This window comes from Melanotaenia boesemani, chromosome 1, assembly GCF_017639745.1.
Source record: "Melanotaenia boesemani isolate fMelBoe1 chromosome 1, fMelBoe1.pri, whole genome shotgun sequence".
In the NCBI taxonomy this organism is placed as follows: Eukaryota; Metazoa; Chordata; class Actinopteri; order Atheriniformes; family Melanotaeniidae; genus Melanotaenia; species Melanotaenia boesemani.
Window position 1 is genome coordinate 42086283 of NC_055682.1, and position 72089 is coordinate 42158371.

General features: G+C 41.3%; 2 protein-coding genes across 2 annotated transcripts in view; both read left to right on the top strand.

Moving 5' to 3' along the window:
* The first annotated feature begins 30394 nt into the window (after positions 1 to 30394).
* hdgfl3 (HDGF like 3) lies at positions 30395 to 55555 on the top strand. The gene is made up of 6 exons (XM_041987356.1): positions 30395 to 30673; positions 31366 to 31442; positions 34442 to 34580; positions 34801 to 34959; positions 54714 to 54845; positions 55093 to 55555. The coding sequence occupies exons 1-6, from the start codon at positions 30590 to 30592 to the stop codon at positions 55117 to 55119; spliced, it is 618 nt and encodes a 205-aa protein (XP_041843290.1). The 5' UTR covers positions 30395 to 30589; the 3' UTR covers positions 55120 to 55555.
* A 3045-nt stretch (positions 55556 to 58600) lies between these two features.
* The window catches only part of LOC121629960 (histone-binding protein RBBP7), a 26883-nt gene continuing 13394 nt past the window's right edge, over positions 58601 to 72089 (top strand). The window contains exons 1-5 of the mRNA XM_041969970.1: positions 58601 to 58755; positions 59857 to 60001; positions 62436 to 62581; positions 67273 to 67449; positions 67529 to 67644. Coding sequence (XP_041825904.1) covers positions 58740 to 58755; positions 59857 to 60001; positions 62436 to 62581; positions 67273 to 67449; positions 67529 to 67644 — 600 coding nt within the window. The 5' untranslated portion in view covers positions 58601 to 58739. The remainder of the gene's footprint in view (positions 58756 to 59856; positions 60002 to 62435; positions 62582 to 67272; positions 67450 to 67528; positions 67645 to 72089) is intronic.

Below are 72089 nucleotides of genomic sequence, written 5' to 3' on the forward strand. Positions count from 1 at the left end.
ACTGGTTTATACTGGGATTAAAAGCTGCTACAGACTGGTTTATACTGGGATTAAAAGCTGCTATAGATTGGTTTATACTGGGATTAAAAGCTGCTAAAGACTGGTTTATACTGGGATTAAAAGCTGCTATAGACTGGTTTATACTGGGATTAAAAGCTGCTACAGACTGATTTATACTGGGATTAAAAGCTGCTATAGACTGGTTTATACTGGGATTAAAAGCTGCTACAGACTGGTTTATACTGGGATTAAAAGCTGCTATAGACTGGTTTATACTGGGATTAAAAGCTGCTACAGACTGGTTTATACTGGGATTAAAAGCTGCTATAGACTGGTTTATACTGGGATTAAAAGCTGCTACAGACTGGTTTATACTGGGATTAAAAGCTGCTACAGACTGGTTTATACTGGCATTAAAAGCTGCTATAGACTAGTTTATACTGGGATAAAAAGCTGCTACAGACTGGTTTATACTGGGATTTAAAGCTGCTACAGACTGATTTATACTGGGATTAAAAGCTGTTACACACCAGTTTATACTGGGATTAAAAGCTGCTACAGACTAGTTTATTCTGGGATTAAAAGCTGCTACAGACTGGTTTATACTGGGATTAAAAGCTGCTATAGACTGGTTTATACTGGGATTAAAAGCTGCTACAGACTGGTTTATACTGGGATTAAAAGCTGCTATAGACTAGTTTATACTGGGATTAAAAGCTGCTACAGACTGGTTTATACTGGGATTAAAAGTTGCTAGAGACTGGTTTATAGTGGGATTAAAAGCTGCTACAGACTGGTTTATACTGGGATTAAAAGCTGCTATAGACTAGTTTATACTGGGATTAAAAGCTGCTACAGACTGGTTTATACTGGGATTAAAAGTTGCTACAGACTGGTTTATACTGGGATTAAAACCTGCTATAGACTAGTTTATACTGGGATTAAAAGCTGCTACAGACTGGTTTATACTGGGATTAAAAGTTGCTACAGACTGGTTTATACTGGGATTAAAAGCTGCTACAGACTGGTTTATACTGGGATTAAAAGTTGCTACAGACTGGTTTATACTGGGATTAAAAGCTGCTATAGACTAGTTTATACTGGGATTAAAAGCTGCTACAGACTGGTTTATACTGGGATTAAAAGTTGCTACAGACTGGTTTATACTGGGATTAAAAGCTGCTATAGACTAGTTTATACTGGGATTAAAAGCTGCTACAGGCTGGTTTATACTGGGATTAAAAGCTGCTACAGACTAGTTTATACTGGGATTAAAAGCTGCTACATACTGGTTTCTACTGGGATTAAAAGCTGCTACAGACTAGTTTATACTGGAATTAAAAGCTGCTACAGACTTGTTTATACTGGTAATAAAAGCTGCTACAGACTGGTTTATACTGGGATTAAAAGCTGCTATAGACTGGTTTATACTGGGATTAAAAGCTGCTACAGACTGGTTTATACTGGGATTAAAAGCTTTATCTGCTACAGACTGGTTTATACTGGGATTGAAAGCTTTATCTGCTACAGACTGGTTTATACTGATAATAAAAGCTGCTACAGACTGGTTTATACTGGGATTAAAAGCTGCTACAGACTGGTTTATACTGGGATTAAAAGCTGCTACATACTGGTTTATAGTTGGATTAAAAGCTGCTACACACTGGTTTATACTCGGATTAAAAGCTGCTACAGACTGGTTTATACTGGGATTAAAAGCTGCTACAGACTGGTTTATACTGGGATTAAAAGCTGCTACACACTGGTTTATACTGGGATTAAAAGCTGCTACACACTGGTTTATACTGGGATTAAAAGCTGCTACATACTGGTTTATACTGGGGTTAAAAGCTGCTACACACTGGTTTATACTGGGATTAAAAGTTGCTACACACTGGTTTATACTGGGATTAAAAGCTGCTACAGACTGGTTTATACTGGCATTGAAAGCTGCTACAGGCTGGTTTATACTGGGATTGAAAGCTTTATCTGCTACAGACTGGTTTTTACTGATAATAAAAGCTGCTACAGACTGGTTTATACTGGGATTAAAAGCTGCTACAGACTGGTTTATACTGGGATTAAAAGCTGCTACATACTGGTTTATAGTGGGATTAAAAGCTGCTACAGACTGGTTTATACTGGGATTAAAAGCTGCTACAGACTGGTTTATACTGGGATTAAAAGCTGCTACAGACTGGTTTATACTGGGATTAAAAGCTGCTACAGACTAGTTTATACTGGGATTAAAAGCTGCTACAGACTGGTTTATACTGGGATTAAAAGCTGCTACAGACTGGTTTATACTGGAATTAAAAGCTGCTACAGACTTGTTTATACTGGGAATAAAAGCTGCTACAGACTGGTTTATACTGGGATTAAAAGCTGCTACAGACTGGTTCATACTGGGATTAAAAGCTGCTTCAGACTAGTTTATACTGGGATTAAAAGCTGCTACAGACTGGTTTATACTGGGATTAAAAGCTGCTACAGACTGGTTTATACTGGGATTAAAAGCTGCTACAGACTGGTTCATACTGGGATTAAAAGCTTCTACATACTGGTTTATAGTGGGATTAAAAGCTGCTACAGACTGGTTTATACTGGGATTAAAAGCTACTACAGACTAGTTTATACTGAGATTAAAAGCTGCTACACACTGTTTTATACTGAGATTAAAAGCTTTATCTGCTACAGACTGGTTTATACTGGGATTAAAAGCTTTATCTGCTACAGACTGGTTTATACTGGGATTGAAAGCTTTATCTGCTACAGACTGTTTTATACTGATAATAAAAGCTGCTACAGACTGGTTTATACTGGGATTAAAAGCTGCTACAGACTGGTTTATACTGGGATTAAAAGCTGCTACATACTGGTTTATAGTGGGATTAAAAGCTGCTACAGACTGGTTTATACTGGGATTAAAAGCTACTACAGACTGGTTTATACTGGGATTAAAAGCTGCTACACACTGGTTTATACTGGGATTAAAAGCTGCTACACACTGGTTCATACTGGGATTAAAAGCTGCTACAGACTGGTTTATACTGGGATTAAAAGCTGCTACACACTGGTATATACTGGGATTAAAAGCTGCTACACACTGGTTTATACTGGGATTAAAAGCTGCTACAGACTGGTTTATACTGGGATTAAAAGCTGCTACACACTGGTTTATACTGGGATTAAAAGCTGCTACACACTGGTTTATACTGGGATTAAAAGCTGCTACACACTGGTTTATACTAGGATTAAAAGCTGCTACACACTGGTTTATACTGGGATTGAAAGCTGCTACAGACTGGTTTATACTGGGATTAAAAGCTGCTACACACTGGTTTATACTAGGATTAAAAGCTGCTACACACTGGTTTATACTGGGATTAAAAGCTGCTACAGACCGGTTTATACTGGGATTAAAAGCTGCTACAGACTGGTTTATACTGGGATTGAAAGCTGCTACACACTGGTTTATACTGGGATTAAAAGCTGCTACACACTGGTTTATACTGGGATTAAAAGCTGCTACACACTGGTTTATACTGGGATTAAAAGCTGCTACACACTGGTTTATACTGAGATTAAAAGCTGCTACACACTGGTTTATACTGGGATTAAAAGCTGCTACACACTGGTTTATACTGGGATTAAAAGCTGCTACACACTGGTTTATACTAGGATTAAAAGCTGCTACACACTGGTTTATACTGGGATTAAAAGCTGCTACACACTGGTTTATACTGGGATTAAAAGCTGCTACACACTGGTTTATACTAGGATTAAAAGCTGCTACACACTGGTTTATACTGGGATTGAAAGCTGCTACAGACTGGTTTATACTGGAATAAAAAGCTGCTACACACTGGTTTATACTGGGATTAAAAGCTGCTACAGACTGGTTTATACTGGGATTAAAAGCTGCTACAGACTAGTTTATACTGGGATTGAAAGCTGCTCCACACTGGTTTATACTGGGATTAAAAGCTGCTACAGACTGGTTTCTACTGGCATTAAAAGCTGCTACACACTGGTTTATACTGGGATTGAAAGCTGCTACAGACTGGTTTATACTGGAATAAAAAGCTGCTACACACTGGTTTATACTGGGATTAAAAGCTGCTACAGACTGGTTTATACTGGGATTAAAAGCTGCTACAGACTAGTTTATACTGGGATTGAAAGCTGCTCCACACTGGTTTATACTGGGCTTAAAAGCTGCTACAGACTGGTTTCTACTGGCATTAAAAGCTGCTACACACTGGTTTATACTGGGATTAAAAGCTGCTACAGACTAGTTTATACTGGGATTAAAAGCTGCTACATACTGGTTTATACTGGGATTAAAAGCTGCTACAGACTAGTTTATACTGGAATTAAAAGCTGCTACAGACTTGTTTATACTGGGAATAAAAGCTGCTACAGACTGGTTTATACTGGGATTAAAAGCTGCTACAGACTGGTTTATACTGGGATTAAAAGCTGCTATAGATTGGTTTATACTGGGATTAAAAGCTGCTAAAGACTGGTTTATACTGGGATTAAAAGCTGCTATAGACTGGTTTATACTGGGATTAAAAGCTGCTACAGACTGATTTATACTGGGATTAAAAGCTGCTATAGACTGGTTTATACTGGGATTAAAAGCTGCTACAGACTGCTTTATACTGGGATTAAAAGCTGCTATAGACTGGTTTATACTGGGATTAAAAGCTGCTACAGACTGGTTTATACTGGGATTAAAAGCTGCTATAGACTGGTTTATACTGGGATTAAAAGCTGCTACAGACTGGTTTATACTGGGATTAAAAGCTGCTACAGACTGGTTTATACTGGCATTAAAAGCTGCTATAGACTAGTTTATACTGGGATAAAAAGCTGCTACAGACTGGTTTATACTGGGAATTAAAGCTGCTACAGACTGATTTATACTGGGATTAAAAGCTGTTACACACCAGTTTATACTGGGATTAAAAGCTGCTACAGACTAGTTTATTCTGGGATTAAAAGCTGCTACAGACTGGTTTATACTGGGATTAAAAGCTGCTATAGACTGGTTTATACTGGGATTAAAAGCTGCTACAGACTGGTTTATACTGGGATTAAAAGCTGCTATAGACTAGTTTATACTGGGATTAAAAGCTGCTACAGACTGGTTTATACTGGGATTAAAAGTTGCTAGAGACTGGTTTATAGTGGGATTAAAAGCTGCTACAGACTGGTTTATACTGGGATTAAAAGCTGCTATAGACTAGTTTATACTGGGATTAAAAGCTGCTACAGACTGGTTTATACTGGGATTAAAAGTTGCTACAGACTGGTTTATACTGGGATTAAAACCTGCTATAGACTAGTTTATACTGGGATTAAAAGCTGCTACAGACTGGTTTATACTGGGATTAAAAGTTGCTACAGACTGGTTTATACTGGGATTAAAAGCTGCTACAGACTGGTTTATACTGGGATTAAAAGTTGCTACAGACTGGTTTATACTGGGATTAAAAGCTGCTATAGACTAGTTTATACTGGGATTAAAAGCTGCTACAGACTGGTTTATACTGGGATTAAAAGTTGCTACAGACTGGTTTATACTGGGATTAAAAGCTGCTATAGACTAGTTTATACTGGGATTAAAAGCTGCTACAGGCTGGTTTATACTGGGATTAAAAGCTGCTACAGACTAGTTTATACTGGGATTAAAAGCTGCTACATACTGGTTTCTACTGGGATTAAAAGCTGCTACAGACTAGTTTATACTGGAATTAAAAGCTGCTACAGACTTGTTTATACTGGTAATAAAAGCTGCTACAGACTGGTTTATACTGGGATTAAAAGCTGCTATAGACTGGTTTATACTGGGATTAAAAGCTGCTACAGACTGGTTTATACTGGGATTAAAAGCTTTATCTGCTACAGACTGGTTTATACTGGGATTGAAAGCTTTATCTGCTACAGACTGGTTTATACTGATAATAAAAGCTGCTACAGACTGGTTTATACTGGGATTAAAAGCTGCTACAGACTGGTTTATACTGGGATTAAAAGCTGCTACATACTGGTTTATAGTTGGATTAAAAGCTGCTACACACTGGTTTATACTCGGATTAAAAGCTGCTACAGACTGGTTTATACTGGGATTAAAAGCTGCTACAGACTGGTTTATACTGGGATTAAAAGCTGCTACACACTGGTTTATACTGGGATTAAAAGCTGCTACACACTGGTTTATACTGGGATTAAAAGCTGCTACATACTGGTTTATACTGGGGTTAAAAGCTGCTACACACTGGTTTATACTGGGATTAAAAGCTGCTACACACTGGTTTATACTGGGATTAAAAGCTGCTACAGACTGGTTTATACTGGCATTGAAAGCTGCTACAGGCTGGTTTATACTGGGATTGAAAGCTTTATCTGCTACAGACTGGTTTTTACTGATAATAAAAGCTGCTACAGACTGGTTTATACTGGGATTAAAAGCTGCTACAGACTGGTTTATACTGGGATTAAAAGCTGCTACATACTGGTTTATAGTGGGATTAAAAGCTGCTACAGACTGGTTTATACTGGGATTAAAAGCTGCTACAGACTGGTTTATACTGGGATTAAAAGCTGCTACAGACTGGTTTATACTGGGATTAAAAGCTGCTACACACTGGTTTATACTGGGATTAAAAGCTGCTACACACTGGTTTATACTGGGATTAAAAGCTGCTACACACTGGTGTATACCGGGATTAAAAGCTGCTACAGACTGGTTTATACTGGGATTAAAAGCTGCTACACACTGGTTCATACTGGGATTAAAAGTTGTTACACACTGGTTTATACTGGGATTAAAAGCTGCTACACACTGGTTTATACTGGGATTAAAAGCTGCTATAGACTGGTTTATACTGGGATTAAAAGCTGCTACAGACTAGTTCATACTGGGATTAAAAGCTGCTACACACTGGTTTATACTGGGATTAAAAGCTTCTACACACTGGTTTATACTGGGATTAAAAGCTGCTACACACTGGTTTATACTGGGATTAAAAGCTGCTACAGACTGGTTTATACTGGGATTAAAAGCTGCTACAGACTGGTTTATACTGGCATTAAAAGCTGCTATAGACTAGTTTATACTGGGATAAAAAGCTGCTACAGACTGGTTTATACTGGGATTTAAAGCTGCTACAGACTGATTTATACTGGGATTAAAAGCTGTTACACACCAGTTTATACTGGGATTAAAAGCTGCTACAGACTAGTTTATTCTGGGATTAAAAGCTGCTACAGACTGGTTTATACTGGGATTAAAAGCTGCTATAGACTGGTTTATACTGGGATTAAAAGCTGCTACAGACTGGTTTATACTGGGATTAAAAGCTGCTATAGACTAGTTTATACTGGGATTAAAAGCTGCTACAGACTGGTTTATACTGGGATTAAAAGTTGCTACAGACTGGTTTATAGTGGGATTAAAAGCTGCTACAGACTGGTTTATACTGGGATTAAAAGCTGCTATAGACTAGTTTATACTGGGATTAAAAGCTGCTACAGACTGGTTTATACTGGGATTAAAAGATGCTACAGACTGGTTTATACTGGGATTAAAAGCTGCTATAGACTAGTTTATACTGGGATTAAAAGCTGCTACAGACTGGTTTATACTGGGATTAAAAGTTGCTACAGACTGGTTTATACTGGGATTAAAAGCTGCTACAGACTGGTTTATACTGGGATTAAAAGTTGCTACAGACTGGTTTATACTGGGATTAAAAGCTGCTATAGACTAGTTTATACTGGGATTAAAAGCTGCTACAGACTGGTTTATACTGGGATTAAAAGTTGCTACAGACTGGTTTATACTGGGATTAAAAGCTGCTATAGACTAGTTTATACTGGGATTAAAAGCTGCTACAGGCTGGTTTATACTGGGATTAAAAGCTGCTACAGACTACTTTATACTGGGATTAAATGCTGCTACATACTGGTTTCTACTGGGATTAAAAGCTGCTACAGACTAGTTTATACTGGAATTAAAAGCTGCTACAGACTTGTTTATACTGGTAATAAAAACTGCTACAGACTGGTTTATACTGGGATTAAAAGCTGCTATAGACTGGTTTATACTGGGATTAAAAGCTGCTACAGACTGGTTTATACTGGGATTAAAAGCTTTATCTGCTACAGACTGGTTTATACTGGGAATGAAAGCTTTATCTGCTACAGACTGGTTTATACTGATAATCAAAGCTGCTACAGACTGGTTTATACTGGGATTAAAAGCTGCTACAGACTGGTTTATACTGGGATTAAAAGCTGCTACATACTGGTTTATAGTTGGATTAAAAGCTGCTACACACTGGTTTATACTCGGATTAAAAGCTGCTACAGACTGGTTTATACTGGGATTAAAAGCTGCTACACACTGGTTTATACTGGGATTAAAAGCTGCTACACACTGGTTTATACTGGGATTAAAAGCTGCTACACACTGGTTTATACTGGGATTAAAAGCTGCTACAGACTGGTTTATACTGGGGTTAAAAGCTGCTACACACTGGTTTATACTGGGATTAAAAGCTGCTACACACTGGTTTATACTGGGATTAAAAGCTGCTACAGACTGGTTTATACTGGGATTAAAAGCTGTTACAGACTGGTTTATACTGGGATTAAAAGCTGCTACAGACTGGTTTATACTGGCATTAAAAGCTGCTACAGGCTGGTTTATACTGGGATTAAAAGCTGCTACAGACTAGTTTATACTGGGATTAAAAGCTGCTATAGACTAGTTTATACTGGGATAAAAAGCTGCTACAGACTGGTTTATACTGGGATTAAAAGCTGCTACAGACTGGTTTATACTGGGATTAAAAGCTGCTACACACTGGTTTATACTGGGATTAAAAGCTGCTACACACTGGTTTATACTGGGATTAAAAGCTGCTACACACTGGTTTATACTGGGATTAAAAGCTGCTACACACTGGTGTATACCGGGATTAAAAGCTGCTACAGACTGGTTTATACTGGGATTAAAAGCTGCTACACACTGGTTCATACTGGGATTAAAAGCTGCTACACACTGGTTTATACTGGGATTAAAAGCTGCTACACACTGGTTTATACTGGGATTAAAAGCTGCTACACACTGGTTTATACTGGGATTAAAAGCTGCTACAGACTAGTTCATACTGGGATTAAAAGCTGCTACACACTGGTTTATACTGGGATTAAAAGCTGCTACACACTGGTTTATACTGGGATTAAAAGCTGCTACACACTGGTTTATACTGGGATTAAAAACTGCTACACACTGGTTTATACTGGGATTAAAAGCTGCTACAGACTGGTTTATACTGGGATTAAAAGTTGCTACAGACTGGTTCATACTGGGATTAAAAGCTGCTACAGACTGGTTTCTACTGACATTAAAAGCAGCTACAGGCTGGTTTATACTGGGATTAAAAGCTGCTACAGACTAGTTTATACTGGAATTAAAAGCTGCTACAGACTTGTTTATACTGGTAATAAAAGCTGCTACAGACTGGTTTATACTGGGATTAAAAGCTGCTACAGACTGGTTTATACTGGGATTAAAAGCTGCTACAGACTGGTTCATACTGGGATTAAAAGCTGCTTCAGACTAGTTTATACTGGGATTAAAAGCTGCTACAGACTGGTTCATACGGGGTTTAAAAGCTGCTACACACTGGTTTATACTGGGATTAAAAGCTGCTACAGACTGGTTTATACTGGGATTAAAAGCTGCTACAGACTGGTTTATACTAGGATTAAAAGCTGCTACAGACTGGTTTATACTGGGATTAAAAGCTGCTACACACTGGTTTATACTGGGATTAAAAGCTGCTACAGACTGGTTTATACAGGGATTAAAAGCTGCTACAGACTGGTTCATACTGGTATTAAAAGCTGCTTCAGACTAGTTTATACTGGGATTAAAAGCTGCTACAGACTGGTTTATACTGGGATTAAAAAGCTTTATCTGCTACAGACTGGTTTATACTGGGATTAAAAGCTTTATCTGCTACAGACTGGTTTATACTGGGAATGAAAGCTTTATCTGCTACAGACTGGTTCATACTGGTATTAAAAGCTGCTTCAGACTAGTTTATACTGGGATTAAAAGCTGCTACAGACTGGTTTATACTGATAACAAAAGCTGCTACACACTGGTTTATACTGGGATTAAAAGCTGCTACAGACTGGTTTATAGTTGGATTAAAAGCTGCTACAGACTGGTTTATACTGGGATTAAAAGGTGCTACAGACTGGTTTATACTGGGATTAAAAGCTGCTACACACTGGTTTATACTCGGATTAAAAGCTGCTACAGACTGGTTTATACTGGGATTAAAAGCTGCTACACACTGGTTTATACTGGGATTAAAAGCTGCTACACACTGGTTTATACTGGGATTAAAAGCTGCTACAGACTGGTTTATACTGGGATTAAAAGCTGCTACACACTGGTTTATACTGGGATTAAAAACTGCTACAGTCTGGTTTATACTGGGATTAAAAGCTTCTACACACTGGTTTATACTGGGATTAAAAGCTGTTACAGACTGGTTTATACTGGGATTAAAAGCTGCTACAGACTGGTTTATACTGGGTTTAAAAGCTGCTACAGACTGGTTTATACTGGGATTAAAAGCTGTTACAGACTGGTTTATACTGGGATTAAAAGCTGCTACAGACTGGTTTATACTGGCATTAAAAGCTGCTACAGGCTGGTTTATACTGGGATTAAAAGCTGTTACATACTGGTTTATATTGGGATTAAAAGCTGCTACACACTGGTTTATACTGGGATTAAAAGCTGCTACAGACTGGTTTATACTGGGATTAAAAGCTGCTACAGACTAGTTTATACTGGGATTAAAAGCTGCTATAGACTAGTTTATACTGGGATTAAAAGCTGCTACAGACTGGTTTATACTGGGATTTAAAGCTGCTACAGGCTGGTTTATACTGGGATTAAAAGCTGTTACACACTGGTTTATACTGGGATTAAAAGCTGCTACAGACTAGTTTATACTGGGATAAAAAGCTGCTACAGACTGGTTTATACTGGGATTTAAAGCTGCTACAGACTGGTTTATACTGGGATTAAAAGCTGTTACACACTGGTTTATACTGGGATTAAAAGCTGCTACAGACTAGTTTATACTGGGATTAAAAGCTGCTACAGGCTAGTTTATACTGGGATTAAAAGCTGCTATAGACTGGTTTATACTGAGATTAAAAGCTGCTACAGACTGGTTTATACTGGGATTAAAAGCTGCTACACACTGGTTTATACTGGGATTAAAAGCTGCTACAGACTGGTTTATACTGGGATTAAAAGTTGCTACAGACTGGTTTATACTGGGATTAAAAGCTGCTACAGACTGGTTTCTACTGGCATTAAAAGCTGCTACAGACTGGTTTATACTGGGATTAAAAGCTGCTTCAGACTAGTTTATACTGGGATTAAAAGCTGCTACAGACTGGTTTATACTGGGATTAAAAAGCTTTATCTGCTACAGACTGGTTTATAATGGGATTAAAAGCTTTATCTGCTACAGACTGGTTTATACTGGGAATGAAAGCTTTATCTGGTACAGACTGGTTTATACTGATAATAAAAGCTGCTACAGACTGGTTTATACTGGGATTAAAAGCTGCTACAGACTGGTTTATACTGGGATTAAAAGCTGCTACATACTGGTTTATAGTTGGATTAAAAGCTGCTACAGACTGGTTTATACTCGGATTAAAAGCTGCTACAGACTGGTTTATACTGGGATTAAAAGCTGCTACACACTGGTTTATACTGGGATTAAAAGCTGCTACACACTGGTTTATACTGGGATTAAAAGCTGCTACACACTGGTTTATACTGGGATTAAAAGCTGCTACAGACTGGTTTATACTGGGATTAAAAGCTGCTACACACTGGTTTATACTGGGATTAAAAGCTGCTACACACTGGTTTATAGTGGGATTAAAAGCTGCTACAGACTGGTTTATACTGGCATTAAAAGCTGGTACAGGCTGGTTTATACTGGGATTGAAAGCTTTATCTGCTACAGACTGGTTTTTACTGATAATAAAAGCTGCTACAGACTGGTTTATACTGGGATTAAAAGCTGCTTCAGACTAGTTTATACTGGGATTAAAAGCTGCTACAGACTAGTTTTATACTGGTATTAAAAGCTTCAGCTGCTACAAACTGGTTTACATTAGAAAACACCAAAAACAGTGAAAAATGACTGGGAACTTTAAGGGTTAAGAGACATAAAGAATTTATACTGGTGACAAAGTACCACAACCTTTACATTAAAAACAACAGGAACCCCATCTTTACCCATCCAGTAATGCCCAGACCACAAAGCAACGAGTCACACATACACACACATGTATGACATATACACATGCATACATAGAGCTCTATACTTACTAATGATCACGTATCAAAAGGAAACATTTTGGTATCACCTATCATTAATCTTAGTCATTGTGGCCCTAGTGGGCAAAAAAGAAGAAAAACACAGTGTTGACTTCTGTTGACTTCTGTTGACTTCTGTTGACACTGTCCTGTTAGAAAAGTGATGTAAGACAGTTTTTACCATGATGACACACTTACTGGACCCGAGTCTTCTGCCCCACACATGCATGTAAACACTGTGGTACACAGAGGCCATGCTCAGTAGACAGCAAATGCAATGTGAGCTGTTGTGAAAGTATCAGTGATGTAGTCACACATTGTTAGAGCGAGCAGCTACGTGGACAGACACCCATAGCAGATGCCGTGTGTGCCCTGGGCTCAGAGGCATCACTGCGAGGGGAAAAAGCCAGCAAGGGGAAATAAGCACCTGTCATGTGCCAACTGAAGTGTTAAGTGCACAAATTGTGGAGGCGAGGGTGATGTTTCCGCAGGGGTGACAGCTCTGGGTCTTGGTGCCATGTCGGGTCCTGGCATATCATGCAGACCCCCCTCCCCTCCCCTCCAGCCCACCCTCAGCCTGCTGCTTGCTGAGGGGCACAATGGCAACTATTATTTACTGGATGTCTGCCTCATTTCCTCATATTCATGCTGGCTGGCCTTCACAGCGCCACAGGGGGTGTGTCGAACCAACCCCCCCCCCCCTTATGTCATTGCTGAGGGGCGGCAGTGGCAAAACAATCTCTGACGAGCATTTAGATCATTTATTTAGAGCGCAGGGTGTCAGCCGCAAACCAAATCACCCTTATTTATGTGCTGGGGTCCTCTCCTTATGCCTTTCCCTTCAGGTTGGGCATGAATGCGAGTCATGGAAGGTGCATCAGGCTGGGTGTCAAAGGGCCTTTTCACAAACTAACATTAATGCCACATGATAGTGTTTCTGTGGAGGGGTGTGAAACTGCAAAATGTATGATAAATTGAGCGTTCCAGGGGGCTTCATGGCTATGAAGTGCTGTGGCTGTTCACTGGCATTGTTATGACTTTGGCTATTTAAGATCATAAGAGTTGACAGTGCACTACTGGCAGCCATAGAAGCCAGATTTATCTGGGTTTTGTGCACCAATGAGCAGCAGTCACAATGCAAGATAAAAGCGGTAAGTTTGAGCATTTTTATCAGTTAAACACAACTTCAAGGATACGATGAAAATCAGTCACCCGGAGGACTGCTGTTAGCTTAAAGCCGTGACCCAACAAGGTGACAGAACTAATAACCTAGCTTTCTTTTCTTTTTCCTTTTTTATCTGCCCCCCTGATGTTAGGCTGAGACACTGAATAAAGGAATAAGTTTGGAGGTGAACGGCTGGAAAACAAGAGGGCAGATGATCATTTTGGCCTTGTGTTTCTTGATGCTGAAACAGTGGTCTATGTCTTTGGCTCAACAGTCTGCAAACATCTGCAGGAGATGAATCAAAACCATGTCCATGCAGGACAAGCAGTCCTGCATTTGTCCTTGTGTTTACCGCCTCTCGCAGTGTGAACAGAGAGGATGCAGAGCTGCCACAGCACAGTCCCAAATTTAATAATTATCTTCATAAGTAGTTTGTCTTTCTGAATAATCAAATGACTCATGACAAATAATTCTATATTAACATAATATTTCTTAGTGTTTCTTCATATTATACAGATCACACAGTGCTTAGACATACTAGCTTTTTGTCTGCCTTTACCAAAAAGTTTTGCCGCCATCTGCTGAAAGGCAAAAATAGCTGCAACTGTGATCCCATCCCAGACCAAACAGCCAGGACAAAAACTGTGCAGTCAAATCAGATGGATCCAACAGCTTGTTGTCAAGTTCTGCACGAAAACCCATTCATTTGAACAGGGAAACATCTAAAACCTGCAGGACACAGCCCTCGAGGACGGGAGTTTCCCAATCCTGCTTTAGTATGCAGTGTAAAAAATGAGTATATCTCTGCATCACAAGTACAATCAGAATTCTTACAGAGTCGTAGTGAAGGCAGATTTAAGATGTGTAAATGTCAGAATATGTGTCACTTGTAAAGAACAAATCAAGATGGCATGTAGCACAAATGGAACATTTAATTAACTGCATTATTTAGGGGGAGGGTAGAAAATGAATCAAAAAAAGAAAGACAATTATATATGAAGTAAAGATAATTACATAAGTTTTGTATTCAACATAATTACTAGAGTTAAAGATAATTAAAGTTAAGTTAAAGTTTAAAATTTAAAATAAAGTTACATTTAAATAAATTAAATCTTTATTTGAAATTACAGAATTAACTTGAATTAAATTTAATAACAATTTTAATTTAATTAGATTTTAATAAAATTGTTTAACTTTAAAAAATGTGTAAGATAATTACTAAAGTAAGGATAATGGCTTGGTTATCTAAAAAATTATTTAGGCCTACAATAATTATGAAGTTTAAAGCAAAGATATTAAGTTTTTAACAGTAGCTGCTGTCAGTTACAAAAGAATTAAGCATCGAGTCTAAAAGCAGTTCATGTTTTAACGGCACTAAATGGGGCTCTACCTTTTGTCTGTTAATTTAAATTAATACCTTCAAATGTGTAACAGCAACACATTTCCTCCAAAGCACTTGTGTTACATAATTTACTGCACAAACCAGTCATCAGTTTATTTCCACTGTTCAGTAAAAGGGTGTGAAACTGTCAATAAAGTTTGGACACAAGAGGATTGTTAGAGAATAAAATAGCCAGAGTTTCTGAAAAAACGTGACGAAGAAGTTCTGCTCTCTCATTCCACTGATGTTTATAAAAAAAGAAAATATGCCATTTAATCAACCAGAGCCTGGATTTCACTTACATTTTTATTTATTTATAATATCTAAATATTTACTAGATGGGATTTACATATATGGAGCAAATATTCAGTTCTAACAACTTTATTTGCCCTTAGAGGGTAATTCAGTTTTACAGTCTTCAAGATCACAAACCAACATCAGAAAATGAATCACGTAAACAAACAAACACAGTGTCAGTGCAGTGTGACAAGAAGACAATAACCACAGAGTCAGAGCAACAATAAACACAATAGAAATCATTAAAATAAATAATATTAACTGATGAGACATGATCTGCTGCATCAGCAGCATTTAACGGTCTGGTGGCAGAAGGGATGAACGAGCTGGAAAATCTGTTTTAAGTTGTGGAGAAAGATGGCGCCCTCCAGAGGCCATGAGGTGGAACTGCAGACATAGAGCACTATCAGGTGTCTATTTGATCACTCCTAAATCTGCCAACTGGACAGCAGTAATGGAGAACATTTTCATTTTGTTCTTCAGGCTGTTTTTATTTCTTAAACAAACAAATAAAAAGTTTGAAAGACTCAATAAAAATGACATCAAATTTTCTTCTGCATCAGACGGATCCTCTGTTCAGCATTTCTTAACAACTATCTCTGTTTCTGTCACATTTCAGGTTCCCACAGTCTGAACCAGTGAATGAAACTGGCTTTACCTCCTCTGTCCCACAAAGCGATCACAAACTCGCTGAATTAGCTCAGTTAAGATCAACAATCAAACCGCTTCAAATCAAGGGAGAGCGACTGCGTCTGGTTAAAAACTGAAGAGAAGTCAGTAAATAAACATCTAACTTGGACACGGCTTTTTCAGGATGCTCCTACACTCTGAGATAAGATTTTTAAAAAATCTCAGCATTATCCACACCCTTCCCAGCTTGGTAAGCAAACTGTAAGGCAGGGACCACCAACTCCGGTCTTTAAGGGCCGTTGTCCTGCAGGTATCGATGTTTCCCTGCAGCAACACACCTGATTCAAATGAACGGTTCATTGACAGACTTGTGCTGAACTTGAAACAAGCTGTTGGAGATCCATTTTATTTGAATCAGGTGTTGCAGTAGGGAAACATCCATTACCTGCAGGACACCGGCCCAGATGGTGAGCTCTGCTGTAATGGATCTAGTTTGATCTCAGATCATCAAGTTTTCAGTAAAAATAGATGATAAACCAACAACCTGAATTCCTGCAGTTCTCAAATGTCGGATTTTCTACAGATGCTGTGAAGACATTGAAAATAACAACCTTTGTTCCTGTGTCTGTTAAAGAATTTTTTTAAAAATGGAGAAAATCAGATTTCAGTTTTTGTTGCATTTTAGAAAACTTCCCAGCTGATCTGGGAGCAGGGTTTGGGAAGTAGAGTTGTGACAGTCATGAACAAATGGATTCTTTTGAACAGCTCTTTTAAATGAACGCAGTTGTCATCATAAAGACTGAACTGTGTGAATAAACTGTAAGACTGTATTCAGAAATGTCAGTTTAAAAGGAAGACATCCTAATAGAGGATGAACAGGGGATGAAAGATTATAAGAACAGTGAGTTGGGAAACGATGGTGAACAAAATGATGTAAAAACACAGATAAAGGACTTCTGGTGATGTCACAGACATGGCTGCAACTTCAAGCCTTTGCTCCGCCAGACGAAATTAAAATAAAGTGGCAAAATAGAAACTACAGTTCCCACAATGAGCTCAACTACGGGGCAAAAAACCCTCCAACAAACGCTCAAACAAGACAGCTTGAAAGGGAAAGATGAAGGAGGTAAGACGTCGGATCGGGCTGCAACAAAAGCTAACAATAGCATTAGCATTGCCAGAGACCAACACGAAGGAGATATAATGGAGGAATTGAAACAGAAGCGGAAAGAAAACTCAAAGGGCCATAAAGCAACTCTCAAAAGATTGGAATCAGCCATTAATGACATAAAAGACAAGTTAGAAAAACACAAAGAAAAAATTGTTAATGTTGAGGAAAGCCTGCGTCAAAGTGAAGAGGCAGCCATCATCCACCAGAGGGCGATAAGACATCTCCACCCCTGACACTGAGCAGGTGGTCCATGGTCTTAAAGACCATATGGGACTTTAACGCATTGAATAAAATTAATTAAAGAAACACGTTTAAAAAAATTAACACATTTAATGGCGAAACATATGTCTGTGTACAATTTCCTACTACATCGATTACACAGATGTACATGGTACCTCCAGAACTAACTAAGCAACATTGGTGCTATATTTAGCAATTTTTCAGACTCCTTCAGTGATTTAAAGAAAAGGCGACTAACATCTTGTGTGTTGTGATATGTTATGTTGTTTAGTATTGCCCACTAGATGGCACACAGAACCAATGTTCTATTCTGTTAGGAGATTCCCGTACCAGAAACCGGAAGCGGATGTATATGTGTGGGAGCTGGAGGCAGGAAGCGTGAAAAAAATAAAGAGCAGTGATCGAGACAAGGTGGTCCTCATTATTGTACGAGGCAAATTAGCCAGAGAGTAGAAGGCAAAACAATACATGGTGTCAGAGTAGTGGATCTATCGAGTAAACCTGCTGCCAGAACAGATGCATGCCTACAGTGTTCCTGCCCCACGGATGGACTGGGATTCCACAAACTTGCCCGACGCGCGGTGACGTTTCAAGCAGCATGCTGAGCTAATGTTCTCCAGTCCCCTGCGGGAAAAGGAGGAAGCAGACAAGTGTACCTATCTTCGTTCATGGATCGGGGAGAAGGGACGTGATGTATACAACACCTGGACACTCACGGCAGACGACACCAAGAAGCTTCAGACGTACTACATTAAGTACGCAGATTACATCCCAAGCAAAGCTAACCCCATATACGCCAGATAGAAGTTTCACGAGAAAATGCAGGGTGAGCATGAACCATTCGAACTGTTCGTGATGGAGCTAAAACTCCTTGTAAAGGACTGTGAATACCCAAATAGCGATGAAATGGTCAGAGACTGCATTGTATTTGCCACCAGTTCACCACATGTCTGTGAGAAATTACTCAGCCAGGGCCCGGAGCTCACATTAGATGAAGCTATAGATGTAGCGAGGTCCCACGAGCTAGCAAAGCAGCAGCTAAAGATAATGGGCCACCCCAAAGACAAAAACACTGTACATGCCTAAATTAAAAGGCCATACAGACAGCAGAAAAGTGCTAAACAAGAGTGCTACTACAGCATATAAAACATGCAGCTATTGTGCAGGGCAACACAGTTCCAATGACGCCTGCCCTGCCAAAGGAAAGCAATGCATGAAATGCAAAAAGATGAACCCGTTTGCAAGGGCATGTAAGTCAAAGCTTCCCTCACAGCCAGTTTCCCACCGCAAGACAGTACACACTGTCAGAGAGGAAACGAGGACTGTGGATAAGGATACAGATGATGAACAGAGCGGCCTTTACATTGACAGCATCACAATTGAGAATGAAGGTGAAAGTAATGATCAAGCATTGCAGATGTAGAACTAGGCTCTCCCCCACAAAAATGAGATTTAAAGTAGATATGGGTGCACAAGCCAACACCATTCCGGTAAACATTTTTCAGACGCTCTTCTAAGATGTAACACTGAAGCCAGCAAAACACAAACTCACAGATTATGGAGGACATGCGCTCAGTGTGGATGGAAAGTGTATGCTAAAATGCACACACAAAAAATGCACATTAACACTAGAATTCCACATTGTTATCAGCGCCCCACCTGTGCTAACAATGAAAGCTTGCTGTGACTTAAACTTGGTAAAGATAGTGATGAAAAAAAAGAGGAAACAGACACTGTCCTCCTGAGCATTCTAGAGGAGTACGCTGATGTGTTCCAGGGCATAGGTGAATTTCCGGGTGAGTGCAACTTTCGTGTTAACCCAGATATAGCACCTATTGCTCTGCGAAATTGATACCGAGATGAGTTAAATAACATGGAGAAGAACAACATTATCTGCAAACTCACAGAACTCACAGATTGGGTGAATGCTGTTGTTGTTGTGGAAAAGCCAAAAACACGCAAACTAACAGTGTGTTTAGACCCTAGATCCCTCAACAAGGCAATACAAAGACCTCACTACCCCTTACCCACTCAAAATACTTTAGCGTTCTGGAATCACAGGAGTGAAAATCTCAGACATGTTCAAAGGTGAGAAAATCATTGTTCCCTGCAAACTCAGAGAGGACATGTTAAGACGTATCCACTCCAGCCACATGGGTATTGAAAAAAGCAAAAACAGAGCTGGAAATCTTCTGTTTTGGCCCGGAATGGGTAAACAGATCAAGTTAGCAGTAGGAGCCTGTGGTATATGTCAGGAGAGACATAGTGCAAACCCCAAAGAGCCCTTACTATCACATACCACACATACCAGAAAGACTGTGGCAAGTGATAGGCACCAATTTATTCACCTGGAACTCCAGAAACTACATTGCTATTGTAGATTACTACAGCAGATTATTTGAGTTGGAAAGACTGTACAGCTGTACTGCAGCAGCTGTGATCTCAAAACTCAAGTCCACCATGGCTAGGTATGGCATAGCTGAATGTAAAACGGTCCATGCTATAGCTCAAGCGAGTTTCAACATTTTACACAAGAATGGGGTTTCTTATACATCGCCACTAGTCCTCTCTACCCACAGAGCAACGGACCAGCAGAGAAAACTAAGAGAAAACTAAGAGAAAACTAAGAGTATGTTAGACAAAGTCCAAGCTGAACACAAAGACCCCTACCTGAGTCTTCTGGAATATCGGAACACTCCTGTAGATAACCTGAAATCCCCAGCACAGCTTCTTATGAGCAGAAGACTTTGTTCTATCTATCCTGCAACAACCAAACACTTGCAGTCACAGATCGTTCCTCAACATACAGTGCGTGAGAGGAGGGAAATATGCTAACAACACCAGCAAACCTACTTCAACAAGACAGCACGACCGCTACCTCAATTACTTCCAGGTACACCTATCCGTTTTCGCCAGCAGGATGGTTCCTGGAAGCCAGCAACGGTGACACGTTCTGCAGACACTGACAGGAGCTACAACATCACCACCGGCACAGGTCAGACATACCAACGCAACCGCCAACACCTCAGGATGAGCGGAAAACAACCAACTACCGGAGCCTACCTTTGACAACACACCAGCTCCACAGACTCAACCTGTAAAACCGCCAGACCCCATTGCTACAGTACCTGGTTATACAACCCGATCAGGACGTGTAGTCAAGCCAAGGCAGGTCCTTGACCTTTGATTATTGTAAAGGGTGCAGGCGGATCGCTGCCCTAATAAATTAAACAATATGTATATGTATATGATGGAGAATAAAAATTAACAAAAACATTTAAAAAGTTAAAAGTGCCGTATGTTGCAGACTCTTAATTATAGAACAGCTGGAGCTGTTATAAATATAAATTTTCAAACAGAGGCGGATAGTCAGATTTCCGAAGTTTTAAAATATACTTTATACTTGGCAATAACCATGCCATGTGCTTACACCAAATTTAAATTATAATCCAGATTTTCCATAGTCCTAGAATATCCAAACAAAGCAGTTTCAGGGTCAGGAACAATATTAACATTCAAGTCTAAGAAAATCATCTAAATATGGATCTCCAGAAACTCTATAGTGTCGGACATAACCAAATTTGATGTGATATTCTATGAGGTTGTAGCCCCAGATATATGGCAGAATAGCAGAGTCAATGTGTTCAAAATAGAACCTTGGAATACAGAATGGAATATTCTGAAATAAATAAAGAAATTGCAGCAAGGAGACCATTTTTACTGTATTTACTCGACCTATCAGTGATAAAGGTAATGTTCTCCACTTTTCTATATTCTTTCTCAATACAATCAATTTCTCCATATAATTACATCTGAATAACAAATTAGGGTTTTTAGTCATTTTTATCCCAAGATATTTAATTTTTTGAGATGTTAAATTGAGTTGAAGCTGTAAAAACAGCTTCAAGTTCAGCTCCCATCCCAATTACATCACTCTTCTGCCAATTTATATTGTATACATCCCCAAAAGAGTTTATTAGTTCAACTAAATGAGGCACAGATTGTTCAGGGTCGGACACAAAAATAGCAGTGTCATCCACATAGAGTGATATCTTGTGTTCAACTCCACGTATAAAAATGGGCCTGATCAATGGGCTTTTTCTGATACAAATTGCCAGCAGTTTGATGACAAGTGCAAACAGCAGTGATGATAGAGGACACCCTTGTCAAGTGCTTCTTTCAAGCAGAATAGGTGAGGACTTTTCCTGATTGGTGATAACTGAAGCACGGGGTTAAGGTATGCTAACTGAACCCATGAAATAAAAAGGTCACCTAGGCCATACCTATCCAGTACTTTAAAAAGATACCCCACTTCCACCTGATCAAAAGCTTTGTCAGCGTCCAGACACAAAATGGCTTGTTTTGAATCCTTATCAAACTTGTAATACATAATATCAAGCACCTTTCAAGTGTTAAAAAAAGAATATCTATTTGGGATAAACTCTGTCTGGTCAATATGCAAAAGAGATTCAATACTTTTATTTAATCTACTAGCCAATATTTTAGTAAAGATTTTACAGTCTAAGCTGAGCATTTGAAATTGGACGATACAAAGCAGGATTAGTTACATCCCTCTCATGTTTTAGTATAAGTGTAATATTTGCTTTATATAATGTTGGCGGTAATGTATTTAGGTCACCAGAATTGGATAACCTCCTTAACAGGAGTGGTGAAATCTGCCTGGAAATCTTTTTCTAAAATTTGACACATAAGCCATCTGGCCCCAGGGCCTTCCCATTAATTAATGACTAAATTGCAGCCATAATTTCATTTACGTTTATTCAAAGTCGCTCTTGAGTCATCATCTAATCTTGGAATTGGACCATCGTTCAGCCAAGTGTCAACATCCCCTTTTGCAGTAGATTTATATAATTGTTTATAATACTCTGAGAAACCTTCATTAATCACTTTAGGATGGGTGAGAGTATCACCCATAACAGATGTGAGTCTATGTAATGCACAACTGTTTTGTTGCCCTCTCAGTTGTCGGGCTAACAACATATGTGGTTTGTCACCGAGCTGGAAATAGCTTAAGTGGAGCCAGGACATTTGATTACTAACTTGCTTAGTTAAAATAGTGTTATATTCATATTTCAGGTTAACAATATCCTGTAAAATTTTATTGTTACTTAATTGTATGTTATAAGTTTCCATCCATCCATTTTCTGCCATTTATCTGGAGTTGGGTTGCGGGGGCAGCTGCCTAAGCAGGGAAACTCAGACTTCCCTCTCCCCAGCCACATTCACCAGCTCATCCGGACGGATCCCAAGGCGTTCCCAGGCCAGCCGAGAGATGTAGTCCGTTCAGCGCATCCTAGGTCTTCCCCGCGGCCTCTTTCCGGTGGGACATGCCCAGAACACCTCACCAGGAGGCATCCAGGAGGCATCCTAACCAGATGCCCAAGCCACCTCATCTGGCTCCTCTCGATGTGGAGGAGCAGTGGCTCTACTCTGAGCCCCTCCCGGATCACGGAGCTTCTCTGCCTATCTCTTAGGGAGAGCCCAGCCACCCTGCGGCGAAAACTCATTTCGGCCACTTGTACTCGCGATCTTGTGCTTTCGGTCACTACCCACAGCTCATGACCATAGGTGAGGGTAGGAACGTAGATCGACCGAGGAGGCTGAGGAGTGTGATTCCCCCTGTAGTTGGAGCACACCTTCCAGCCCCCCTTTTTGAAGAGAGGGACCACCACCCCCGTCTGAAAGTCCAGGGGAACTGTCCCCGATGTCCACTCGATGCTGCAGAGGCATGTCAGCCAAGACAGCCCAACAGCATCCAGAGCCTTAAGGAACTCTGGGCAGACCTCATCTACCCCCGGGGCCTTGCCACGAGGAGCTTTTTAACCACCTCAGAGACCTCAGCCCCAGAGATAGGAGAGCCAGCACCAGCTACCCCAGACTCTGCGTCCTCATCAGAAGACGTGTTGGTGGGATTGAGAACGTCTTCGAAGTATTCCCTCCACCGCCTCACAACGTCCTGAGTCGAGGTCAGCAGCCCCCCATTCCCACTGTACACAGTGTTGACAGAGCACTGCTTTCCCCTCCTGAGGGGCCGGATGGTGGACCAGAATCTCCTCGAAGCCGTCCGAAAGTCATTCTCCATGGCCTCTCCAAACTCCTCCCATGCCCAGAGCTTTTGCCTTAGCGACCGCCAAAGGTGCTCTCCGCTTAGCCCGCTGATACCCATCAGCTGCCTCTGGAGTCCCACAGGCCCAAAAGGCCCGATAGGACTCCTTCTTCAGCTTGATGGCATACCTTACTGCTGGTGTCCACCAACGAGTTCGGGGGTTACCGCCACGACAGGCACCGACAACCTATGGCCACAGCGGCGGCTGGCCGCCTCGACAATAGAGGCACGGAACACAGCCCATTCGGACTCAATGTCCCCCGCCTCACCTGGCACATGGTTGAAGCTCTGCCAGAGCAGAGTTTAAACTCTTTCTGACAGGGGACTCTGCCAGATGTTCCCAGCAGACACTCACAACACGCTTGGGTCTGCCAGGCCTGACTGGCGTCCTCCACCACCATCTGAGCCAACTCACCACCAGGTGGTGATCAGTTGACAGCTCCGCCCCTCTCTTCACCCGAGTGTCCAGAACATGTGGCCGCAAGTCCGACAACACTACTACAAAGTCGATCATCGAACTGAGGCCTAGAGTGTCCTGGTGCCATGCGCACATGTGGACACTCTTATGTCTGAACAAGGTGTTCGTTATGGACAGTCCATGATGAGCACAGAAGTCCAACAACAAAACACCAATCGGATTTAGAACTGGGTTAACTTATCTTCGATTTCTCTCAAATGTGAATTTCTTTGTTTTTTCTGTGCTGCTTCATATGAAATAATATGCCCTCTCATAACCACCTTGAAAGTTTCCTATAAATTAGAATCTGATGTGTCTAATGTGTCATTAGTTTGCATAAATCCCTCTAGTTTCTGTGTAAGATATTTGTAGAAATTAGCATCACTGAGTAGTGAGGGTTTCAACATCCATGTAAATTCTCGGTATTCTATAATCTATAATCAATTCTAACAGTAGTAGGGGCATGATCTCATATCCCAATATTATGGTTTTACTATCTATCCCACTGGGCAGAAATTTTGAGTCTATAAAAAAAAAATCAATCCGTGAATATGAATTATGCAATTTAGAAAAAAAGGAATACTCTCTATCTGTTGGGTGTTGCAAACACCAAATGTCTACTAAATTGATTAATTTTTTTTTTTTTTTATCCAGATGGCAATCCAAAATTACATTAAAATCTCCTAAATAATCAAATTAGTATTTGACAGATCTGGTAGTTTATCGGAGATCTTACGAAAAAACCCAGGCTCATCAACATTCGGGCCGTAAATTTTAACCATTGTGATATGCATGAAGTATAACTGTCCAAAGGAAATCTACCGTTAATATCACTAATAGTGTTTATATGCTGAAAGGGGATATTCTTTTTGATTATAATAAAAACTCCACAAGCCTTCCACCTTAGACACTGCATTATCTGCAAACTGTGCCGTCTCCTCTGGGGTATCGAACTGGGATATACCGTTGCCATGGGTGACAATCAAGCGAGCGGGGTAGATGAATCCTCTACGTAATCCAGAAGCTTTCAATCTTTTCCTGCTGTCCTCAAAGAGTGGTCGTCGTTTCATTACTTCTGCAGGAAAATATGATTCTGCTTGTCTTGATATGTCAAAGGGGTCAGTTGTTTTGCTAACTGTAAAATAAGTTCCTTTGTATGTTCGTTATGAATCTTGGCCATCAACACCCGGGGCCGGTTTGCTTTGCTAGCTATTAGACCTCCCAGCCTGTGTGCACAGTCAACTTTTACTTTTACTTTCTCCTGTAATGCTTCTTTAGCAGCTTTTAGCAGCTCTGACTGCTGCTCCAATTTGAGTAGCCTCACATTCTCCACTGTGGTGATTCGGTTTGCATGTTCTGTCAGGGTTGCTTGGTTGGCTGTTAAGGAGGTTTCCAAAGAGTTTTTTTGTTGCTCATTTCTTGTATGGCAGCAAGAACAGCTGAAAAAGTCTCCAGTGCTAGGCTAGCTTGTTAGCATTAGCGTATCATCTCCATGTGATTCATCTTCCAGGGCTCCTTCAGTCATTTTTTTCAGTGTCAGATGCTTTTTCGGTGGCATTTTTGGTAGTACTCATTAAATAATATTAACAGCAAATGTCCGAAGACAGTCTTGGTGAAAAAGACGTGTTTTTATTATAAGTCTCGATTCATCGGTGAGGGGCTTACCAAGACACGACTACTCTCTCATCTGCTCAGTTACGACCCAACTCTTGAGGGGTATGAAGGTGGGCGCAACAAATAAATGCACTACAGACAGGTTGTAAAGAGGAGGTAGCAAGGACTTTTATTGTTTCAACCGGAACTGGGAAACGACACTGAGGGGTGGTGAGGAACGAATGCCGGGGTTAGGGGACACTGCTCAAACCAAAAACACAATAAAACCATTCACTAGAACACAACCACAGCCAGTGAACACAACAAAACCCCATGTCGTCCTGAAGCTGGTGAAAATAAACTGGCCTACTAATCTACCAAAATGTGAGCAGTTCCAATAACTCCTAAATCCCGGTAGACTACCTATCCCGGCATATACTACAAGTACTCTATCTAAACAGTTCATACTTATCACAAACTAAGCAAGACCCAACTTTGCACAAAGGGCTTGGTTAACAAAGAAGGTTGGTAAACAAAAGTGTCCGACACACGGCCTGCAATTCCAATGCTCAGAAAAACAAAACCTCAAGTCTAACTGTTCAAACTGCTACTCCCAGAGGTATCGCTAATTTCCAAGACACAGCTCTAAACCCCCACAAACACCGCAATTCTCCAAGCCGGGAGCAGACTGTCTGTGTCAACAGTTGCTCCCCAGACTGAATGATGTTCCCAGGCTTTATTTCCAGAGGAGCGCCTTCAGGAGCTGTGATTGGCCTCTCTGGAACCAATAGGATGGGTGGAATAGGCGGTGTGTCTGGTCTGACCAATCCACTGGAGGCACCAACAAGTAGGGGTTTTCACTGATGATGAGTTTCAGGTGGTCGGAATTACCATCGGTCGTAACAAGCACCCCCCAAAAGTACCATTTTCTTAAGAAAGAAGTGAGATTTTTAGGTAATCAGATATCTGCAGATGGCATTACAACAGATCATTCTAAACAGAAGCTGCTAAGGAATGGTCTGTACCATCTAGTGTGAAAGAGGTACAATTCTCTTGGGCCTGGGCAGTTATTACAGACAGTACACAGGTGTTCAGGAGAATTGCAGCCCCCTTGAAAGATGTGGTAAATCAGTGTAACAGTGCTTGCACTTCAGCTAGGGTAAGCCAAAAGCTAAGAGCCTTGTGGGATACCGACTGCCAAGAGGCATTTGACATGTTCAAACAAAGACTTATCACAGCACCTGTTTTAGGATGTGCAGATTTCACTCGACCTTTGATCCTGGAGACTGATGCAAGTGGTCAGGGACTCGGAGCCATTCTGTATCAGCAGCAGGGTGACAGAAAAAGAGTGATTGCATATGCAAGCAAGCGACTTGGAAATGCAGAAAGAAATTACAAAAACTATAGCAGCATGAAGCTAGAGCTGTTGGCACTCAAGTGGGCTATAGTTTACTTATTTGACTCCAAATTTACAGTTGTAACCAATAACAATCTAGTCATCTTAAGAGTGCAAAGCTAGGAGCCATTGAGCAAAGATGGGTGGCACAATTGGCTGCTTTTGATTTTGATGTGTAGTATCATCCAGGTTGATGTAATTCTGCAGCTGGTGCACTATCACAACTCCTGTTGGCAGGGGAGCCTAAACCTGACATGGGTGATGAACAGTTTGGTGACTGCTTAGCCATTTGCAATATCATAGGCAGGGGGACAGTCCTTGATTATTGAAGATGTTCCTTTGCTCCAAGCCCAAATATTGGCACAAAAAGTTCCACTGCTGGGGAACTGCAGTACGAACTAGTCTGTGTCAAGTTTGAAGCAGACTCTGAGGCTGAGGAGAGAGAGGGAGAAGTTCCTTTGGCTGATCGGGGAGAGGTTGTCACAGTTAAGCAGGGGAGAATGTAACCAGGAGGTTAAAAAAAAGCCAAATATCTGGTGTAAAAATCACTCTTGAAATACACTCTTTTTAAATCTCTGGTTGGACCAGTCTGTTAGTTTATACCGCTTGTGAACAGCAGGGGGCGTATTGGCATCTTGATAGCGATGGTCTCCTTGTTGGAGGATTAAGAAGGAAGTACAACAGAAAGCCTAGGATGTCATCGGTGAGGTGACATTTGCTGGTAGTCCTGTGCTATTTAAGAAATACTTAGCACAATGCTGTTACAGAGTGACTGAGTTCAGTATCCTGAATGAAATCCATCTTTTGTGTTACTGCTGTGCTAGGAGCGTTGATGGAAATGGAATGAGAGGTCGGTACATGCGTGTTGGAGGTTGTTGCTATGTTGCATGTGATAGGAAGAAAACTTTTATCTCTGTGTTTTAAATACTGTTTTGTGATTTTGTTTGTACAATATGTTCTTGTAGGCCATTATGTTATGTTCAGGTATGAAAAGCATTTGCACAAATTTTTGCACCAAGTTTTAACTTTTTGGCAAATAAGTGCCGTCTGTCAGTGTGCCTCAATCCAACTTTTTATTTAATCTTTATCTAGCCACAATTACATTTTAATGATAAAAAAACAAAAGACGGGAAACCAAGCCCACAAAGATAAACTGTATTTGGAGTTCATATGTTTTTCGGGTAGTTCTGTATTTTATTTATTTATTTATTTATCTTATATAGCAGATTTTTTTACAGGAACATATTTTTTATTTATTATTGTTCTTAAATATTGTGAGTTTTTTTAACTTACTAAATGTTCCAGTGTTAAAATTTGGTGGGGTGTGTAAGTTTGAATTATTCTATGTCATGATCATGATCATGTTCTTGGTTTTGTCGTGTTTAGTTCTCCTTCTCTTGTGTGTTCTGTGTTCATTTCTGATTTTTGTTTTTCATGTCAGTTTCTGACAGAGTTTGGTCTATGTCATGCCAGAGTTATCCCAGTGAAGTCTTTTTGTTTCTGTAAGTTAAGTTTTTCTTTATTAAACCCTTTCACTTGCACCCGTCTGCCTCCTGCTATTTCTCCCTGCACTTGGGTCCTCATGTCCACACCATTAGGACAGAACTGGCGGACCCAGCGGGCCACCCCTACGTCACCTCAGCAGAACTGGTGAGCTGGCTGGAGTGGCGTGCCTCACTAACTGAGGATTCTCCTGAGAGGCTGCCATTCTGGGGGTCCAGACTGGCGATCTGGACACCTCCTGACAGACCCATGTCTCAGGGGTCTGCATGGACCGGGGTGGTGGCCAGAAGAAGGCAAGGCTCTAGACAACCTCGCTTTGCACCATCACCGCCAGCTCCACGCCTCACGTCCCCAATGTCACCACCTGCTCCACAGTCCACGTCCCCAAAGTCACCGCCAGCTCCACAGTCCACGTCCCCAACGTCACCGCCAGCTCCACAGTCCACATCCCCAATGTCACCGCCAGCTCCACAGTCCACATCCCCAACGTCACCGCCAGCTCCACAGTCCACGTCCCCAACGTCACCGCCAGCTCCACAGTCCACGTCCCCAACGTCACCGCCTGCTCCACAGTCCACGTCCCCAACGTCACCGCCTGCTCCACAGTCCACATCCCCAACGTCACCGCCTGCTCCACAGTCCACGTCCCCAACGTCACCGCCAGCTCCACAGTCCACGTCCCCAACGTCACCGCCAGCTCCACAGTCCACGTCTCCAGTGTTGCCACCAGCTCTGCAACGTCCCCTGCCGGTGCCCAGGCCTTCTCCAGCACTTCAACATTCAATGCTGCTGCCCAGGTCCACGCTGTCTCCCGAGGGGATCCCAGGATCCTGCTCAATTCCATGTCTTTGAAGTGGTCCTGGGTCGGAGTGCTCCTCCTTCGCCTCCTGAGGTTCCTGTCTCCGAGGGGGTCAGGACGCTCCTCCTCCGCCTCTGCTTCATGTTCCCCAGGGGGTCCCAGGTGGGGAAGCCCCTCCTCCGCCACATAAACTCTCTCTGGTCTCAGTCAGATTATCGACATCTTGTGCCAGAAGACATCCAGCGTTCTTTCCTTGCACCTGTTTATTTCAAATTGCCGACCAAATTCACGTCCCTGGATTGTTCTCACCTCGCCCTGCCCACGACGGACCTCTTCTGACATCTAGATATCTGGACTTTGAGCCATGCTCTGATTTTTGACCACCGATTCTCCTTGTTAAGTATCCTGGCATCATCCTTCCTGTGTTTGACCACTGCCTGTTTGTTGATCTCAAGTGGTTTTCCTTGACTGGAGCAATAACTCTGACTTCTGTTCAATAAACCTGTTCCCTTTAAATGCTTGAATAAAGTGTAAAAACGATATGTGTTATTTTTCCTTCATACTGTGGGAGAGATCGATCATCCAAACCACCTAGAAAGTCAGAACCAGAGTGAACACCAACAGGAGAATAGTATAGTAGTACAGGGGATTTTGGTACTGCTCACCAAACATTAGGCATGTTTAACTTTTGGGTGAAATTTACCCTTAATATAAAAAGTTGATGCTCCACTAATTTTATACTTTGGATGTAGGACATTGAAGTAGAATCATGTGATGGTAATTCCCTTTTCTCAAACTAGTCATTGAAACTAAATCTACCAGCAGTGGTGGGTCAAATGTTAGGTGTGGTCTTGGTCTGATGATGGCTAAATGTGAGCAGGATGATGAAGAGGACTGTTTAGATACAAGATGTCATTGAACCAGAACATTTACCCCCCCATCGGACCCGTTAACACTGATCTTCAGTCCAAGTGTAAAACATTGATTGTGAAATTAGATAGATAGATAGATAGATAGATAGATAGATAGATAGATAGATAGATAGATAGATAGATAGATAGATTTATCAAACAGATTTCCACAGAAGAAACTCATGCATAAATTTTATTTGTAAAACCGGAAGTAGAAATGTTTCACACTTTGCGGTTCTTAGATTGACTCTACGCCAACTTAGGCCATTCTCCATCACACATACACATGACTTTGTGCGTAAGAGGATGTCCCTGTGTCAGGCCCCGTTTTTCGCGTTTTGTTTTTAATTATTTATTTCCGTATAAACTGCAGTCTTGATATAAAAACACTGATGATCGATCATTTAGCTGTAGATTGAAGGCTTTCTACAGAGGATTATAATTAAGCTGACATCTCGGTGTTTTTCCAGAGACATGGCTCGACCACGGCCGCGGGAGTACAAGGCAGGGGATCTGGTTTTCGCTAAGATGAAGGGATACCCGCACTGGCCAGCGAGGGTGAGTCTCAGATGCGGCCGGGCTGGGGGCGCTGGGAGGCGGGGTTGATTTACACAATGCAGCCGCTGCTTTGCGGTGGAGGGAAGCACCAGTGTGATGTGGTGACTGTACTCCAGATGCATATGCTCCTCTTATTCCTGGAGGCAGGTGCTTACTGTCAGGTTCACTCAGTGTGCAGAAATCTTTAAATAAAGAAGAGAAACGCAACATTTATTGGCTTTATTCCTGTCCCCATGCTGCTGCATACAGCTCCATCTTTATTTGAACAGTTCAGCGTGTTTTTGTTTCTCATTCATCTTCTCCCGCTGAATAAATGAGCCAGTAGCTGACCTCAGGTTAACATCACTGTTTACCACCTTGGCTTTTACATGCTGAAGCCTCGATGAATGAGAGATAAGATTTATGACGCACATGTACTGTTCTGTCATACCATGAGTTAATGTGGATTTACACCATGAACATGAGCTGTTTGGTGTCATTTAAAAGCTCTTCCACTGAGATACGGAGCATCTCTCTCCACCGTTGTAAAGAGACGGTGCTGGTTCTGTTTCTAAAAAAGCCGTTTTAAACCTTATAAATGACAACAGAGACTGTATTTGCGGCAGCTCATGTTATAATTTAATATGGTAGACATTAGCCAATGACCGGAAAATAAAAGTGAACTCTCCACAAACATTTGTCTTCTCTCATAGATTGATGAGCTTCCGGAAGGAGCTGTCAAACCACCTGCCAACAAGTACCCCATCTTCTTCTTTGGGACTCATGAGACGTATGATTTTAAGTTTTCTTCTTGTTTAAAAGAGCTGCTAGATTCATATGAGTACCTACTGTTTGAAGCTGGCTTGTAGTAGCTCGTTTGTTGCTTTAAATTGTCCTTAGACCAACTTTCAGATATAACATTAGACTTATTTTCTGAGTATGGAAACTATAGTTTGCCAAAATTATCTTAAGCTAATGATCACTAGCTTGTTGTGGTGTTTTTAAGGACAACTTCATTTACAGGAGTTTACTTGCCATATATCATTTGTTTATAATGTAACCATAATTCAAACGAAGTCGTGTTTCTGTATAAAATGCAAATAAAACCAAAATTCAATGATTTATGGATCCCATCCATCTTTTACTCCCAGTAGAAGATAAACAACATCGCAGATGGTGTAACTGAGATATTTTACCATGAAAATATGAGCTGATGGTGAATCTGATGCAGCAACACGTCTGGAAAAAGTAGTTCCAGGATGATGTTCAGCATGGTGTAAAAAGTAGTTCCAGGGTGATGTTCAGCACGGTGTAAAAAGTAGTTCCAGGATGATGTTCGGCACGGTGTAAAAAGTAGTTCCAGGATGATGTTCGGCATGGTGTAAAAAGTAGTTCCAGGGTGATGTTCGGCACGGTGTAAGAAGTAGTTCTAGGGTGATGTTCGGCACGGTGTAAAAAGTAGTTCCAGGGTGATGTTCAGCGTGGTGTAAAAAGTAGTTCCAGGGTGATGTTCGGCACGGTGTAAAAAGTAGTTCCAGGATGATGTTCGGCACGGTGTAAAAAGTAGTTCCAGTGTGATGTTTGGCACGGTGTAAAAAGTAGTTCCAGGGTGATGTTCGGCACGGTGTAAAAAGTAGTTCCAGGGTGATGTTCAGCGTGGTGTAAAAAGTAGTTCCAGGGTGATGTTCAGCACGGTGTAAAAAGTAGTTCCAGGATGATGTTCGGCACGGTGTAAAAAGTAGTTCCAGGGTGATGTTTGGCACGGTGTAAAAAGTAGTTCCAGGGTGATGTTCAGCATGGTGTAAAAAGTAGTTCCAGGGTGATGTTCAGCACGTTGTAAAAAGTAGTTCCAGGGTGATGTTCATCACGGTGTAAAAAGTAGTTCCAGGGTGATGTTCATCATGGTGTAAAAAAGTAGTTCCAGGGTGATGTTTAGCACGGTGTAAAAAGTAGTTCCAGGGTGATGTTCAGCATGGTGTAAAAAGTAGTTCCAGGGTGGTGTTCAGCACGGTGTAAAAAGTAGTTCCAGGGTGATGTTCAGCATGGTGTAAAAAAGTAGTTCCAGGGTGATGTTTAGCACGGTGTAAAAAGTAGTTCCAGGGTGATGTTCAGCATGGTGTAAAAAGTAGTTCCAGGGTGGTGTTCAGCATGGTGTAAAAAGTAGTTCCAGGGTGATGTTCAGCACGTTGTAAAAAGTAGTTCCAGGGTGATGTTCATCACGGTGTAAAAAGTAGTTCCAGGGTGATGTTCATCATGGTGTAAAAAAGTAGTTCCAGGGTGATGTTTAGCACGGTGTAAAAAGTAGTTCCAGGGTGATGTTCAGCATGGTGTAAAAAGTAGTTCCAGGGTGGTGTTCAGCACGGTGTAAAAAGTAGTTCCAGGGTGATGTTCAGCATGGTGTAAAAAAGTAGTTCCAGGGTGATGTTTAGCACGGTGTAAAAAGTAGTTCCAGGGTGATGTTCAGCATGGTGTAAAAAGTAGTTCCAGGGTGGTGTTCAGCACGGTGTAAAAAGTAGTTCCAGGGTGATGTTCAGCATGGTGTAAAAAGTAGTTCCAGGGTGGTGTTCAGCATGGTGTAGCATCTCTTCTAACATGTCTGGAAACGTCTGGGAAGTGAGGAGACCAGTTGCTGGAGTGTTAGGAGAGGAATGTTGTCCCATTCTGGTCTGATGCAGGATTCTAGCTGCTCTACAGTCCTGGACCTTGGTTGCTGGATTTCCGCTTCCATGATGCTCTAGATGTTGTGTATTGGTGAAAGGTCTGGATTGCAGGCAGGCCAGTTCAGCAGCCGGACTCTTCTCCTGTGAAGCTATGCTGCTGTGATGGATGCAGGATGTACTGGATCCTCTTTAGGACACGCCGTCCATGTTCTCCCGAAACTAGTTCACATCTTCATCCAGGTTTCCACTTTGCCTCAGACCATTTTAAATGAGCTTTGGTCCAGAGAAGACGGAAGAAGCTGGTTCTGGATCCTTTTCACATCTGGCTTCTTCTCTGCATGATGGAGCTTTAACCTGCACTTGTGGGTTTCAGGGTGAACTGTGTTCACAGACAGTGGTTTCTGGAAGTCTTCCTGAGTCCATGCAGTGGTTTCCAGTAGAGAATCATGTCTGCTTTTAATGCAGAAGATCACCAGCATCCAGCCTTGTCCCATGCACACAGAGATTCCTCCTGATTCTCTGAATCTTCTGATGATATTCTACACTGTAGATGGAAGATCTTCAAAGTCTGAGGAACATTTTTCTGAAATTGTTCCACAGTTTTAGATCCAGTTTGTCTCAGATTGGTGAGACAAACTGAAATGAGACTCTGCCTCTCTGAAATGCTCCTTTTATACCAGTCATGTTACTGACCTGTTGCCAGGTAACCTGATTAGTTGTTCAATGCCCCTCCAGGTGTTTCTGGTTTGTACCAGGTACTTTTCCAGCCTTTTGTTGCTCCTGTTCCAACTTTTTCCAGACGTGTTGCTGCATCAGATTCACTATCAGCTCATATTTTCATCACATGGTGAAACGTCTGTTTCATCATCTGAGATGTTGTTTATCTGCTACTGGGAATAAAATGTGGCCTAATGAGATTTATAAATCTTTACATTCTGGTTTTATTTACATTTTATATAGCATCCCAACTATTTTGGAACTGGGGTTGTAGATTTTGAATCTTCTATTCTTTTAAAAACAATGGTAAACAGGGACATTTTATTCATATAGATAATAGAAAAATGTTCAGTATAAATGTCTCATGCTAAAGAAAAATCATATGTGACAACACGTGCGTTTTCCTCTCTAGTGCATTCTTGGGTGCAAAAGATCTTCTGCCTTACAAAGAGTATAAAGACAAATTTGGAAAGTCCAACAAGAGGAAAGGTTTCAACGAGGGTCTGTGGGAGATTGAGAACAACCCTGGAGTCAAGTTCACAGGGTATCAGGTCAGTTGCTCATCTGGTATGTTTGTGCTTCAGAGAAATGACTCGGAGATAAAATGACAATGTCAGGAAGCCTCAGTTCCAAATAATAAGACACATGAAACAGCTGTTCTACACGGACGGCATGGAAACAGAAGTTATGTTAACATACTGTGCAACTACAGCGGTGGAAAAAAACTCTGCTTTTAGTTTTACTAAAATTGTGTTTTTGTTTTTTACACAGTCCATCCAGCAACAGAGTTCAACAGAGACGGAGGAGGGGGGAAATGCCGCTGACGGCAGCAGCGAGGGGGAGGAGGGTGACTCTGTGGAAGAGGAAGATAACAAGGACCAGAAGGAGGATAAGACTGGATCCAAACGGAAAAAAACAGCCGCCTCCAAGGTACTCTCTATCTATCTATCTATCTATCTATCTATCTATCTATCTATCTATCTATCTATCTATCTGTCTGTCCGTCTGTCCGTCCGTCCGTCCGTCCGTCCGTCCGTCCGTCTGTCTATATCCATCCATCCATCCATCCATCTTCACAATCAGTTTTCTACACTTGGACTGAAGATCAGTGGTAACAGGTCTGATAGGGGGAACGGATCCTCCCCAGAGCCCAGACCTAGGATGAAGCCAATGCAGAAGTGTAAAAAATTGCAGTTCCCTACCTTATCCACTAGGGGCTGACTCCAAAACAGAGCAAATCCCCATAGACTTCCATGTTAAAAAGACCAACTTCACAGCAGAAATAAACATGTTTAAAACCTGGTACAAAAACCCATTTTAGGATTAATAGGTCATGTTTACCTTCATGACAACTATGAGGGGGGTGAATTTTTTTTTTAACTCATTTGTTTGGATGTTATTAGGCCTAAGCACCGAAGGCGGTGTGAAGGCCTGTTGTAATTTTAGCGTTTTTTCTGTATTCTTATTATTTTTCTCCTTAAAAGTTATTAGCATTTTAGGGGACCTGAACATGCTCGAAAACTCACCAAATTTTGCCCAGCCCCCCAAGGGAATGCGTAAATTTACGCTACACATATTCTAAATGCTCAGGCAAACAAAAAATCCTCTTGGAGCAACGCCCTAAAACCAACAGGAGGTCAGCCATTTTGGGTCAAAGTCGCCATTTTGGCATTTTACTGACGTCGTTCAAAATCTATCTCCTCCTAGAGATTTAATCGTACTGCCACCAAAATTGCACAGGACGTTCAGAAAGCATGTGTCTTTAAAAGTTATCAAAAGTTTTCTAATAGGAGAAAGGGCATAGAGGGGGCGGGACCTCAAAGTTTGATGTTTTGCCATGAAAAACGAAAGTGATATAACTTCCACATAAAACAACATATCTGAACCAAAATGGCCATGTATGGTGCCAGTCCCATCCTGAGCACATCTACATGTCAATATTTGGATTATGAAATGACCACACCCCCTGGCGATAGGAAGTCATGGTTTTTACTCAAAGACCCACTCGCTGACATTTTGCACACAACCAGGTCCAAACTGGGTCAGACAGCAGAAAACAAGTTGGTGATTATATCCAGTGAAAACTGTTGCTCTACGCAGCAGGGCGATACCGTGGCACCATGGCGAACTTTGATAAGACGCCATGACATCATAAATCAGTATAAATCCCCCAATCCCCATCAGACTTGCAGGGATTAAGCAGGGTCTGGCCCTGAACAGATCCATATGGCCAATTCCACTCTAGCCCTCCACCCCTTCAACAAGATGTGCTTTTTATCAGACGCCGTGGTCCATCTCCTCAGGAATGAAACTTACACACTTGAAAGTGTTCAACAACAGGTCAAACCCTTTCATGATACCACAATAAAAATCTCAAGTTCCTTCGCCAAACATAACCATGGCGAATAGTGGTCTGACGCCATGACACAGGAAGTCCATGTAACTGACCTATTGTAACGTTGATCTCCACCAAACTTGCCAGGGAGGACCGCAGTCAGGCCGGGAACTCAGCCATACCGCCCCCACACTGCCCCCTACAAATCATTAATTAATCACAACAGCCCACTACATTGACCGATATGGCTGAAATCCGGCATATTCATAGAACTTAGAAGGATGTACAAAAAAGCCTGTTGGACCTATATGATAACTTCAACAGGAAGTCAGCCATTTTGAATAAAGTGTCATATTTGGGGTCATTTTTGCATGTTTCTTTGCCTTGCATTTACACTAATTCCTCCTACAGATTTCATCATATTTACCTCAAAATCGGTCTGAACACTCCAGAGGCATGTGTGGTCAAAATTTATCAAAAACTTTTTTTTTTTTTTTTTACCCTGTCCTGTCCAGCATCCTAACATACAGAACGGTGGTCTGTGTGCCATATTTTGCTTGACAGATTTGCTCTACCAAGGGAGACATGTTATATACATGGCTGCCCTTTATATTTTTATTATTTTTATTGTAATCTTATTTTCTTTAGTCTTTATATGTCAGTGCCGAACCTGACAGGGAGATAGAGGAAGAGAGGAAAGGAGAAAAGGACAGGATTAAAATGTGGAAATAACAGTTGTCTATGCTGCTCAGAACATATCACAAAAAAAAAAAAAAAACACTATAAACTACCACAGTACTACATGATACCAAAAGAAAAATAGGATGATGATGATATGAAAAATTACAGTAGTCATCAAACGTACCTGCAGATAAACGTACCAACACACAAACATCAGCTACATCTAGTGAGAAGCGAATGGAGAGACGAGCACGTTTGTGAGCATGCACATGTTAACATGCATGTGTGGCCATGCAACAAGGAGAAAATGTGTACCCGCAAGGGGGCTGCGATCACGCTGCACCCCGAAGCATCAGCGGGGGACGGGGGGAGCCCGAGGCCCCAAAGGCCCAGCAGGTCCACAGAGCACCAAGCCTGGGACAGCCAAAGCAGACAGAGCAGCGGCCCACCCGGACCAGAGCAGAAGGGCCCCCAGACCGTAGCCCCCCGACGGGGCAGGGGCACCGGGCAGCCCAGGGCAATGGCGAGCAGGCCCAGCGGGCTCCGGGCACTGCGGTGCGGGCCGCACGGAGGGCAGGCACCCTCTTTACCCCAACCCTTACCCATTCACCCCCTACCCCTCCCCACCCCCTCCCACCCCCACCAGGGGCAGCCCAGGGAGTCTAGGGCCTGGTGGGCCCCAGACCCGACCCTCTCCACATACACACACCCACACAACCACATACATTCTCCCTGAGGTCTCACCAGCCCCCCGATGCGGCACCGAGGGCAGCCCCCAGGGCAAGTGGCGCCCAGTAGCACCCCTCACAGGACTCCAGGCAGGCACCGAACCTCCACCCCCTGCAGCCCCGAGCGCATCCCGGGACACGAGGGCGTAGGAAGACCCCCGCCCCCCTGCCCCCCAGCCTAAGTTGTGTGTGCATGAGTATGGGCTATTTATAATGCAATTAAAAACTGGAAGGAGCCATTAGATGGTGGTGGGTCCCACTGCTGCCAGGCAGCAGGACCCCCTCAGGACTCCCTCAGTGTGTGTGAGTGTGTGTTATGTGTGTAGTGCAGTACTGTTAAATGTGGTAGTGTCTAACGTGTAAATAAAATCGGGGGGAGAGAGGTCACAAAGGGAGGGAATGGAGGAAGGGCCACCTCGGTGGCTCCTGTCCGCCCACCCACAGCCCATGTGCCCATCCCCCTGAGGCCCTAAATGTACATTGATGTCTAGGTTGTGATTAAAATCTAGTGGGGCAGGCAGTCGCAGCGGTCCACCGGGGGATCCCGCAATGGGGACCCCTCAGCCAAACCCACCGCCTCCACCCGCCCCACTGGGGAGGGACACAACTGGGAGAGAGATCTCTGTCCCAGGCAGCCAACTCCTCAGCTAGCTGCTGTAGGCGCCCCGCCTCCCCAAGACCACCCGAGGGAAGAGGGGCAAAGGCCCGGCCCAGCCAAGAGCCCAACGCATCAGTGCCCCGGACGCCCACCCACCCCCAGCAGCCCACGCCACCACACCCAGGGGACCAGAGAGCCCCAGGTTGCACACACATATCCTGGTCGGGTCCAAGGCACAGCGCCCCCATCCACCCCGAAGGAGCCCCCGGCGGGAGGGGAGAGAGCGAGAAGAAGAGCAGACTCCACACCCATGAGCCCTAATCCCCCCCACTGCCCACCAGGACCCCCGCCGCCCCCCTTCCCCCTACCCCTCCCGTAGTCCTAACGGACACATTGTAATCCCAAGGGTACCTGCCCGGCCCCGATGGCATGCCCAGGGCGACCAAGCCCCCCCGAGGCCCAGGAAGGGTCTCCCGAGCTGGAGGGAGGCAGCCCCCAGACCCATCTTGAACATCCTTTGTCCTGTATAATGCGTTCTATGGAGGACTTTGTATTGTATGAGTTGTAAATTTGGGCTGTCTGTCATATTAAAGGCATTAAGACATATTTTTAGCCAAAGTGGTTGAATAGGATTGATGGATAAATCTATCTCCCATTTTGAAGTAGGTAGGGAATTTGAGTCATCTATTTTTAACATTAATCTGTATATTTTTGAAAGTAATTTGGGGGTTCAGAGGTCCATAAAATCTGCTACTATTGGAGGAAGTTCCAGATCTGTTCGGTGAAGGGGGAATTTTGTGTGTATTATGGTTTGAGTTGTTGATATTCTAAGAATCTGTTGCTGTTAATCCCATATTGTGATGAGAGTGTAGTAAAAGATAAAATGTTTCTGTTATGGATAATATGTTCAAAGTATTTAATTCCTTTGTTAATCCATTGGTTAAAGTTTAGCATATTTTTGTTTAGTAGAATATCAGGATTGTTCCAGATGGGTGTGAGTTTACATGGTATTACTGAGGAGTTGGTTTTTTTGAGAAATTCCCACCAGGCTGTCAGAGAAGTGCTGATGTTGACACTTTTGAAGCACTTTTGATTTTTTATACTTAAGCTGAAAAAAAGGAATATCAGAAATTTCCAAATTGTCACAAAATGTTTGTTCTATGTCTATCCACAGGTCATCTAGTGGACTAGGTTTGTGCCATTTTAGGACATATTGCAATCTATTAGCTAGGAAGTAATGTTGAAAGTTAGGCAGGTCTAATCCTCCTCTATCTTTTGGCTTCTGTAAAGTTTTTAAACTGATCCGGGGTGGTTTATTTTTCCAGAGAAATCGGGAGATGTGTGATTCTAGCGATTTAAACCAGGTAGAGGGGGCTTTCATAGGAATCATAGAAAACAAATAGTTGTCTTAAGAAGGTGAGTGTGATTAAGTTTTGTTAGTTCTGAGAGCCTGGAGGGAATATTTACACCCAGGTATCTAATGTTACCTGATTTTAAGGTGATGCTGGGTAGAGTTTGAAAGCTACAGTTGATAGGTAGAACTGTACTCTTAGACCAGTTAATATAGTAATCCGAGAGTGATGAGAATTTATTAATTAGTGAGATTGTTTCAGATAGAGAGGTTTGTGAATTCTGGAGGAATAGTAAAAGGTCATCAGCATAAAGACCTATTTTATGAAATATATTTTTGGACTGAATGCCTTTAATAGCTTTATTTTGTCTAATTGCAGCGGCTAGCGGTTCAATAAATATAGCAAAAAGTGAGGGAGATAGTGGACAACCTTGTCTGGTACCCCTTTGTAGATTAAAACTTGGAGAGGTTTGGTCATTTGTTCTAACACTCGCAGAAGAAATGTAGAAGATCAGTAGAACTGTATAAGATTTTAATCCAGTTAATGAAAGATGGTCCAAAGCAGAATCTGTTTAAAGTAGCTAGTAAATATTTCCAGTTAACACGATCAAAAGCTTTCTCTGCATCTAAAGAAACTATTATTGTTTCCAGGTTATTGATGGTAGAATAATCATATTAATTAGTCTCCGCATGTTAACAGACCCATATCACTGATAAATGCGGACCTTAAAATAATTTGCAACGCATTAGCTGGAAGGTTAGCGAAAGTAACTCCTCTCATTATACACCCTGACAGGCTTTATAAAGGGCAGATATTCCTCTGTATCAAAAACTTTTTAAGGAGGTGGGGTTCAGCGGCGGCTCCTCATCAAGTTTTCATGTTTCACCATCAAGCACGGAATCTATTATTTCTGACATACGACACTCATTCTGCACTAAGCTGCACGTTTCACTTCATTTCCATGCCAACCACATCTACATGTCCAGATGTTATCTAGACATTGCTCAACACTGCAAGGCGAGACCATGGCGCCATGACAAACTTGGATAAGATGTCATGACAACATTAATCAGTATAAATCCCTCAATTTTCATCCAATCACCATCACACTTACAGTGATTAATCAGGGTCAGGTCCTGAACAGATACATATAACTACTTCTGGTCTTGGCCTAAGCCCCGCCCACTTACAACAAGAAGTGTTTTTTTTTAGTCACTGGGGTACTTCTCAGGAATGAACTTCACACACTTAAAAGTGCTTCAGATCAGGTCAAACCCTTTCATGATACTACAGAAAAAAAACTCAAGTTCCTTCGTCAAGCAAAACCACGGCGAATGGCGTCCACCGCCATGAAACAGGAAGTACTTGTAACTGACCCAATGCACTCTTGATCTCCACCAAACTCTGCAGGGAGGACAGACGTCAGGCCTGGAACTGATTCAAATAGACATATGCTAATAATATGGCTCTATAGCGCCCCCTCTAAATATTTAATCTATCAGCCCCACCTACTGCTTTGACTGACATTGATGAAATGTCAAAAATATTTATATAACATGCCAGGACAAACAAAAAAGCCTCTTCATGTCCTGATGTTGTCAACGTCATAGCCCCGCCCCCTGGGAACAGGAAGTCCAATCATTTTAACCCTTTAATACCTGTAAAACCAATTCAAACTCATTAATATCATCCTTCATGAACTCATGGTTGAAAATGTGACTGACTTCTTGCAGGATCGTGATTAAAATGGCTTCCTGTGATGGTTATATCATTCGCCATGAAACAGAAAGTGGCTCTAACCCTGCTGTCAGTTGACCAATGGAGGTGATATTTTCCTCTTCTCATTAGAGTTTCAACTTGAACATATTTCTACATGAAAAACAACTATAGCGCCACCCAGTGGCCATGTGAAATTTTCCTCTTGATAAAATCATGCTCTGGTTTGTGAGAATTCAACACAGTTGGTAAGAAACAATGTCATGAACTCTTAAGATGTCATCACTGGTAAGACTGAGGTGCAAGTTAATCCTTTCATGGGGAAAATCACCCCTTAATGAATGGAGACAACCTCTGGAAGAATGGGTATACGGCTGCGGTGAGAACGGTCACGCTGTAGTAGGGAGGTTGTCAGCTGATGGGGCGGTGCAATAGGCCGGAGCAGCGCCGTAGGTGCGAGGGTCTTCATTGCTGCTTGCAACTTTAATTTAATCTTGAAATTCGGCAAAATTAGAGGCATGTCCTTTTGATTGACATGTATCCAATATCCGCTGCAAGAAGGGAGAGTGTAGCACAACCGCGGTTTTTAGCTGGCTAACAGCACACCTTAGCTTTAGCCCACCTACCTTCATTAGCCGGTTAGCTCACTTTAGATCCAAATTGGCTCAGTTAGCTCTTAGCAACAGGCAGCTCGGAGTTTGATAGACGTCAATCATTCACCCCCACGCTCACAGCCTCCCTCTCAGCTTCGCCTCTTTGCCCATTTTTGTATTTTCCGGGAGCGACGGCAGGAATGACACTGCCAAGATGGTGATGGTAGGAACAGCCCAACAAGCTTCACTTTTGCTGTTCAGAAACCTACGGGTGACGTCACGGAGGCTCCATCCATCTTTTATATACAGTCTATGGGGGGGACGCATCCTCCCCAGAGCCCAGACTGAGACATTACTAAAGCAGTGTGGGATCATCTGGATAGAGAACCGAACAAAACGGCAAAAACATCCAAATAAAAGTTTTGGAAAGTCTTTCAAGGATGCTGGAGAACTAGTCCCGGAAAAACTGAAGGGTCTGTTAGTCTGTACATGTCATTCTGGGAGAGACATCACTTTCCAAAGAAGAGCTTTGGAAAGTCCTTCAAGAACTCTGGAGAACTGGTCCTCAATATTACTTAAAGAAACAGAAAAAACAAAACTTGCCTAAAAAGGAGGTGCTTGTTGGGGCAGCCTTATACATATTAGTGCACGGCAGAGCAGTCAGAAACATCCTGCTACTACTGTAAGCAGCTGATCCAATCAGAAAACATCCCATTCAAAGGTGGAAAGTTCTAGCAACAACCACAGAAGCAGCAGACGAAGTGGTCTCTGTTGGCTCATATTGTAGTAAACAACAAACACGGTGAGGAATGAAGGGAACGATCTCCCGACTCCTTTGGAAAATTTATTGCATAAATACACAACAATGACATATTTAAATTTTACAGTAAATTTTTCATTTAAGAAATATTTCAGTAACCTTAAGGAAAATGATATGAGACATGAAAGTGCACTCATTTTAGAGCTCCACCTTCGTGTTTCAGGTGAGTGTTTACAGGGGAGCTTATCTGCTTTTTGGGGGATGTTTAGGAGGGGAGGACTGGGCGCTAATTCAGATGTACGGGTAGCAGGAAACAAGATGCTATGTCGGTCAGGACATATGGACTAATGACAAAGAGGTCAGGGATCGTCTTTCCACAGGCTTCAGTGGCCGAGCACTTTATTATGACAACTCAGTGTTGTAACAGTTTTCTTGTCACTCACTGAACACTCGGAGAGGCATAACAAAGGCACACTTGAATGAAAAGGACCCAACTTCTAACTAACTACACGGAGGGTCGTCAGCAGGAATGTGAGCACCGTCTGTTAGCGCCGCTGCTTGGTCTTGCTGCATGCTCTAACCAAGTAAAAGGTTCCTGAACATTATGTCACTTCCTACCAGCGGCAGGAAGGAAACGAACAACGTCCTTCAACAGTGACAGCCTTTTATACAGGGGAGTCGAGCCGAGCTCCCCCATAATTCATACCAGTGTTTCTCAATCCAGGTCCTCAGGACCCACTGCCCTGCATGTTTTATAAGTAACCCTCCTTTAACACACCTGAATTAAAGAATGGCTTGTTAACAGGCTGCAAAGAACTTGATGAGGAAGTTCATTAATTTGAATCAGGTGTGTTGGAGCAAGAACACACCTAAGACATGCAGGGCAGTGGGTCCCAAGGACCTGGATTGAGAAACACTGATTCATACCATGGTTGAAGCAAATATTGACTTTGAACGTGGTTAGAATTGAACAGACTCTAATTTTGCATTATTAGGGTCCGAGCCATACGAAGTATGGAAGGACCCTATTGTTCCTGAAATGTTTATTCTCCTAAGCGCTTCGACCCCAAATATGACCCCCTAAACACCCATGAAAAGTTGTGAAACTTGGCACACATGTCAAGCCCGGCGAAAATCGCGATATCCTAAGGTCCGCATACACTTCAATGCAAAAGTGGCTCAACAGCGCCACCTAGACACCCCAAAAATCCCCAAATGAATGGGGTCCCAAAAGTCTACTGCGACGTAGGAAGACGAAACTCGGCACACACGTGTAACACCCCAAGTCAAGCAAAAAAGTCAATTGAACACATGTTGCCATGGCAATGGGGTGCCCGCCATCTTGGCGGTTTTGGCCATTTTTTTCCCATTTTTTTCACTTTACACGCATCGTATTTGAACGAACTACTCTGAGGGGATTCTTGCGACTGACTCCAAACTTGGTGGGAAGCTTCCTGACAAGTTGGGGACAAAACGCTATTCAAATCTTTCTAATAGCAGAAAGCGTGTTACCGTGGCAACTGACGGAAAATTACCTTCTCGCCATGAAACACGGTTTGCTCATATCTCCATAAAAATACATGGGATCTGCACCAAAGTTCACAGTATTCATACGTGTAACACCCCAAGTCCAGCAAAAAAGTAAATCAAACATCGCCATCTTGGATTTCACTGCCATTTGAACGAACTAGTCTGAGGGGGTTCGTGCGACTGACTCCAAACTTGGTGGGAAGCTTCTTGACAAGTTGGGGACCAAACGCTATTCAAATCTTTCTAATAGGAGAAAACGTGTTACCGTGGCAACCATGAAAAAAACCCTTCTCGCCATGAAACACGGTTTGCTCATATCTCCACAGGAATACATGGGAACTGCACCAAACTTGACAGGATTCATACTTGTTGGGTCCTTAACACATTACAATACCTGTTGCCATGGTAACATAGCATGTTAGCTAGCAAATTAGCATGCTAGCAAAAAATGCTAACTAGGTATAATAAAATGTCCGTTTCTCACCTAGCCCTTTGCCAACTCGCCTAGCATGTTAGCACATTAGCTAACATGCTAACATGTTAGCATGCTAGCAAAAAATGCTAACTAGGTATATCAAAATTTCAGTTTCTCAGCTGGGTGTTTTACCATGTCACCTACAATGTTACCAAATACCGACCATGCTAGGAAAAGGTGTATGAGACGGGTGGCGGGGTCCAGGACGCTCGGACCCGATGGATGCCGCTTGCGGCTTTAATTTACTATATTTCCTTTTCTGTCTTCTCCTGTTTCAATAAATATCTGCACAGATTCAATGTTTTCCATCAGTATATAAAGGAATAAAGGCTCCTGACCTTTGCAGAGTCCTAAACATGTCAGATTTTACAAGTAAAACTATAAATGTGTTTTTGGATACTGAGTGCTTCTTGATTCCCTTCAGAGGGGTACTGTGGCGTTTATAATGTTACAGACAAGCAGGGTGATTCTGTCACTGAGGCTTTGTGGTGTTAACATATGAGCTTTAACTGTCTTTTACTTTAAAAAGAATTAAATATCTTATCAGATTTATTCGCTACAGCAGATAATTAGCTAAACTTGCATGAACATGACACACAGCAGCTTTACCCTCCATCATATCAGACGCAATCATCCAGACTGATATACAAAGAGCTGTGAGCAGGACTACTGGGATGTTTTCTTCTCTTCATCTTTGATTTACCTGAAGGAGAGAAAAAGTAGATCTTCCTAGTTTTGATGGGTGCAGCGCTGCAGAACAGAGAGCTGCCACGCTGAGCTACTGTATGAGTGTAGAAGCCGTCGCTGCTTAAATGGAAGCACATCCCGCTTCTTGCTTAGCAACGTCAGTTGCCTAGCAACTGGTCTCTGTTACATAGGTCTCATGTGGTGCATTTGAAGGAATGCAGTGCTGCTTGAGAGCAGTGTGCTGATCACATCAGTGTAACACAGTGTGTGTGTTGGTCTAGAAAAGCTACATGGACGATACAGGCTAACTGAAATCTCTTTATCCAGTAAAACGATGCGTTTATGGCCAACAGACTTTTCATCAGTGCGTTCTGACATGTGTTGGTTCTTTGTAGCTGCCTGAAAAAAAAAGACAAAAATGCAACAAAATAGTCAGGAGGATTTTAAACAGAGTTAAACTTATGCTAATATTTTCATAATTAATATGAACTACGTATTAAATTAATGACTACAGAATCTAAAAAAGAAATATTAGTTCCATACATTTCCCATTATCAATATCAGTCATATGCTTTTCTTAAACTGGATTTACACTCACTGCCCACTTTATCAGCTCCACCTGCTCCACTGCTAGGTAATACAAATATCTAACCAGCCAATCACAAGGCAGCATTTAGTCATGGAGACGTGGTGAAGACGACTTGCTGAAGTTTGAAATTGAGCCTCAGAATGAGGAAGAAAGGGGGTTTGAGAGACCGTGGCATGGTTGTTGGTCTGAGTATTTACTGGGATTTTCCCCCACAACCATCTCCAGGGTTTCCAGAGATGGTCTGAAGAAGAGAAAATATCCAAAACAGCAGTTGTCTGGACCAGGATGCAGCAGAAGACACACCGGGTGCCTCCTGCCAGCTAAGAACAGGAAACTGAGGCTACAATTCACACACACTCACCAACACTGGACAATAGAAGATGGAGAAACGTTGCTGGTCTGATGAGTCTCCATTTCAGCTCCAAGGCATGGATCCATGTTTCAGGCTACTGGTGTTTGGACATCCTGCCACCAGTTTTTAAAAAAAAATCTCAAAGACTCTGGAGCCAGATCTGGTACAGGTTGTAAACTTGTCTTTAATTTCAGGCGTCTTACCAGAGCCTCTAAAAACAGTTGTAATCAAGCCTCTGCTAAAAAGGCCAATCTAGACACAAATGAGCAACTACAGGCCGATCTCAGATCTTCTCTTTCAAAGTAAGATCATCTAAAAGCCATTTTTCATCAGTTAAATGACTTTAACACAAAACAACTGCTACGACGTCTTCCAGTCAGGTTTTAGACAGCACCACAGCACCGAGATGCTCTGGAGATATATTACTTAAACGACTGGCCTTTATGCTGCTATATCTATTCATACATTCATTTCACATCATTTTACCTCACAGTCTGACAGCTGCTACACGCTGGTTTATACTGGGATAAAAAGCTGCTACAGACTGGTTTATACTGGGATTAAAAGCTGTTACATACTGGTTTATACTGGGATTAAAAGCTGCTACAGACTGGTTTATACTGGGATTAAAAGCTGCTACATACTGGTTTATACTGGGATTAAAAGCTGCTACAGACTGGTTTATACTGGGATTAAAAGCTGCTACATACTGGTTTATACTGGGATTAAAAGCTGCTACAGACTGGTTTATACTGGGATTAAAAGCTGCTACATACTGGTTTATACTGGGATTAAAAGCTGCTACAGACTGGTTTATACTGGGATTAAAAGCTGCTACATACTGGTTTATACTGGGATTAAAAGCTGCTACATACTGGTTTATACTGGGATTAAAAGCTGCTACAGACTGGTTTATACTGGGATTAAAAGCTGTTACAGACTAGTTTATACTGGGATTAAAAGCTGCTACAGACTGGTTTATACTGGGATTAAAAGCTGCTACAGACTGGTTTATACTGGGATTAAAAGCTGCTACATACTGGTTTATACTGGGATTAAAAGCTGCTACATACTGGTTTATACTGGGATTAAAAGCTGCTACATACTGGTTTATACTGGGATTAAAAGCTGCTACAGACTGGTTTATACTGGGATTAAAAGCTGCTACATACTGGTTTATACTGGGATTAAAAGCTGCTACAGACTGGTTTATACTGGGATTAAAAGCTGCTACATACTGGTTTATACTGGGATTAAAAGCTGCTACAGACTGGTTTATACTGGGATTAAAAGCTGCTACATACTGGTTTATACTGGGATTAAAAGCTGCTACAGACTGGTTTATACTGGGATTAAAAGCTGTTACAGACTAGTTTATACTGGGATTAAAAGCTGCTACAGACTGGTTTATACTGGGATTAAAAGCTGCTACAGACTGGTTTATACTGGGATTAAAAGCTGCTACATACTGGTTTATACTGGGATTAAAAGCTGCTACAGACTGGTTTATACTGGGATTAAAAGCTGCTACATACTGGTTTATACTGGGATTAAAAGCTGCTACATACTGGTTTATACTGGGATTAAAAGCTGCTACACACTGGTTTATACTGGGATTAAAAGCTGCTACATACTGGTTTATACTGGGATTAAAAGCTGCTACAGACTGGTTTATACTGGGATTAAAAGCTGCTACATACTGGTTTATACTGGGATTAAAAGCTGCTACAGACTGGTTTATACTGGGATTAAAAGCTGCTACATACTGGTTTATACTGGGATTAAAAGCTGCTACACACTGGTTTATACTGGGATTAAAAGCTGCTACAGACTGGTTTATACTGGGATTAAAAGCTGCTACAGACTGGTTTACAGAATGGTTTATACTGAGATTAAAAGCTGCTACAGACTGGTTTATACTGGGATTAAAAGCTTATACACACTGGTTTATACTGGGATTAAAAGCTGCTACAGACTGGTTTATACTGACTTTAAAAGCTGCTACAGACTGGTTTATACTGGGATTAAAAGCTGCTACAGACTGGTTTATACTGGGATTAAAAGCTGCTACATACTGGTTTATACTGGGATTAAAAGCTGCTACAGACTGGTTTATACTGGGATTAAAAGCTGCTACATACTGGTTTATACTGGGATTAAAAGCTGCTACATACTGGTTTATACTGGGATTAAAAGCTGCTACACACTGGTTTATACTGGGATTAAAAGCTGCTACATACTGGTTTATACTGGGATTAAAAGCTGCTACAGACTGGTTTATACTGGGATTAAAAGCTGCTACATACTGGTTTATACTGGGATTAAAAGCTGCTACAGACTGGTTTATACTGGGATTAAAAGCTGCTACATACTGGTTTATACTGGGATTAAAAGCTGCTACACACTGGTTTATACTGGGATTAAAAGCTGCTACAGACTGGTTTATACTGGGATTAAAAGCTGCTACAGACTGGTTTATACTGGGATTAAAAGCTGCTACAGACTGGTTTATACTGGGATTAAAAGCTGTTACAGACTAGTTTATACTGGGATTAAAAGCTGCTACAGACTGGTTTATACTGGGATTAAAAGCTGCTACAGACTGGTTTATACTGGGATTAAAAGCTGCTACATACTGGTTTATACTGGGATTAAAAGCTGCTACAGACTGGTTTATACTGGGATTAAAAGCTGCTACATACTGGTTTATACTGGGATTAAAAGCTGCTACATACTGGTTTATACTGGGATTAAAAGCTGCTACACACTGGTTTATACTGGGATTAAAAGCTGCTACATACTGGTTTATACTGGGATTAAAAGCTGCTACAGACTGGTTTATACTGGGATTAAAAGCTGCTACATACTGGTTTATACTGGGATTAAAAGCTGCTACAGACTGGTTTATACTGGGATTAAAAGCTGCTACATACTGGTTTATACTGGGATTAAAAGCTGCTACACACTGGTTTATACTGGGATTAAAAGCTGCTACAGACTGGTTTCTACTGGGATTAAAAGCTGCTACAGACTGGTTTACAGAATGGTTTATACTGAGATTAAAAGCTGCTACAGACTGGTTTATACTGGGATTAAAAGCTTATACACACTGGTTTATACTGGGATTAAAAGCTGCTACAGACTGGTTTATACTGGGATTAAAAGCTGCTACAGACTGGTTTATACTGGGATTAAAAGCTGCTACAGACTGGTTTATACTGACTTTAAAAGCTGCTACAGACTGGTTTATACTGGGATTAAAAGCTGCTACAGACTGGTTTATACTGGGATTAAAAGCTGCTACAGACTGGTTTATACTGGGATTAAAAGCTGCAACAGACTGGTTTATACTGGGATTAAAAGTTGCTACAGACTGGTTTATACTGGGATTAAAAGCTGCTACAGACTGGTTTATACTGGGATTAAAAGCTGCTACATACTGGTTTATACTGGGATTAAAAGCTGCTACAGACTGGTTTATACTGGGATTAAAAGCTGCTACATACTGGTTTATACTGGGATTAAAAGCTGCTACAGACTGGTTTATACTGGGATTAAAAGCTGTTACAGACTAGTTTATACTGGGATTAAAAGCTGCTACAGACTGGTTTATACTGGGATTAAAAGCTGCTACAGACTGGTTTATACTGGGATTAAAAGCTGCTACATACTGGTTTATACTGGGATTAAAAGCTGCTACAGACTGGTTTATACTGGGATTAAAAGCTGCTACATACTGGTTTATACTGGGATTAAAAGCTGCTACATACTGGTTTATACTGGGATTAAAAGCTGCTACACACTGGTTTATACTGGGATTAAAAGCTGCTACATACTGGTTTATACTGGGATTAAAAGCTGCTACAGACTGGTTTATACTGGGATTAAAAGCTGCTACATACTGGTTTATACTGGGATTAAAAGCTGCTACAGACTGGTTTATACTGGGATTAAAAGCTGCTACATACTGGTTTATACTGGGATTAAAAGCTGCTACACACTGGTTTATACTGGGATTAAAAGCTGCTACAGACTGGTTTATACTGGGATTAAAAGCTGCTACAGACTGGTTTATACTGGGATTAAAAGCTGCTACAGACTGGTTTATACTGGGATTAAAAGCTGCTAAAGACTGGTTTACAGACTGGTTTATACTGAGATTAAAAGCTGCTACAGACTGGTTTATACTGGGATTAAAAGCTTATACACACTGGTTTATACTGGGATTAAAAGCTGCTACATACTGGTTTATACTGGGATTAAAAGCTGCTACAGACTGGTTTATACTGGGATTAAAAGCTGCTACAGACTGGTTTATACTGGGATTAAAAGCTGCTACAGACTGGTTTATACTGGGATTAAAAGCTGCTACAGACTGGTTTATACTGGGATCAAAAGCTGCTACAGACTGGTTTATACTGGGATTAAAAGCTGCAACAGACTGGTTTATACTGGGATTAAAAGTTGCTACAGACTGGTTTATACTGGGATTAAAAGCTGCTACAGACTGGTTTATACTGGGATTAAAAGCTGCTACATACTGGTTTATACTGGGATTAAAAGCTGCTACAGACTGGTTTATACTGGGATTAAAAGCTGCTACATACTGGTTTATACTGGGATTAAAAGCTGCTACAGACTGGTTTATACTGGGATTAAAAGCTGTTACAGACTAGTTTATACTGGGATTAAAAGCTGCTACAGACTGGTTTATACTGGGATTAAAAGCTGCTACATACTGGTTTATACTGGGATTAAAAGCTGCTACAGACTGGTTTATACTGGGATTAAAAGCTGCTACAGACTGGTTTATACTGGGATTAAAAGCTGCTACAGACTGGTTTATACTGGGATTAAAAGCTGCTACAGACTGGTTTACAGACTGGTTTATACTGAGATTAAAAGCTGCTACAGACTGGTTTATACTGGGATTAAAAGCTTATACACACTGGTTTATACTGGGATTAAAAGCTGCTACATACTGGTTTATACTGGGAGTAAAAGCTGCTACAGACTGGTTTATACTGGGATTAAAAGCTGCTACAGACTGGTTTATACTGGGATTAAAAGCTGCTACAGACTGGTTTATACTGGGATTAAAAGCTGCTACAGACTGGTTTATACTGGGATTAAAAGCTGCTACAGACTGGTTTACAGAATGGTTTATACTGAGATTAAAAGCTGCTACAGACTGGTTTATACTGGGATTAAAAGCTTATACACACTGGTTTATACTGGGATTAAAAGCTGCTACAGACTGGTTTATACTGACTTTAAAAGCTGCTACAGACTGGTTTATACTGGGATTAAAAGCTGCTACAGACTGGTTTATACTGGGATTAAAAGCTGCTACAGACTGGTTTATACTGGGATTAAAAGCTGCAACAGACTGGTTTATACTGGGATTAAAAGTTGCTACAGACTGGTTTATACTGGGATTAAAAGCTGCTACAGACTGGTTTATACTGGGATTAAAAGCTTCTACACACTGGTTTATACTGGGATTAAAAGCTGTTACAGACTGGTTTATACTGGGATTAAAAGCTGCTACAGACTGGTTTATACTGGGATTAAAAGCTGCTACAGACTGGTTTATACTGGGATCAAAAGCTGCTACAGACTGGTTTATACTGGGATTAAAAGCTGCAACAGACTGGTTTATACTGGGATTAAAAGTTGCTACAGACTGGTTTATACTGGGATTAAAAGCTGCTACAGACTGGTTTATACTGGGATTAAAAGCTGCTACATACTGGTTTATACTGGGATTAAAAGCTGCTACAGACTGGTTTATACTGGGATTAAAAGCTGCTACAGACTGGTTTATACTGGGATTAAAAGCTGCTACAGACTGGTTTATACTGGGATTAAAAGCTGTTACAGACTAGTTTATACTGGGATTAAAAGCTGCTACAGACTGGTTTATACTGGGATTAAAAGCTGCTACAGACTGGTTTATACTGGGATTAAAAGCTGCTACATACTGGTTTATACTGGGATTAAAAGCTGCTACAGACTGGTTTATACTGGGATTAAAAGCTGCTACATACTGGTTTATACTGGGATTAAAAGCTGCTACATACTGGTTTATACTGGGATTAAAAGCTGCTACACACTGGTTTATACTGGGATTAAAAGCTGCTACATACTGGTTTATACTGGGATTAAAAGCTGCTACAGACTGGTTTATACTGGGATTAAAAGCTGCTACATACTGGTTTATACTGGGATTAAAAGCTGCTACAGACTGGTTTATACTGGGATTAAAAGCTGCTACATACTGGTTTATACTGGGATTAAAAGCTGCTACACACTGGTTTATACTGGGATTAAAAGCTGCTACAGACTGGTTTATACTGGGATTAAAAGCTGCTACAGACTGGTTTATACTGGGATTAAAAGCTGCTACAGACTGGTTTATACTGGGATTAAAAGCTGCTACAGACTGGTTTACAGACTGGTTTATACTGAGATTAAAAGCTGCTACAGACTGGTTTATACTGGGATTAAAAGCTTATACACACTGGTTTATACTGGGATTAAAAGCTGCTACATACTGGTTTATACTGGGATTAAAAGCTGCTACAGACTGGTTTATACTGGGATTAAAAGCTGCTACAGACTGGTTTATACTGGGATTAAAAGCTGCTACAGACTGGTTTATACTGGGATTAAAAGCTGCTACAGACTGGTTTATACTGGGATTAAAAGCTGCTACAGACTGGTTTACAGAATGGTTTATACTGAGATTAAAAGCTGCTACAGACTGGTTTATACTGGGATTAAAAGCTTATACACACTGGTTTATCCTGGGATTAAAAGCTGCTACAGACTGGTTTATACTGGGATTAAAAGCTGCTACAGACTGGTTTATACTGGGATTAAAAGCTGCTACAGACTGGTTTATACTGACTTTAAAAGCTGCTACAGACTGGTTTATACTGGGATTAAAAACTGCTACAGACTGGTTTATACTGGGATTAAAAGCTGCTACAGACTGGTTTATACTGGGATTAAAAGCTGCAACAGACTGGTTTATACTGGGATTAAAAGTTGCTACAGACTGGTTTATACTGGGATTAAAAGCTGCTACAGACTGGTTTATACTGGGATTAAAAGCTTCTACACACTGGTTTATACTGGGATTAAAAGCTGTTACAGACTGGTTTATACTGGGATTAAAAGCTGTTACAGACTGGTTTATACTGGGATTAAAAGCTGCTACACACTGGTTTATACTGGGATTAAAAGCTGCTACAGACTGGTTTATACTGGGATTAAAAGCTGCTACACACTGGTTTATACTGGGATTAAAAGCTGCTACAGACTGGTTTATACTGGGATTAAAAGCTTATACACACTGGTTTATACTGGGATTAAAAGCTGCTACAGACTGGCTTATACTGGGATTAAAAGCTGCTACACACTGGTTTATACTAGGATTAAAAGCTGCTACAGACTGGTTTATACTGGGATTAAAAGCTGCTACAGACTGGTTTATACTGGGATTAAAAGCTGCTACAGACTGGTTTATACTGGGATTAAAAGGTGCTACACACTGGTTTATACTGGGATTAAAAGCTGCTACAGACTGGTTTATACTGGGATTAAAAGGTGCTACAGACTGGTTTATACTGGGATTAAAAGCTGCTACAGGCTGGTTTATACTGGGATTAAAAGGTGCTACAGACTGGTTTATACTGGGATTAAAAGCTGCTACAGACTGGTTTATACTGGGATTAAAAGCTGCTACAGACTGGTTTATACTGGGATTAAAAGCTGCTACACACTGGTTTATACTGGGATTAAAAACTGCTACAGTCTGGTTTATATTGGGATTAAAAGGTGCTACACACTGGTTTATACTGGGATTAAAAGGTGCTACAGACTGGTTTATACTGGGATTAAAAGGTGCTATAGACTGGTTTATACTGGGATTAAAAGCTGCTACAGACTGGTTTATACTGGGATTAAAAGCTGCTACAGACTGGTTTATACTGGGATTAAAAGCTGCTACACACTGGTTTATACTGGGATTAAAAGCTGCTACAGACTGGTTTATACTGGGATCAAAAGCTGCTACAGACTGGTTTATACTGGGATTAAAAGCCTATACAGACTGGTGTATACTGGGATTAAAAGCTGCTACAGACTGGGGTATACTGGGATTAAAAGCTCCAGTTTCTACATGTAGTTTAAATATTTAAAAAGAACCAGGTTGACTAAAAGTAGGAAAGACTATCTTGGCGTTTTAAGGGTCAAACTATGTTGGTTTTCGTCTTTGGCAGAAATCCTCCAAACTGTTGCAAATTTCATCTGGAGAGGACGACCTGGAGAAGGGTGGGAAAGACAACAATCCAAAGAGCGGTTCAGGAGGAGACCATGACAACGACTTCATCCAGAATACCACTGACAGTAAGGTGTGATAGCTCTTCCTGCATAGCCACCACAGTTTCTGATTATGCATGTACTTTAAAATCATTTGACACTCCTTTTCTAAAAGCTGCAACACAGTTTTTGTAGATGGATTTGCAGTGAATTTGAATGACCTACTGAAAGAATTTAGTCCTGCTGTGATGGAGTACATTAAACCTTTTCCTCTGTGTGAGTATTTAACGCTTTTTAAGTAATTATTTCCTTAATTTCTTTTTTGTCTTTCCCCCACAGAACCAGCTGCTCATAGAGGAACATTAAAAGAGAAAAGTATGACCGGGAAATCTTTCTTCGTAGCTGTGATGTTAGAGAGATAAACCTACAACATGATTTCTCATCTGCACCACCTGCTGGCTGCAACTGTCCCATTGTTTGTGTGCTGGATGTGTGTTTGGAAGAAGGATGCATTATACATTATTGTGATGATAAGTATACAGATACCAGGGTAAGACTGGCCATTTTCCAAATGTTTTTTTTATCACTTAATGGTCGATCCCGATTTTAAAAAAATCACAGTAAAACTTTTGTCACTTTCAAAGGTTTTCTGTTAGTTTTACAACCGCAGTTCCAAAAACATCAGGACTCTGTATACAAAAGCAAAGATTTATGAATCCCATCTATCTTTTATTTCCAGTAGAAGATAAACAACATCTCAGGTGATGAAACTGAGACGTTTCACCATGTGATGGAAAATATGAGATGATAGTGAATCTGATGCAGCAACATGTCTGGAAAAAGTAGTTCCAGGGTGATGTTCAGCACGGTGGAAAAAGTAGTTCCAGGGTGATGTTCGGCACGGTGTAAAAAGTAGTTCCAGGGTGATGTTCGGCACGGTGTAAAAAGTAGTTCCAGGGTGATGTTCGGCACAGTGGAAAAAGTAGTTCCAGGGTGATGTTCGGCACGGTTTAGCATCTCCTCTTCTTCTAACATGTCTGGAAACGTCTGGGAAGTGGGGAGACCAGTTGCTGGAGTTTGTTTTGTGGATTTGAGGGGGAACTGTGTTCACAGACAGTGGTTTCTGGAAGTCTTCCTGAGTCCATGCAGTGGTTTCCAGTAGAGAATCATGTCTGCTTTTAATGCAGAAGATCACCAGCATCCAGCCTTGTCCCATGCACACAGAGATTCCTCCTGATTCCCTGAAACTGCTGATGATATTTTACACTGTAGATGGAGGATCTTCAAAGTCTGAGGAACATTTTTCTGAAATTGTTCCACAGTTTTAGATCCAGTTTGTCTCAGATTGGTGAAGCTCTGTCCATCTTTCCATCTGAGAGACTCTGCCTCTCTGAAATGCTCCTTTTATACCAGTCATGTTACTGATCTGCTGCCAGGTAACCTGGTTAGTTGTCCAATGCTCCTCCAGGTGTTTCTGGTTTGTACCAGGTACTTTTCCAGCCTTTTGTTGCTCCTGTTCCAACTTTTACCATCAGATTCACTATCAGCTCATATTTTCATCACATGGTGAAACGTCTGTTTCATCATCTGAGATGTTGTTTATCTGCTACTGGGAATAAAATGTGGCCTAATGAGATTTACATTTTACACAGAGTCCCAACTATTTTGGCATTGGGGTTGAATTGATTTATGCCCTGACCACCAATTAAACCTGACAACTGAGAGTGGAGGTATTTAGGGCTAAAGGCTTCAAAGAAGTGATATTTCATCTTGTAAAGTGCTTTATTTTGGCCTCTAAGTAGAAACACCGGTGTAATGATGAGTTTCAGATGCCAGGTATGCTCTAGCAAACATTCCTGGAAGTTTCCTTTTTGTATGACTTCCTGAGTTTTACCTCATGAATGTAAATGCACAGCCAAGTAAGCTTACACACTCCCTACATTGTCCCATCTAAAAATTTAGTTTTAGAGATGATTGTGAAATCTGTATCCCAATAAAAGCACGGTATTGGTCCAGCTCTGCTTGCTATGTGAACTGATACAGAACCATAATCAACATGTTATTCTTCCCAGTTACGGCCTATTCACACACAGTGTACATAACCATCAAACAGTATTTATATTGCCCGTGCATAACTACTTGTCTTGTATTAGTCATGATCACCTGTCACTGTGTGTAAAGCATTTGAAAAGACCTCCATATATAAATACATATACATATGATATACTGTCTATAATATATATGTTGAGTATTGCAGTGTACGGATTACTCTAGTTCTAGCTTGAAATAGGATTTGTAGAAGGATAAATATGAGAGTGACTCAGTAACTGTCCATCATTATCCATCACACTATTATGGAACCAGAAAAAGATGATTGGGAGTACAAAGATACGGAGTTTTACACCCTGTATTAATTCTGTATTTTTTACTTTAGTTGTAGTATATAGCACCATCACTCCACTGGGACTGCTCTAGATAACATTTGTTCCTCTGTGTGGATATTTTAACATTTTTATAGTGGCATGCAGCTGTACTCCAGAGCTTTCTTTTATCAAAGTGTCCATCAATTTTTGTGTGTAACGTCACACATTTGTTGAAGAATGAATACGCAACCCACGTCTTTCTTTTGCCTTGTTTGTGTTTAAACTTGACTTTAATCAAGTCTCAGCTCTGAAGACGGACTTCAGCCGAAGCACTGTAAACAACACGCCATGCAAGCATGATCATTCATTCTGAAAATACAAAAATATGACTGTTTCGGCTTTACTACGGCTGATTCAGACCATTGCTTTGAGCCAGTTGCTTTTTCTTTGCTTCCACGTTTTTCCTGTCATAAGATATAGATAATTTATTTTTTAATGACAGCTGATACACCCTCTGTATGTAAATTTGCTTTTTTAATTTCCTTTAAGTATTTGTTATGCTCGTACTTGGAACATGTTTGCATTTACAAGATTTGTAACTTTAACTGTTTTTGCTGTTTATGGGAGAGATTTTTTGCAAAATAAATCCCTTGTAATGCAGAATGAGGTTGTAATGTTCATTTTACACACACCACCACACAGATGCACAGTTCAGTAGTAGAGAAATGTTTCTATTCTGATGCACGTGTTACCATGTAGATAAAGGATAATTAAACTTAAGTAAAAGCAGTATAAAAGCAATTTTATATTTAAATGTAAGATAGTTCATAATTATGATCAGCACATAAGAGGAGCCCAGGCCTGCAGCGCTTCAAGTAAAGAAATTACATCTTTTTAACAAAAATGCAATAAAAATATTTTTTAAAACCACTAAATAGAAAACTACCATCATACTCTCTAAATTAGGCTAAAACTGAAGCTCGGGGTGAAACCAAATGAGTCGGCTCTTCTAAGGTGAACCGAGCCAACGTTAAATCTTTGAAAAGACTGAATTCCCATTACTCCTCTATTTTCCTTCAGGTTCTTTTTTTATTGATATGTTTTTAAGTTTAGACGAATCCACACTCTTTCTGCAATCTCTCAGAAGGAATCATTGTTTTTTTTCATACACTCTGTTCAGTAAGTTTTGGGTCGACATAAGAGATTCTCTGTCTACAGATAAATAATGTTCCATCCTTTTCATGATATTCTATCTATCTATCTATCTATCTATCTATCTATCTATCTATCTATCTATCTATCTATCTATCTATCTATCTATCTATCTATCTATCTATCTGTCTGTCTGTCTGTCTGTCTGTCTGTCTGTCTGTCTGTCTGTCTGTCTGTCTGTCTGTCTGTCTATCTATCTATCTATCTTGCGCAGTACGTGTGCAGCGTCAATCCTCGTTAACGTGCTAGCCCGCGCTTGCGCAGTGCAGAGCCAGTAATTCGGCGCTGAAAAGGAAGGGGACTATCTCCTGGGTGACGCCGCTTCAGCTCAGCAGAGAAACCTTGTGAGGACATAACAGTGAGCGACTTACTTTGCTTTTCAGCATCGTGACGTCGCCAAAGTACTGGGACATGGCTGATAAAGAAGGTATATGTGATAAAAACTTGTCCGCGTGCACGTTTTCCTCATGTACCACTGTGTGCGCGCAGCTTAGCCATGTTTTTGAAGGCTAACAGCTAGCATGATACGCTAGCTGAGTGAAGTGTTGTCAGTGTTTCTGGCTTGTTGTGCTAATCTCGGTTTGACATTTGTAAAACAATCTTACATAAAGCTCCCAACATTTGACTTCTGTATACAACCAATACACCAAATATAACTTATATTAACTTCGTTAATAGTTTATTTATATATATATATATATATATATTTACAAATACATTCAGTAGTCTGTGTGTGGGCATTATTCTATTCTACAGTCATTTAGCAGACGCTTTTTATCAAGCGACGTACATTAGCAAATAATAAACTTTCTCACTCTAATAAACATAGAAAAATACTGAATAAATACTAAATACAAATTTTATATCTCTATTTTAATGTTCCGTTACAGAGTGTTGGTAAAGTAAGCTAGAAATAAACATGTAAGAAGCAGCAAATACACTGGCTCACATGCAAAAGTATTCACCCGCGTGTGTGTGTGTGTATATATATATATATATAAAATAAAGGAGCTAAAATCTCCACAGCAGAGACTCTTGGATCTGTCTATAGGACCATTATCACAAGGATATTCTTATGGAAGAATGGAAAGAAAAAACACTGCTGATAGAAAAGTTCACCAAACGACATGTGGTCAGAGAGGACTAAAACTGAAAGCCCAGACCTCTCCTCACCCACAGTGAAGCATGGTGGTGGCAGCATCATTTGAGTCTGGGATGGAGGCTGACTTTTAGAATCTCTGGCAGGGCTTAAAGATGACAGAACACCATCAGATCCCATTCATAACCTGAAGGACGTGGATCAGTAGGAAGAATAGGCAAACGTCCCAGTGATTAGTTGTGTCCAGATCAGAGAGACATTTTTTTAATTCCAGGCTATAAGGCAGCAAATTAGAAAATAAAACAAGGGGGTTGAAAAGTTTCACCAGCCTCTGCATGTGTAAAACCAGCATCACCAGACGGTTCATGTTAACTCTGAAACTGTTACTGTGTGGGAACGTAAAGACTGGCTTCATGTCTGTAACTTCAGTGTATGACGAAGCAGTGGAGGAAAGGGTCATCAATGAGGAGTACAAGATCTGGAAGAAGAACACTCCTTTTCTGTACGACCTGGTGATGACCCATGCTCTGGAGTGGCCCAGCCTCACTGTCCAGTGGCTTCCAGATGTCAACAGGTATTTCTCTTTCTCTCAACAATGTTGACAGGTCTCTGTTAGACCTCTTATTGTACAAAGTGGTCTGATAAGCATTTATTAGAGACTAGTGACTGTTATTTTGAGTTAACAAAAACTGAGATCCAAATACTGACAATTATTCATCTACAACAGCTGCACTGACCAGCTAGTACATGCACACCATGTTTGTGTAATATAAAGACATTTTTCTTTGGCACATTTTATTAAAGTTGAAATAGAAATGATTTATCTTTTGCATTAAAATTAAATTATGTTAATGAAACAGAGCATTATTTGTGACAGTTTTCTCTCACTTCCACAGCAAGTGTCTTAATCATAGTGTGGTGTAAGATGTGGAAGCCCGATGTTTAGTGTCAGACAGGTGAGGATCTGTTCACATGGTTGACAAATATGTGTCTAAATACAAACAGGGTTTTTAATCCACTCAGTGCAGCCAACGTGCAGCCTGGACTGACCTTAAATGTGGCTGAAATTAGTTGCAAGTGACAAGCCCACTTGTTTTGTATGACTTAGACCTGGGAGTGGATGTACAACCTCACAAAAGAATCTCATCAATCCATATTTTATTCCCAGTAGAAAATAGACAACATAGCAGACAATGACCATTTTACCATTTCATGGAAAATATGAGCAGAATCTTAAGGCAACAAAAATAATCTAAAAGAAATTGTGACAAGATCATGTTTATCATCAGAATCAGCTTTATTTGCTTAGATTGCAAACACACAGAATTTTTTGCCGGGGATTGTTGTCTCTCCATATAAAAGTAATAAAATAAAAATAGACTATTTATACCATTGTACTATTTACAGAGCTGTATACAAACATAAACTACATAGGCCTACAATAAAAGAGCAGCATAAAAGGATTAGAAACCTTGTCTTCTTTTAACAAAAGTTTGTAAATGCTTGCTGGAGAAGTTGCTAGGAAGTGAACCAGCTTCCTGAGCTGAGCCTAACGTTAACTTAAAAAGTCACTAATCCTGCTTTGTAGTACAAGTCCAGGCTGGTTCACCTTTAGGACTGTTGTCCCATTCTGGTCCGATGCAGGGTTTTATAAAGCTGGTGTGCGTACAAAAACTGGTGCACGCCAATTCTAGCCACGCCACACAAAATCTGGGAAAATCTGAAACCAGTGGTGCAGAATAAAATCAAAGAAATGATAATCAAACAGACCTTTTACATCACATGTTATATAGTAAAGTTATTTACAAAAATGAATAAAGAGGCATTTTTTGATATTGATACTTCTGGTGGTACATGTGCTCACACAAAAAATAAGGATTAAGAGAAACATGTATGAACCTCAATCAGTAAAATATGTTTTCTCATTGTGAAACAAAACTTACATGTTATTAAATAAATTCAGGCTAAATAATAAGGCGACAGTCTGCTGCCAACATGTGCCAGACAGATTAATAATAATTACTATTAAAATAACATGGTAGCCATGGAAACTTGCTCTCAGTCAGGCTACAGTCAGGGTGCTTCCCACCTGTAGCTATTTAGAAAATTGATGGTTGGATATAAAACGTCTTTCAGTGCGTAAAGATGCACAGTGGCTTATCTGGCTCTGCTGGACGACATGGTGCGAGACTCCAGAGTGAGCGGGTTTTCTGAGACCATCAAGACTTACTGAATAGCTCATGAACTGGTTCCAACTGCGGTGTGCTGTGCTGTCAAACCTCTGTGATGCTCTCAGACCCTCTCCAACCACAGCTGCAGTACCGCCCACCCAGCTGGAACACCCAGGAGCTAGAAAGAAATATTATTTAACACTAAATAAACTGCTACCAGTCTCAGACGTATCTGTACATGTTTATTTTATAAATTAAAACAAAGGAAAAAATGAGCTGCATCATCCTCTCTGGTGTGTCTGGCGTTGACAGCATCTCCACCTGCTGCCACTATTCTGCCTTTCTGACCTGGGTGATGCCCATGCCATCCCCACCAGATAAAACCTTTTCTAGTTTTTCAACATGGTCCATCAGGATCTCAGTCTCACATTCCGAAGAAATCCGTTTCTTCCCTCTTTTCCCACCTGAGCCATCATGGAAAGGATATGATGAATATTTGTTATAGGCGTTCACCTGACCTTTTATAGCCTCCATGTGGCCGGGACAAGGCGCTTCCTCACATGCACCTGCTTTAGAGTTGATTCTGATTTATAAACTGAAACCGGCATGGACTCGTGCACACTCTTTTATAAATCTGGAATTTATTGTGCGTATGCACAGTTTTATAAACGAGGCCCCTGGTCTTAAGTTGCTTGGGTTTTGCTTTCATGATGCTCTGGATTGTTTTTTTCCCTGTTTGCATGTTCTCCCTGTAGATAAATGGGTTCCCTTCAGGTACTCTGCTGTTCTTTTTTTGCCACAGAGTACAGATTAAACTCATGTCCATGTTGCCTGCAGGCCAGAGGGGAAGGACTACACTGTCCATAGGCTGGTTTTGGGGACCCATACATCAGATGAGCAGAACCACCTTGTCATCGCCAGTGTCCAGGTGCCAAACGACGATGCCCAGTTTGATGCCTCGCACTACGACAGCGAAAAAGGAGGTTAGTACAGGGGAAGTCATGCTGCAGTTTACTGCAGCTTCGCTTCAGAATGTACTGAAATAAATCTGTGATGTCTGGATGGGTCTGGACAGGTGTTCATGTTGTGTTAACAGGTCAGTATAACATCAGAAAAGTGTTTTTCCTCAAATGAAATGACCTTTTGGACTGTAATGAACGGATTTCTGCTGAGTAGACATTTTATAAAAGATTCAACCTGAACTAAACTACAGTCATCTGTGTTCAACCCTCATGCCCTCCTCTGGCTTTTTGTACATTTTTCTCAACTTTTCATTTATCACTTAGACTGTGTTATAGCTAGTTGCAAGAATTCTTCAACTCATCACCTCTTTGTATTTTTTCTGTTTCCAATCATCACTTTGATTCTACATATTGATTGTGGTTTAAAAACTGTTGCAATGTGCAAAATAACTGTTACTGAGAAAGTTGATGCTAGTTTTAAAATAGCTTCAGAGAAAGTAGAAGGTACAAGGATCAGTGTTTTATAATGGTTTTACCACAGAGAAATGACAGGTGTTTCAAGCAGAGGCCTGTAGTAAGAAAATGGCACCATATCACATTGAATAATAAAAATTTCACTATTTTTCTCTAAAATAAAACCCTGATATTAGAGGACGCATGTTTATATTGTGTTATGGTTGAGAGATTAAAAAGTGTGGTTTTAATGGGAGTCAACGGGGCTTTGTGGTCCCCTGGTCATTTCCAGCTTCTGTCCCCTGCTGACACTTTGCTGCTTCACTCTCCCCTCTGCTTGGATCTTTCTGCCAATATTCTTATTTTTCTACTCAAGAAATTTATGGGCAACCTGGATACTCATTAATCACTGGAACTATATTTTGTGGTAGATTTGATTGGATACTACTATATTTGAAGACTTTTACAATCTTCTCAGTGTCAAGTCAGCGTGGCTTACAAATAGCAGAAGCCTTATGTACAACTACTTAGGAGCTGAAGCTAACTAGCAGCAAGATGCCTCCCTTCTCTACAGATGACTGTTAAAAACTTCTACAGAAGATAACCATGCTAGAAACAAATTCAACGGCTCCAGGCGAACGTGGAAGTGATGGATTGCTTGGAAACGATACAACTTTGCCATTAATAAAAAACAGCAGACAAGATCTTGCTAACACACAGCTAATTATCCAACATGGCTGGACAGAAACAGGAGGATAGTGTAGAAGGTAATAACTCTTTCATTGATAGTCCTCCCTGGAATGCTCTTGGTGCAAAGCCGAAGAGTAAATCATCTCCCAGGGAAATGGGAGGACGAGTAACAGGCAGAGCCCAGTTTGCTGAGATTAGCGACCCAACCGGCTGTCCTGCTCTGCCATCCAGACCAAGCACCTCCTCAAGCCCTCTCCCTAGCAAGACAGTCTTGACCAGTTGTCAGAAGGAAAACGAACAAATCTCCTCCTCAACAAGCAGACATGCAACTACAGACAAAGTTTGCTCCACTGCTGCAGCACTCTGGATCTACATCTGATGGCTGGGATGAAATCTCCGTACACACCATGGTCAGACCACAGAATAACTCAAAAAGTTGACAGGCTAACTAATCCTACTGGATCAGTAACCCCAGAACTTATATCCAACTGGGCCTGGAATGAGTTTACTTCTTTCTTTACTGACAACATTCAGAAAATCTGGCAGTCAGTCAGTGCTTCCATGCCAGGGACAGGACATATGTCCCTGTGTCCACACAGAGACATGAAGACCATGACACACTTTCCTCCAGTCAGTCCTAAAATCCTGGATGAGATCATTGTCCATCTGAAAACCACCACTTGCTGTTTTGATGCCCTGCCAGCCGGGTTTTTAAGAATGTTTCAGGATGCATGGCCTTAGATATCTTCCAGATTGTAAACATGTCTCTGCTTTCAGGCGTCTTCCCTCAGACTCTAAAAACAGCCGTCATTAAGCCACTACTGAAAGAGAAATACCTAGACTTATCCCTCATGAGCAGCTACAGACTCTAGAAAAAGCTGTCTTTCAGCAGCTACACAACTTCCTGACACTAAATAACTGTTTCGATGTCTACCAGTCAGGTTTTTGGCCACACCACAGCACTGAGATGCTCTAGTTCAGGTCTTTAATGACATCTGCCTGAGCACAGATAGCGGGAACATTTCAGTCCTGGTACTGCTGGATCTCAGTGCCGCATTTGACACAGTCGACCATATCGTCTCACTAGACTGGCTGGAAAACTGGGTAGAACTTTCTGGCACTACAATTAACTGGTTTGAGTCTCATTTAAAAGACAGGGACTACTTTGTGTCTATAAGTATCTGTAAATCTGAGTGAACCAAAATAACCTGTGGAGTTCCCCAAGGCTCCATCCTGGGGCCACTGCTGTTCAGCATCTACATGCTGCCCCTCGCTCACATTATTAAAAAACAACTAAACATGTTACCACAGTTGTGCTGATGACACACACATCTACATAACCATCTGACCAGGGGACTACAGTCCGATCCGGACTCTGATCAACTGCATGGATCAAATTAAAGATTGGATGGGCCAGAACTTCCTTCAGTTAAATGAAGACTAAACTGAAATAATAGTTTTTGGATCCAAGAAAGAAAAATTAAAAGTCAGTTCTCAGCTTCAAACAGCAAAGTTCAAAACTAACAACCAAGCCAGAAATCTGGGAGTAGTCCTGGACTCAGACCTGGGAGTAGTCCTGGACTCAGACCTGGGAGTAGTCCTTGGACTCAGACCTGGATTTTAGCAGTTATATTAAGACAGTTGTGAAGTCGGCCTGTTACCACTTAAAGAACATCTAGAGGATTAAAGGACTGATGACTCAGCAGGATTTAGAAAAACTGGTCCATGCATTTATCTTTAGTAGACTGGACTACTGTAATGCTGTCCTCACAGTTCTGTCTAAAATGTCCATCAGGCAGCTGCAGTTGGTCCAGAAAGCTGCTGCTCCAGTCCTCACAAAGACCAGGAAAGTAGATCCTAGAACTCCAGTCCTCACTAAGAACATACAATTAGATCCTAGAACTCCAGTCCTCACTAAGACCAGGAAAGTAGATCCTACAACTCCAGTCCTCACTAAGACCAGGAAGGTAGATCTTGAACTCCAGTCCTCACTAAGACCAGGAAAGTAGATCCTAGAACTTCAGTCCTCACTAAGACCAGGAAAGTAGATCTTGAACTCCAGTCCTCACTAAGACCAGGAAGGTAGATCCTAGAACTCCAGTCCTCACTAAGACCAGGAAGGTAGATCCTAGAACTCCAGTCCTCACTAAGACCAGGAAAGTAGATCTTGAACTCCAGTCCTCATTAAGACCAGGAAAAGTAGATCCTAGAACTCCAGTCCTCACTAAGACCAGGAAAGCAGATTATAATGACTGGTTTAGGACCAGAATCCATTCAGGATCTTCTGCTTCATTATGAAGCAACCAGATCCCTCAGGTCATCAGGGCCAGGTCTACTTTCTGTTCCGAGTCAGAACTAAACGTGGAGCTGCAGCGTTCCACTTTTATGTTCCTCACATAAACAACTCCCAGAAAACTGCAGGTCTGCTGACTCAGCAGTTTTACATCAGGGTTAAAACTTTTCTATTTGCTGCCTTTTATCAGAACAACTGTTAATTCCCCACACTGGAACTTTATTTAGTGCTTTTTATCTGTTTTATTTGAGCTTTTTCCTTTCTGTTTTTATTTCATTTCTTTTAGTTTGTTTTGAATGCAGTTGCTCTTGCTTCCTGCTCCCCGCTGTGATGCTCTTAACGTTTTATGTAAAGCATTTAAATTGCCTTGTACATGAAATGTGCTGCACAAATAAACTTACCTTGCCTTGAAGAAAATTTTGTTACTAATGTTTAGTATATCTGAGACTGATCTTTACATAAAATCCACAACCAGCCAAAATGTATTTCATGATAAAAATATTTTGTGTTAGAAACTAGCCATTTAAAGAGTTAAAAATCATTTGAAGGGTTACATATTTGGTATTTTTGATTAGGACAAAAGATAATTGAAACACCTGAACAAAAGAAAAGTGGAAAAAATATTCTGTAATTTTTTTAAATCAGTTTTTGAGAGGGGACTTTTTTGTCCTCACATGACTGAAAAGGTAGTAAATTTGTCCTTGGTGGCCTTCTGACCTTGAATAAAATTGAAACAGAAAAATGTTCCTATGTGAGCAAACACAACAAAAGTTGAGTGAAAAATTACCTAAACGGACAAAAAAGTCCAGGACTGCCTACAAGGGTGAAGTCATTTATGGGAAAAATAAAAGGTTGTCGATGATTTTATAGAATTTTGTTTTTAGTTTTTTTGTGTGTATAATTTTGTACACAAATGTGTCCAGATGGTGGTAAATTTGACAAGGGTTCATGTGTTTATTCAGTCTTTCATAATCTTGTTTATTCATGTGAACTGTGTAACTAAAACTTTTCTTCTTTTTTCTTTCTCCAGCAGGTACGTTGATGCTGTATGTCGATGTTCTGCAGAGCTCACCTAGTTTCTCTGTAAAGGTAGTATCAGTATTTCAGCAAGGCTACTCGACAAGGAGAAGGTACTGAACACGTCTAAAACCCAGTCAGTCTACACTTATTGGCTCCAGTCGTCATATTTACAACTAAAACAGAATTATTCACCTGTAGTCTTTAAACTTGTAATGATGATGCGAGGTGTCCATTCAGTGTGATTGTCCTGGCTTCTCAGAGTTTGGTGGATTTGGTTCAGTTAGTGGAAAAATAGAGATTGAGATCAAGATCAATCACGAGGGGGAGGTGAACCGAGCGCGCTACATGCCCCAGAACCCCTGCATCATTGCTACCAAGACCCCCACCTCCGACGTGCTGGTTTTTGACTATACAAAGCACCCATCAAAGCCAGGTTGGACCACTCTTATAAGTTACATGTCTGTGAATTCTCTAAATCCAGGCATCAGGCTTGATGACTGTTTGTTTTTTAGATCCCAGTGGGGAGTGTAGCCCTGACCTGAGGCTGAAAGGCCATCAGAAAGAAGGTTATGGCCTTTCTTGGAATCCAAACCTCAGCGGTAACCTGCTCAGTGCCTCCGATGATCACGTAAGTCACAGGAACCAGATCCCATGTGTTGACTAACTAACATGACTAACTAACCAGTAGTTGAGAGGGAAGCATCTAAAACCTGCAGGACTGTGGGCCTGGAGAAATGGAGTCGCCATCGCTGATGTAGGAGGACATGCTGAGGTTTAAATGAGATGAATGTCAGGCTGTTTAGCTTTTAAATGCTGGCACTGAGCTTGATGGAAGAAATGTTCAGAGATGGCAGCCTGAAGACATCTGGCCAGCGTTTTGTCTGCGTTTGTGCACCTTTTTTTTTTTTTTTTTTGTAACGAAGTTTCTCTCCTGATACGCTTGAAATTCAACCGTTATATTTTCAGTAAGATACCAGACCAGTGAAAAAATGACTTCCACTTCCAAAAAACTGCTTATTACTGATTTAATATTTTTCTGCATAAATCTATTAAAGCCTTTATTAACTACCAAACATTCAAAGATTTTAACCCTTCAAATGCCAGCTTCATGTTTTTTATTTAAAACAAGGTTTAGGAGGCTGTGGGATTATTTTAAAATCTGTCATGGACACAAAAATATTGACTAGGACTGTGTGATATGGCCTAAAAATAAAATCTCCAAATTTCTCAAACCAAATCCAATTCCCGATTTTAATCTATTTTTTTCTCTTAAAAACATATTTAATTTATCAAAAGATTAAGTTAATAGCTATTGCATGAAAATGTATCACTGCATCTGTGACCACTTTCGTCCAGGGTCGGTTCTCATCGTACAGGATCCACCGTGGAAATAATTCCCTGATGGTGGTCGTCTCTGAAAGGGAATCTGTGGACTGAAGCAGCATTTTTGTGCTCCCCAAACAAAATTTGCTTACAGTGCACATATTTTTTGCAAAAATCACAATGTTAATTAAAGCTGCAAGCAGCGATGAAGGCCCTCGCACCTCTGGCTCCGCTCCGGCCTATTGCACCGCCCCCTCGGCCAGCAACCTCCCTCCCCAAGCAAGCTCGCTCTGGCTGGCAGCCGTACGCTCAGTCGTCCCCATGTTTCTGCCTCGTGTGGTCATTGTCTCTCTCTGACCATCATCTCATACATCAATGGGCCTAATAATGACATCAGAAGTGGTCATGACCTTGTTCTGACCAATAGTGTGAAACAAATCCAGACAAAATCATGCTTTTAAGATCTGCAGATATCAACATGGCCAGTAGGTGGAGCTATAGTGTTTGATCTTGTACTAACATGTTGAGGTTCGGACTTTAATGACAACTGCCAAGTATCACGTCATTGGGTCAACCGAGTCCAGAGTTATAGCCACTTCCTGTTTGATGGCGAGGGACAGAAACCTCACAGGCAGCCATTTTATTCATGATGGTGTAAGCAGTTTGTTATATTGTGAGTCATGTGTTCATCAAGGATAATATTGATGAGTTTGAGTAGGTGTGTAGGGTTTTCAATGGGAAAAAAGGGGTACTTCCTGTTTCCAGGGGGCGGGGCTATGGCGTTGAAAACATCAGGACATGAAGAGGCTTTTTGGTTTGTACTGGCATGTTATATAAATATGCCACATTTCATGAATGTCAGTCAAAGCAGTGGTTGGAGCTGATAGAATAAATAATTATAGGGGGCGCTATAGAGCCACATAACCAGCATATGTCTATTTAAATCAGTTCCAGGCCTGACCACTGTCCTTCCTGCCGAGTTTGGTGGAGATCGGGATTATTATGGGTCAGTTGCAAATACTTCCTGTTTCATGGCGATGAACGCCATTCGCCATGGTTTTGCTTGAGGAAGGAACTTGAGGATTGTTTTCGGTAGTATCACGAAAGAGTTTGACCTGATCTGAAGCACTTTTGAGTGTGTGGAGTTCATTCCTGAGGAGAGGGACCCCAGTATCTGAAAAAGACACTTCCTGTTGAAAGTGGGCGGGGCTTAGACCAAGACCAGAAGTAGTTCAATGTATCTGTTCAGGAACAGACCCTGAGTAATTACTGTGAGTGTGATGGTGATTGGATGAAAATTGAGGGATTTATACTGATTAATGATGTCATGGCGTTTTATCCAAGTTTGTCATGACGCCACCGTCTGGCCATGCAGCGTTGAGCAATGTCCAGGTGACAACATCTGGACATGTAGATGTGGTCAGCATGGAAATGACATCAAACGGGGCCATTTTGGTCAAGATAGGTTGTTTTATATGTAAGTTATGTCAGTTTCGTCTCTCATGGCGAGATATCAAAGTTTGAGGCCACGCCCCCGCCATGCCCTTTCTCCTTTGAGAAAGTTTTGGATAACTTTTGATCACACATGCCTCTGGAAGCTTCAGAGTGATTTAGAGGTAAATACGATAAAATCTGTAGGAGGAGTTCGTTCAAATGCAATGGCAAAAAACAGGCCAAAATGACCCTGAAAATGACACGTTTTCCAAAATGGCCGACTTCCTGTTGAAATTAGCCTATAGGTCTAATGGACAGTTTTGTGCATCCTGGCATAGAAAATCAATGTGTTTAATTTCATGCATGTCGGTCCACGTAGGGGGCGGGGCTGGTTGATCAAAATATTGTTGGGGGCGCTATAGAGCCACTATGTCACTATTCCAGCATATGTCAATTTGGCTCAGTTCCACGTCTGAATACGATGGGTCCTGCCGAGTTTGGTGGAGATCGATGGTACACCGGGTGAGTTACAAGTACTTCCTGTTTGGTGGCGTTGGACCAATATTCGCCATGGTTACGTTTGGCGAAGGAACTTGAGATTTTTGTTGTAGTATCGTGAAAGGGTTTGACCTGTTGTGAAGCACTTTCAAGTGTCTGAGGTTCATGCCTGAGGAGAAGGACCCCGACAACTGCAAAAAAGCACTTCCTGTTGAAAGTGGGCGGGGCTTAGGGCTAGACCGGAAGTTGTCATATGGGTCTGTTCGGGACCGGACCATGACTAAGCCCTGTGAGTTTGATGGTGATTGGGTGAAAAATGAGGGAGTTATACTGATTTATGATGTCATGGCGTCTTATCGAAGTTCGCCATGGCGCCACGGTCTCGCCTTGCAGCGTAGAGCAACAGTCTTCACCGGATATCATCCCCAACTTGTTTTCAGGTGTCTGATGCAGTTTGACCCCGGTTGTGTTCAAAACGTCAGAGAAGTGGGTCTTCGAGTAAAAAACATGACTTCCTGTCACCAGGGGGCGTGGCCTATTCATAATCCAATAATGACCATGTAGATGTCTTGAGGATGGGACTAGTATCATACGTGGCCATTTTGGTTCAGAAATGTTGTTTTATGTGGGAGTTATTTCAATATCGTGTTTCATGGCGAGACATCAAACTTTGAGGCCACGCCCCCTGTACGCCGTTACTCCTTTGAGAGAGTTTTGCATAACTTTTGATCACACATGCCTTCTGAACATCCTGAGCCATTTTGGTGTCAATACGATAATATCTCTAGGAGGAGTTCGTTCAAATGCGAGGTCAGTAAAACGCCAAAATGGCGACTTTGACCCAAAATGGCCGACTTCCTGTTTTTTTTAGAGCACTACTCCAAGAGGATTTTTTGTTCGCCCGAGCAGTTGGAACAAGTGCACTGATTTTCATGAAGATTGACGACATGCACTGGCGGGGCACTATAAATAGGTGGCGCTCTTGTTCAATTTTGCCCAAATAGTCCCGAGCACCCCAAAATATGAAATTTTTCACATTCGAATGGGGGGGTACGCAAAATTTGGTGAGTTTTGGGGTATGTTGAGACCCCCAAAAATGCAATTCATTTGACGGACGAATAATAATAAGAAGAAGAATTAAAGCCGCAAGCGGCATCCATCGGGTCCGAGCTGCCTGGACCCCGCCACCCGATGTCTCCCTGACAACAGGTGGTGTAATGCGTTAAGGACCCAACGTGTGTGAATACTGTCTAGTTTGGTGCCGTTCCCATTTATTCCTGTGGAGATATAAGCAATCCGTGTTTCATGGCGAGAAGGCTTTTTCGGTCTGTTGCCACGGTTACAGGCTTTTTCCTATTAGAAAGATTTGAATAGCGTTTGTTCCCCAACTTGTCAGGAAGGTTCCCACTAAGTGTGGAGTCAGTCGCACGAATCTCCTCAGACTAGTTCGTTCAAATGGCAGTGAAATCCAAGATGGCGGGCACGCCGTTGTCATGGCAACAGCTGTTCGATTGACTTCTTTGCTGCACTTGGGGTGTCACCAGTATGAATACTGTGAAGTTTGGTGCAGATCCCATGTATTTACATGGAGATATGAGCAAACCGTGTTTCATGGCGAGAAGGTCATTTTCCGTCGGTTGCCACGGTAACATGCTTTCTGCTATTAGAAAGATTTGAACAATTTTTGGTCCCCAACTTGTCAGGAAGCTTCCCACCAAGTTTGGAGTCAGTCGCACGAATCCCCTCAGACTAGTTCGTTCAAATACGATGTGTGTAAAGTGCAAAAAATGGCAAAAAAATGGCCGCACACGCCAAGAT

What these genes read in the sequence shown, in the direction of transcription:
- hdgfl3 (XM_041987356.1), top strand. Translation starts at nt 30,590, where the DNA reads ATGGCTCGACCACGGCCGCGGGAGTACAAGGCAGGGGATCTGGTTTTC. An exon ending in ACCCGCACTGGCCAGCGAGG is followed by an intron (nt 30,674 to 31,365) that starts GTGAGTCTCAGA and finishes CTTCTCTCATAG; the next exon opens with ATTGATGAGCTTCCGGAAGG. An exon ending in TCAAGTTCACAGGGTATCAG is followed by an intron (nt 34,581 to 34,800) that starts GTCAGTTGCTCA and finishes TTTTTTACACAG; the next exon opens with TCCATCCAGCAACAGAGTTC.